This window comes from Gossypium hirsutum, chromosome A13 (genome assembly GCF_007990345.1).
Source record: "Gossypium hirsutum isolate 1008001.06 chromosome A13, Gossypium_hirsutum_v2.1, whole genome shotgun sequence".
NCBI lineage: Eukaryota > Viridiplantae > Streptophyta > Magnoliopsida > Malvales > Malvaceae > Gossypium > Gossypium hirsutum.
In genome coordinates, this window is record NC_053436.1 from 15,431,399 (window position 1) to 15,503,487 (window position 72,089).

General features: G+C 36.2%; 2 non-coding genes and 1 pseudogene across 2 annotated transcripts; all 3 read right to left on the reverse strand.

The window, feature by feature from the left end:
• Positions 1–10,623: 10,623 nt before the first annotated feature.
• On the reverse strand, positions 10,624–22,614 carry LOC107894624 (sulfate transporter 1.2-like; annotated as a pseudogene).
• Positions 22,615–33,258: 10,644 nt separating this feature from the next.
• LOC121213086 (small nucleolar RNA R71) lies at positions 33,259–33,365 on the reverse strand. Its single transcript, XR_005908455.1, has one exon. It is a non-coding gene; the product is annotated as a small nucleolar RNA R71 (small nucleolar RNA).
• An 8,794-nt stretch (positions 33,366–42,159) lies between these two features.
• Positions 42,160–42,266, reverse strand: LOC121213242 (small nucleolar RNA R71). Its single transcript, XR_005908622.1, has one exon. It is a non-coding gene; the product is annotated as a small nucleolar RNA R71 (small nucleolar RNA).
• Positions 42,267–72,089: the final 29,823 nt, after the last annotated feature.

Here is a 72,089-nt window from a genome sequence, read left to right on the forward strand (position 1 = left end):
GTACCCTTTTCTTTAGAACCAAACCACATATAGCGAGCCTTAAGAGCCCACCCTAGGTAGAGCCACTCTAAACCCCAGTGGTTACCCGAATAGGTGCTCTATTTGTTGTTTATTTCTTCTGTACTGATGTGTTTGTTTTGTTTATGATTGCATTACATTGCATCATCATAGAAAAGAGGTATTGATTCACGTTTAGTTACTAAATAGAGAGCTTGTCATGGAAAATGGATTTCTTGATAAAGTGGAATATAATATGGCCGTTCGAATATGGTCCAAGTAAACACAATGAGAAGGCTGATACTTCATGGATGAATATACGATTATGCTTCGCTGCCCGAGGATTCAAGCTGACGAAGATTATTCGGGAGCCGTCAACTTTCTTAAAGAAGCTAACAAGCCTCACGAGTATGAGTGAGCAATGGATCACAGCTTGGATCAAGCAAAAAGGAGCTAGTAGAGGCATCAATTGGAAAGTTCACGAGATTTGATCTTAACATCCGGATATCAAGAAAGAGATTGATGTCTTCGCCTAGAGTATGAGGGTAAGGTCGTTTAAATTTCCGCTTTATGTAAAAGAGATTTGTTATCTAGAAAACTTATTCTAATAGAATTGAATAAAAATCAACATCTCTTTTTGCATTCATTTCATGCATCTGCATTGCATTTCATCATATGCATTGAATGTCACAAAAGGGCCCTAATTAGTTAAAAACTATTTCAGTAAATTTGGAAACCGACAAAAACCTATCAAGTATGCATTGTTATGGAACCCGAAGAAAAACTAAAGCGATGGATAAAAGACTGGAAAGGTTGGAACAAATGCAGAAGGGGATGCAAGAATAGATGGAAGCACAAATGCAAGAGCAATTGGCTAAAATACAGCAGGATATGAGGGACCAAATGCTGGAGTCACAAAGCAACATGATGAACCAACTAGCATAACTGCTGACCAGTGGGCCAGAAAAAGGAAATGGTCCTATGGTTAATACTGGGGATGACAATGAAGATCCTCTCTACCCCCTGGTTTTACCCCGACAAATGCTCAGACACAACCCGCGGTGTATATACGAAGGCCATTCTTTACAATTAGGCCCTAACAATTTTAGACCGATACCTCGATGCCAATTAACTATCAAACAGGCTCAGGCTTTAATCCTGGGGAAAACCCAACTAATCCCGTAGTCCCTGATCATGATGACATGGTAGAAGCTGAAAGAGTGAGAGTGGAGCTCCCGAAACAATTGGAAGACTGGTACAAGTGGTTAGAGGAGAAGTTCAAAGTGATGGAAAGTGCTGATTATCACTGTGAAATCGATGCTAAGGATTTGAGCTTGGTTCCAGACCTGATGTTTCCCCTCAAGTTTAAAACTCCTGAGTTCGAGAAGTATAACGGGACTAGTTTCCCCGAGGCTCATATTACCATGTTTTGTAGACGAATGACTGGGTACGTCAACAATGATAAGCTATTAATTCACTGCTTCCAGGACAGTCTGGTTGGGGCAGCATCCAAATGATACAACCAATTGAGTCATACCAAGATCAACTCATGGAAGGACTTAGCTCAAGCCTTCATGAAACAATATAGTCACGTGACGGATATGACCCCGAATAGGATTACCTTGCATAACATGGAAAAGAAACTGAATGAGAGCTTCTGACAATACGTCCAAAGGTGGAGGGAGGTTGCTATACAAGTCCAGCCACCTCTCCTAGAAAAAGAGACCACCATACTGTTCATCAATACCTTAAAGGCTCCATCCATTACTCATATGTTGGGGAGCGCCACTAAAAGCTTCTCAGATATAGTGATAATTGGTGAAATGATCGAGAATCTGGTGAGGAGCGAAAAAATAGTTGTAGGGGAAAGTACCAAGAGGTCAACTACAAGGAAGAGGGAGAATGAGGTGAACAACACGAGCACGTACATCAAAGGTCATTCCAAGTCACTCACTGTAAACCAATCGAAGACGGTAACTGCCAACCATCAAGGTACCCTAAGACAAGAATCCAATATGAGAACGAATATAGAAAGGCTACAGTTCACGCCTATACCCATGACATATGGAGAGTTGTATCAGAACCTATTTGATGCACACATGGTGCCCCCTTTCTACCTAGAACTGATGCAGCCTCCTTTTCTCAAATGGTATGATGGAAATGCTCAGTGCAAATACCATGCTGGAATCATTGGGCATTCAATCGAAAATTGCACTGAGTTCAAAAAGCTAATTGAAAGATTTATTAAAATGAGGATTGTGAAGCTTGACGATCCATCTGCGCCCAATGTAGCAGGAGTTCCACAGTGAAGAGGGGCATGAAATCCAAGAATGCATCAAGTTCGGGGCCCTGGTGCAGGACATGATGGATAATAAAGAAATCAAATTTTATGAAGATATCGAAGGCCCAGTGGGAATGTTGGGGAATCTAAACATTAATGGCGTATCCGAAGAGGGAACCGGGGAATAGAATTTTCCAAGCTTCTTCCCTTACGTACTTGGAGGAGTTTTGAACAATAGGACCGTGGAAGAGATCCCTGTATTTCTTAGAGCCAATTTAGAGTAATATTTAAAACACCCTTATTGCTTTAAGCCTAGAAGCAATAAGAATCCTTTTGTGAAATAGGCTTATGTCCAAAATCTTTATTTCAATAAAATGTATCTTTGCTATCATTTCGAGTAAATATTCTTTTATTCTGTACAAACAATTATTCTTAGATTCTTTTGTTCTTTGGACTTTCTTTCAAATATTGTTTTATTCTTCATTCATGATCATACCATACAAATAATTATTCATTCTTTGGAATATTCCTTCATACATACAACAGGTCTCCAGATATCAACGACATGAGCGAATGCTTAATGCATAACCAACTTTTGTAGAAATTTCTAAATGAAGATGAAATAAATTAAGAGTCCATTCGTAAATGAAGATGAAGAGAGAATGCTTAATGCCAAAAGATAAATGGCAGTAACTTTTGTAAAACCATGCATTAGTGTATCTACGGTGAACTTGGCTAAGTGGAACCTCGAATCGAGCCTGTCATATCTTATAAATGGATATTACAATAAGGTGTTGAAGAACAATAGAGATAGTCTGAAGCCAAACGCAGTGGTTCAAATTTGGTCGTTTCGTGTCCAACCAAATTCGCATTATTAATTAAGGATACATCCAACTTGTTAGGTACATCAATTGGAGGCATTAATGATTTTTTTCAAAAATAATTTATAAAAAGTATAAAATAATAAAAAAACAATTTATATATAAATCAAAATTTTAAAATTAAATATTATTATTAGAAATCAAATTGAATAGTATAAAAGTTTTCACACAGAAATATATATTATCATCATTTTATTATATATTAATTTTTATATTAATAAAAAGAGATTACAAAAAAAATACAATTAAAGTTATTTTGTTTGTATTGAAAAAGACTTAATTAGAGTTGATAAATTATCAAGTTGGAGGGGTTTGTGTCATTTTAACAAAACCTATTATCTCTTTTTAATTAATTGTATTACTTTAATGAGATCCAACTAAATTATCCAACAAAATAAAATACAGGTATTAAATTTTGAATAAAAAAAGAAAAAAAGATTAAAAATAAAACCCATAACCTGATATAGCGCGCAAAGTATTAAATTTCAATAAAAAGAATCGTAGGGACATAAAGTGAAAGTTAGAAAAATGAAACTCTAGGGGAGCATATGCACAATTTAATTTACCAAGACAGGTGAATTGTTGTATGTTTTTGTGGGTCAAAGCCCCATTTTGAAACTTCTTCGACTCTAGTTGACCCTACAACAAGATTGCAACATGAAAATGCTGTGAAAGTTGCTAACAAAAGGCGACGTTGAGAAAAGCATGAAAGAGCATTACTTTTACATGAATGTAATTGATAGTAGTGGTAATAATGCTTGGATATTTCTATGCTTCATTCAACAACAAATGATCAGTAATGATGGATATCAAATGGTTGGCTCAAATCGCTATGAAATAATAGGGCGTTTTACCCAAAAATGCCTTTTAAATAATATAATTACGGAAATGGGCCGTTTATTGCGTTATTTACCTGATTAGACCGTTTTCCACAAAAACACGTCCACGTAAGCGTGATCTGACATGGACAAAGCGCTCCCCCAGGGAAGCGTTTTGCCTGTTTTTTTAGGGTTAGGGTTTTATTATTTAATTGATTTAGGGTTAGGGTTTTTATAGTTTAGGGTTAGGGTTTTGTAAGGGTTTAGGTTATTTGAGCTTTATTAATTGAATTGGGGTATAAATTAACTATTAATTTTAAATACTAAATATTAAATTAGAGTTTAGGGTATTAGGGTTAATTGATTAAATTACAGATTACTTTAGGATTTAGGGTTAACTGATTAAATTTAAGGTTAATTGATACATACAAGAAAAAAAGTTCTCAAAAATAATATGATTGCAGCATATATACATACTGGCACTATGCTAAGTTTAGGGTTTCAAGAAAAAATTAATTGAATTAAGATTTAAGGTTTTAGGGTTAATTCATTAAATTAACTATTAATTTTAAGTACTAAATACTAAATTATAGTGTATTAGGGTTAATTCATTAAATTAGGGATTAGAGTTTAGTTTTTTAAAATAAAATTATGTTTAGGGTATTAGAAAAGATATATAAGCAATATAATTTTTTTGTCATAGGTTTTAAGGTTTAGGGTTTCTGCAAGAATAATTTTGAGCAAACATTTCTGGAAAAATAGTGTCGGAAAACACTTCAAACAGGATGCACTGTCAGCAAAATTTCTGGAAAAAGCTCCCATGTGGACGCTCTTTTGCTACAGTAGTTCGTAGAAAGATAATTCTGAGTAGACGTTTCTAAATAAATAGCGTCGAAAACACTTTAAGCAAGATGCACTGTCAGCAAAATTTCTGGAAAAAGCTCCGACGGGAACGCTCTTTTGCTACAGTAGTTCGTAGAAAAATGATTCTGAGTAGACGTTTCTAAACAAATAGTGCCGAAAACGCTTCAAGTAGGATGCACTGTTAGCAAAATTTCTGGAAAAAGCTCTCACGTGGATGCTATTTTACTACAGTAGTTCGTAGAAAAATAATTCTAAGTAGACGTTTCTGAACAAATAGTGCCGAAAATGCTTTAAGTAGGATGCACTATCAGCAAAATTTCTGGAAAAAGCTCCCATGTGGACGCTCTTTTGCTACAGTAGTTCGTAGAAAAATGAGGCTATAAATGAGCCAAATTTTATTCTTAGGTTGCATAACTTACAACAAAAAACTTAGAGAGGCTAAGAAGAAAAGAATTTGAAGATGAGTGAACGTATTAGTGCTATTATTTACTATGATGATAAGGTTTGTAACACCGAGAACGGTGTTGTTTTCTTATTGGAGAACATAGTGAGACTGGTTTTTAACCAAAACATAGATTTGACAGAAGTTCGTAAAAGAATTAGGTGCAAAATCTTCGAAACGACGCCAATAAAAGTTTTGTCTATTAAGTATCGATTTTGTGCTTCAGTTGATCATGTGACATATGACTCATTCGACATCAAATGTGCTCGTAGCTTGGAGGCAATGGTGCAGACTCATCTCGCTAGTGGATCACCCTATCTTGAGTTATATGTACAATTTTCACCGCCAAATGATGCATTTACAGCTTCAACATTTACTGTTGGTCGAGAGGAATACACGACCTCTACCCAATACTCTATTAGTGGGTGGCAAAACACGAAAGTGCCCATGTTTAGTAGCAGTATGGAATACCCAACCCCTGCACGACACTCTGTTAGTAGATGGGGCATGCACCTCAGTGGGTCGATGTTTGATGCTGGAAATACGTACTGGGGAATGACATCAACTTCTAGTGGTGAGGGGACCTTTTACGTTGCACATGATGATGGGTCAAATAATGAGTCCGATACAGATCCACCTCGAGAGGCCGGCCCCGATGGTGCAGAAGTTACACTATTTATTGAACCAGAGCCTGTTCCAACCATACCTGAAGATGTTGAAGGGGGTTCAGATGATGAAGAAGAAGATCCACGATTCAGGGCGTACTCGCCTCCAGCCCACATGCATAATGTTGATCTATCTCAAGATGATGCGTTGGAGTTTCCAGATCTACCACACAGAAGGCGTGACCGTACAAGTTCCTCATTGGATTCAGGTGAATTAGAAGTTGGTAAGGAGTTTTCCAATAAAGATAGTTTTATTGGTGCATTAAAACAACATAGCATCATGAACGGGGTTAACTGCAAAGTGGTTAAATCGAAATCCAATAAATTTGATGCCAAGTGTGCAGTGTAAGACGGTACATGTTCATGGAAAATCATGGCCTCGTTGAGGAAAAAGACAGGCTTGTGGAAGATAAAAAAGTATAAAGGTCCACATACATGTGCTGCCAGTACAGTATCACTAACTATTTAGATTTTTTTAATGGTACTGTTATTACGTACTGTTGCATTTTTTAACGTACTTCATTGACAGGTGTTTCGGATGATCATCCCAAGATGAATTCAGATATGTTATCTACCTTAATACTACCGATGGTGAAGGCCGATCCCATACCTTTAGTGCCGGTCTTAATTACTAATATTCGTAGCCAGTTGAGGTGCACGCCCTCTTATCGCATGGCTTGGATAGCTAAGCAGAAGGCATTGGAAAAAGTTTTGATTTATAAGTGAAAAACGACAAGTGACCAACATGGGTATTTAATATCTATTAATGTAATTTTGTTTGTAATATTAAATTTATTTTAAATGGAAAAGTGGTATGTAATTTTCGCTATCAACTTATATTGGCAGGGTATGAGATAAGTAAGGACCGTTTTCATGAGATGTTGGTGATTTTGCGTTCAGTTAACGAAGAAGGCGTAGACTACCTTTGTAACATACCTTTCGAATAGTGGACACAAGCAATAGGGGTCGAACAGTGGCGGTCGAAATTAGTGCTACATGGGGGTCGTCGACGGGTCGGTGCTGGATTTCTCCTTCGATCAGCTTCCAGCGAGGGTTGTGGTTCCTCCGACAGGGGATCTGGTTGTGACTGTTGGGAGGGTGACCCACCTTGATAGAATACTGATTGCGGCGGTGTTTTCGTCACCCGTGGCGAAGATGTTTAAATCTCGTAAGGTAATGGAGATTGGTAGAAAGAAGAGCTTCTCGATGGTGCCTCATGCGATGGTGGCCTATAGATCGGAGGTTGACTCGGAGTAATCAGGAACAGAGATGATTCGGGCCATGGATTCTAACTTGTCATAGGACTAGGAAAAGGTAACATATAAGGGTTAGGATACATATAAGGGCTAGGATACGCACCTGGCATAATCTGAAAAAGCTGTGATGTGGGTGTCATCTGTTGAACTGTTTGGCCTGATGATTGTATGGGTGCTGTTGATGGGTCTGCGTCTTTGTCCCTTCTTCTTGGATTTAAAGGGCCCCGTCGTTCCTTTTGGGCACGAATTTGTCGTCGCCTCTCCTCTTCCGACAATAAATATGGCTTGCCATGGATCCTAAACCATGGCATGTATTCCGCTACGCACGCTAACTCTGAAACGATGATCGGTTCCCGAGTAGGTATATAATCATACCAATTTTCCCATATTTCGATATAGTGTGACCAGAATCTAGGCCAATCCGTATGCAATTGCCGTAAGTCGACTTTGTGCTCATCATCAAACACCTCAGGTGCCACGGGAATAGGTTGTCAGAGTCCAAATTGCCGTAATACTTTATCTGACTGGTGCATCTCCACGGTAGCATAGTTCACCAATGGGACCTTCACATGCCAAACGTTTGGATTTTGAAAGAATTCATCCAGAATTACTGCCCGAATTGCCGGATCCTTGTATGGTGTCCATTGAAACTATATGAACATGATAAAAATATTACTTATATATATAATACATAATACTAAATAGTAAATAGTAAATAGTAAATAGTAAATACTAAATACTAAATACTAAATACGAAACGACTATTTTATTATGTATATATATTTTATTTAATACTTCTGCTTCTGATTGTTGGTCTAATAAAAGCCATATATCTTCGAGAGAGGTAGGTAATCTGACATAACTCGCCGAACGGTTCCACCTAATTAAATAAATTTTTAGCATAAAATTATATTCTAAATCTACGTAATACTTGTAAAATATAATATAAAACTTACCTCGTTATGAGTTGAAATGTATATAGGTGGTCGACTCGAGGACGTAAAAATGGAAAGCGAAACCGTGCCCATGATTGTAGTAGTGATAGGCAACCTCCTATTTTGGCTTTGTTCGGTGGCATCGCCCCACACATTTCCTTGTACAATGTTGCTAACACAGTAGACCCCCAACTTAATTCCCCGGCTGCTCTAAAATTTACGAGTTTCAGCATCCATCTCAGATGTACGAGGTTTCTTGACAAGGCCGACATCAAACAACCTCCAATCATCTCAAGAATATATGTCTGAGCATATCATATTCTTTCGATTTAGGTCGAATCATTATCCGGCTCCGAGAATGAGTCTCGTAACCATCCCATTTCGATCAGACCTCCGTTAGTTTTATCCGGTATAGCACCCAAAAGCTCGTAGCATATGGCTCCCCAATCAGTAGATGATGTGGACCCGGTGACTGCGTACCCATCCACTGGCAATCCCAATTGCAAATGCACGTCTTCCAGAGTGATAGTACACTCTCCGCATGGAAGATGATAAGTGTGCGTCTCGGGTCTCCACCTCTCTATCAATGCACTGCTTAGTTTCGGGTCCAACTTGCACCCCCAGCCTATTGTGGCCACGTGCCAAAATCCCGCTTCCCGCAAGTAATTCTCGATCAACGGCGATGGAGGACCAAATATATTACGGATGTAGCATTGTAACACCCGATCTACAGACTATTATAAAAATTTATAAAACAAAAATTAATTAAAATTGCATAAATTAATTAATGCAAACATCATAAATGGAAAAAAAATAAGCAGTATTGAAATTGTAATTATAATTGCATAAATGAATAAAATATCAAATAGTATTGCGAATTTAATTAAATTTGCATAAATTAAAATAATATTGAATAGTATTAAAAATTTAAAATTATCACTTACCATTGTCATTTGATCAACGGAGATGTGCTTATCATCGAGATGGATTAATTCTCCGGCCATTGCTAACAGGATCGGATTTTTTTAATTTAAAAAAATTAAATTCAAAAAAATTTTAAACAAAGAATTTTAATAGAAATTTGAAAGAATTTTGAGAAAATTTCAATGAAATTTGATAGATTTTTGAAGGGAATATTGAAAGAATGTTGAGAATTATGAGAGAATTGTGTGAAAAATAATTAAAGGGAAAGGAATTTTGAGAGAATTATAGAAATTTGAGAAATTTGTGTGAAAAAACTGATTTGGGGGAGGGTTTATAGGTTTTTTTTTTGACCGTTACACTGGCAAAACGCTCCCCTGCTGGAGCGCTTTGTCCACGTCAGCAAAGCGCGCCCTCAAGGAAGCTTTTTTTGCTGACCTGGACAAAGCGCTCTCCTAGGGGAGCATTTTGCTGACGTGGCCACTAAATCGCGCTTACATAGACGCGTTTTCATGGAAAACGGCCTAATCCAGTAAATAATGTAATAAACGGCCCATTTCCGTAATTATATTATTTAAAGGACATTTTTGAGTAAAACGTCCGAAATAATAATATGTAAAAGTTGGTGGTATAATTTTTCTTAAGTTTTGAAGTTAATGCCAAATGGCTCCACGCAATTCAGATTTTAGGTACAAGGGAAAACCGGATTACTTGGTTAAGATATTTGAGCTACTGTTGATCATTTGAAATAAAATTGATTTATTATTATTATTATTATTTTCATACTTGTGATATTTGAATTAATAAAAGCCTATTTTTTTTCGTTAGGGAGTTAAGCTATATTGCTTTGTTGGATTCAAGAGAAATCATAAATTTTATTAACAATCCATGAAAGTAAGTAGATTTAATGTTTAATTTAAAGGAACGAATTATGACGATGAAATGGTGTTTGTTCACTAATTAAGCGAAAATTTGGTCAACTGATTGATGAAAATTATATAAGGTTACATTTGTCTCTTTTGTTAAAAAGACAATATGTATTAAATTGGAGTTTGTACTGCTCTTAATTATATTTTAATATTCACCGCAATTTGCAACCATGGAAGATCAACAACCATTGTTAAGTAAATATTATATCAATAAATTAATTGGTTTACATTTCGTTGGGGATTTAGGGTATGGACTTAAAAAAGGATACATTATATGATCAATGAAAGTAAGTTAGAGAAAAGTAGTGTTTATTCATTAATTGAGTGGAAAGTTAAGTAAATTCACTTAGCATGTATGTAAATAAAGGAAAATGTAAAAAAATTTCCAATGCCCTCATTGAAGGAAAACTGGAGAAAAATAAAGAAAACCCTCTAGTAAAATTTATATTTTTACAAACTTTGTTGAATCACAGCCCTGTATAATATTTATTCACTGTTGACATTCAATCTTATTTTTTCCATTTTTTTTTCAATATGAATATCTTCCGAATTTTGTGTTAACAAGCTTCTTTGTGTGATCTTGTGTATCGAACCGTGTTGAATAACTTGGATTCTGATTCAGTTCGACAATAACTTATGGTTCCAAATCCATTTTTGGAGCACATGTTACAATTGCATCTTCCACGGTGAGGAAGATCATGAAACTTTGATGCATGGAGCTTGTCAACCACAACTGGCCTTGGATTTGCCAAAACAAGCTGCAAAAGGAATTTATTATGATGCATGAACAATAGTACCTAGTTTAATGTATGGCATGTATGATGTATGATACATGAACAATAGTACTTAGTTAAAGTATGCATGGCATGGATGATGCAAAAAGAATGTATAATTCATGAAAAATAGTACTTGGCTTAATGTATGGCATGTATGATTCATGAACAATAATACTTAGTTTAATGTATGCCATGCATGATGTATGATACATGAACAATAGTACTCAGTTTAATGTATGGCATGTATGACGCATGATCGATAGTGCTTAGTTAAAAACATATATGGCATGGATGCCATTACAAACCTTTTGAGTTTAATCTTGATGTATGTTACCTTAACATCTCTCTACTCAAGGCTTCTGGATAACTCTTCCATGGCATGTATGCCACTAGTGTCAATGTCAGTAACAACTGAAAAAGAATGTATAAAGTAAGTGACAGTTCGATGAACCCAGAAAACGAAAAATTAGAAGATAGCTTACGAGTAACAGCCCGTTTTTAGTCAAATCGAAATACTGGTTTCGGGACCACAAATCCAAGATCAAAAAAATTATTTTTATATTATTGTAAGTGTTTACAACATGATAGCATGTATGTGTGAAAGTTTCGTGAAGAAATTTTATCAATTGAATGCTTAATTTGGTAAAAAGGACTAAAACACATAAAATGTAAAATGCATATTCTATTAGTTAAAAGGGTTTATTAGCTACGAAATTAAAAAGTTGATGGATTTATGTTGCAATTATCCCATTATAATAGTGAGTGGACTTTCATGGACATGGTTTATGTGTTTTAATGGTTTTATATTAAGGTTAATTTGGTAATTAGTATATTTATAAGTTAATTAAATAAAAAAAATACAATTTTATGCTATCATCTTCATCACTTGCCAAAAATTTGAAGAAAGGAAGCCATATTTAGGGCTTAAGCATTCAGTCACTTTTTCCTTGAGCTTGTAAGTCCATTTTTGATCCGTTTTTAATGATTTCTACGTTTTTGAGATCGTTACTTTGTATTCTAGCTAGCCCGTACCTTAAATTTCAAAATTGTTAAAGATTTACTATGTTTCTAGTGTTGAATGCTTGAGTAGTTTGATGATTATTGATAGATTTGGAAAGTTTAATGTTAGATTAATAGCTTTTGTAAAGCGATTGTTGATAAAAATGTCAAAAAGGGATCAAATTGAGAAAATGTGAAATGTGGTGGTTAAAAGTGTGAATAAATTGAAAATATGGGCTGCTAGTAACATGTATTAAATTCAGCTAAGCATACATTTGTCTAAATTACATGAATTTGCAATTTTATGTAATAAAGACTAATTTGTGAAAATGTGAAACATTAGGGGAAAATGTGTAAAATAACCCTAATGTATATTTTGGATTGAATTGAATAAATAGTTGATCAAATGATTTAATTTTGAATATATTTAGATCAAGAAAAATAGAATTCGGATCAGGATCAGAGAAAAACGAAAGTTATCGACTAATCGACTTGATTCGCTGTTTTAATATTTGAGGTAAGTTCGTATGTAATAAGCACTATTATAGTTATGCTTTTAATGCTTTGATATTGCATAAATTGTATATATGAGACTCCAGTTATGTTCAATGATAAATCAGCTATATGTGGCACCTAGTGTGCTATTCAACATAGCTTCGGCTATATATGGCATTTAGTGTACAAGATCAAGATAGCTTCGGCTATATATGGCACTTAGTGTGCGAGATTGAGATAGCTTCGGCTATGTATGGCACTTGGTGTGCGATTTGAGATGGCTTCGACTATGTACGACTCTCAGTGTGCAAGATATCGGGTATTCAATGGAATTTCGAATATGTATAAGCTTGTTATAGATTGGTATAGGTATGTACATGCATAGTATGAACTCTAAATCGAAGAAGTTACGAAGTTTGCATATAAGCGTATGAATAAGCATGTGAAGGGTTTGTTAGTAATCATGAATTTCATGTTAATATGTTTAAACTGATGAATGGTATATTTGTGATTAGTTAAGTTCATATCATACGAGCTTACTAAGCTATAAAGCATACTTTGTTTATTTTCCATATCTTATAGTGATTTCAAAGCTAGCTCGGAGTCGGGGATCGTCGGAGACTACGTCACACTATCCAACCATCACTTTGGTATTTTTGAGCTTATGGTTTGGTCATATGGCATGTATAGGATTTTGGGTCATGTTGGTTATGTTTTGGTTTGTATATATATAGCCATGAGACTTGGCTTGTTTTGGTATGTTATATAAATATATGGATTATGTTGTGAATTCATGTAAAAGTATTTTGAGTCCATGGATGAATATGTGAATGACTTATAATATGAGGTTTGTGGAATTGGTATTATGCTTGTGAATTGGTACAAAATGATATGTGTTTGGTAAATGTTTAGCTAGTTGATTGGTATATGTGTTTAGGTATGTTTGATTAAGAAAAACATAAGTTATAAGCATATTGGTTATTAGTGTTAGAAATGGTATGAAATTTGTCTTGGTTGGGGCTAAAATATATGTTCAATTATGCTATATTGTGGTTCTATTTGGGGTTGTTTAGGTACATAAAGTTGTGGGCAGCAAATTGGCTTGGTAAATAGCCTATTTTTGTCCACACGGATAGAGACACGGGCGTGTGTCTTAGCCGTGTATGACACACGGACATGTTACACGATCGTGTGTCCCCTCATATTGAAATTGAAATGAAGTTAGTATGCTCCACACGGTTTCATACACGGACGTGTGATCGGCCATGTGGTACAAGTTAAAATACCCCCTAATTTGCACATAGCCTAGCACACGGGCGTGTGACTTAGCCGTGTTGCGTAATTCAGTATACCCTACAATTTTGGCAAGGCCTAGCATACGGCCTGACACACAGGCGTGTGTAGCCACTTCGAAGGGCACACCGGCTAGACACACAGGCTTGTGGTTGGCCGTGTGATCCAAGTCAGTAACCTCACTTGTTTGGACAACGGGTAAAACATGGGCTGGAACACTGCCATGTGCTCCCATTTTGAATGTTCACACGGCCTGTGATACCAGCGTGTGTTTCCTGTTTTGAGAAAAATTTTATTAAGTGTTGAAAAATTTCTTGAGTATCCTGTTTAGTCTCGTACCACTCTCAATACATGATTAAGGCTTCGTAGGCTCGTATAAGGAATAAATTGTTTGAGTTTGAATGATGAATGTATGAAACAATATTATGTCTGTGAAAAGTTTGTATAATTGTGTTGTTAGTCCGGTAATGCTCTGTAACCCTATTCCGACATTGAATACGGGTGAGGGGTATTACATTACGTGACATTTCGAAGATGAGATATTGGACTCCAGGTCTGGAACTTTCTTTTAGTTGTTCTTCTTCATCAGCCAGCCATCTCAAAATCCTGTAAGAAGTTTGCAGTTTGTCAAGGTCTATACATCATTTTTATTACTTCATGTATGTGGAAAAGTCTTTTACATAGTCGGAGTTGGAAAAGTAAATGGCAGAATCAACTCTAACAACGAGTATACCAAGAACTTTCATTGCAGCTGGATATTGAAGGATGTTTCTATAGGCGGTAGTCATCGGGATCTTTCTGGGAACCACGATTCGAGGTCTTGTAACTTGTAAGAGGATTTTTGAGAACTATATCGAGATATGTTGTGATAACAACATGTATCATTTAGGTGGATATGTATGGAAAAACAATAAAAAAAATTAGAATATTTATAAGCTATAAAAGTAACATATTTTAATCTCATTCTTAATGCATTTTTGGATGATTAATTATGCAAATTAGTGAATTTGATGCTCCTAATCCTTTAAATTAATGTTTCTATACTTAAGAGAGCATTTGGGAGTGAAAGGAGCGAAAAACGAGCCAAAATAGGACAAATAGAGCTATTTTTAGGATCCAAATGGCCTGGACATTTCCACATGGGCTGGACACATGCCCGTGTGAGCCACACGGGCTGGACACACGCCCATGTGCCAGCCCGTGTTGATTTTACACCCTACTTTCTAAATACGCGGAAAAACCCAATTTTTAGGTTTTCTGAACATTCTAAAGTCTATAAATACCAATTAGAAGAAGACATGAGGGAGCAATCAGAGAAGATCAAAGAAAACACTCGAAGAATGCCATTAGACAACTCAGAAGGAGATCTCCATCAAGATTGAAGATCTCCCTTTAATTTCTTTCGAAGTTTTATTAAGTTTCTTTATGTCTTGTGGTTATTCTGACTTTGAGATGTTTCTATTCAGGATTATGAACTAAATTCCCTAAATACCTAGGGAAGATGAAATCTATGATAAATCCTTTTATCTAATTTTTATTTTTACGCAATAAATACTTGATTCTTGTTCTCAATTATGTATGTTTATTTCTTGTTTTAATATTTTCGAGATGTTAATTCATGTTTAATGTGCTTGTTTCAGTTGAGAAAAAGTCCCTATTTAAGAGTAGATCTAGCATAATTGAGTGGAACTGCATGCAATCCTAGAAATAGAATGACATAAATCTACCAGATTATAGTCAAATCTAATAAGGGAATCCATAGATCGATTTAATGTGATGATAGGGGTTTTAATTAGAAAGAGATTTCAATTAATCAACCTAGAGTTAGTTATTCTTACTTTCGAAAGAGATATTAAAATTTAGGGATTTCTACAGATCAAGAAACAAATGAATAAATCGTATAATTCGGATTCATAATAAAAGGTGAAGTCTAAGTGGATTCTTTCTTGGGTATTGTCTATCTCATTGGTTAATATTCGATTATTTTTTTGACTCATTCTCTATTGCGTTTTTAGTTAAATTAATTTAGTAAATTTAGATTAAAACACATCACCCTAAATTGTCAGCTAAATAATAGAAAAACAGTAATTACTAATACTTTTAGTCCTCATGGATACGATATTCTCTACTTACCATAGCTATACTATTGTTTGATAGGTGCACTTGACTTTGTCATATTTATAGTTAGTTTAGTGAACACCAAATATGTCAACAATCTACTTTTGTTCCTCACCGCTATTAAAAGGCTGATCTCGACAGAAGAGAAAACGACACCAAAGAAGGCTCCTATACAAGTAACAAAGTCGAACTTATCGATCTTCCATGTTAGGGTCAGTGCTTCAATGTCTATTAAGCTAATCATCACATATTTAATGATGGAAGAAAGTATTGCATTTGGAGTGTACTTGAATAATGGTGTTATGAGTTCCAATGTTAGTAGCACAACAGAGGACATCACGATATTAGATGTGGCAATATTGCATCCAGCCATGTAGTTTACTATCGAGCAAGAGAAGGATCCTGCATGCATAGTACTAAATTGCAATTGCGGTGTCTGCCGCAGTTGTGGTGTCGCAGTTGCAGATGATATGGACATTATGTAACGTGTAACGGCTGTCGCAGACGTGGTTTGTTTCTCAAATCTAAAAATTATATTTACATATTTTGCAACTATATTTTAATATTCTAATATTAATATACTCTTTTATATGTTTTATTTTTAAAAAAAATATAATTTTTTAGATAAAAATTCATTGAAAATAAATATGGACTATACAGATATTATCATACTAAATAATTGATAACAACAACCATAATTTTAACAAGTAACATATAAATAGTCTTATATTAGAAAAAGCATATAAATATTCTCACATTTTAACATGAAAAAAAGTTCATTTTACATAACTTAAAAAATACATAAATACAAATATGAAAACTTAATTTCTTACAATTCACCACCAAGTTGAATAAGGTGGAGGATCTAAAGCATCTCCATTTTCATCATTGCCTTGGTTTTGATCCCTTCCTATTCCATGTGAAAAAGACATCACATTGTGTGCACCATAAGATGCATCATTCATAAGAAACATGTGGTATGGTAAATGGTAACCAATAAATCCATAGCTTGGATTTTGTTCAAAGTGAGGTGGATAATATGCATTTGGTTGGTAAGAATGAGAACCCTGAGATGATTCACTCATTTCATTATCATTTTAGCTAAACTATGTGATGATGAACCTGCAAATGAATCATGAAAGTGTTCTGTCATCCTCCCATGAGTTCTATCACCCCCATCTCTTCTATTTTGTAAACTAATTGATCCATTTGTTTCATACATACCTGGATCAGTAGCATAAGGATATCTGGTCACACCTTGGTCTCCATGAAAATTACTAGAATAAATGTGGCCATGTGTTGTTTGGTATACACCTTCATTATTGCCACTGGGATCATCACCATTATCACCACTTGACGTCAATAGTTGAACATTTTCTTTATTAGATGGAGCAGGTGAAATGTCATTCATATCTTCACCTTGAGTTTTTTCATCAGTTTCATTAAGTAACTCTTCAGGCAACCATGAGAAATTCTATTCAGTATCAAGTGTAGCATCTTCTCTTTCTTCAATCTATACATTTAATGGATCATCCTCTTCAAAAATATTATCAAGATTGATCGGATTAAAACTCATTTCCAACTCTTGCACACTTTTTCTTCGCATGTGTCTCAGCTACAACCTCATATTATAATAATGCACATAAACTAATTTTTGAAGCTTTCTATGCTTGAGCCTATTTCTTTTCTTTGTATGGATCAAACTAAAAGTACTCCAATTACGCTTACAATTTGAAGATGAAGTTGTTTGACTCAAAACTTTGATAGCAATACGTTGAAGTTGAGGTGCACAACTTCCATAATCAATCCACCATTCAGCTTCAAAAAACATAAATAATAGGATACAATTCATAAAGGATTCATAAATATATCTTTATTATCTACAAAACTATAGAGGTGAAATTCTTTTTTACCAGGATTAGTCTTCAGAATTGTAGCTTGGGCTAACAGTGTTCCAAAAGAATCCATTTTATCTCGATATAGCAACAACTAAAAATAAATGAATTAGTAGTTACAACATGATAATTTCTAAGTTACTTTAAAAATTTAAGTATATAAATACATACCTGGTTCATTGCCAAAACTTGATCATTCATGTTAGACTATACCCTTTGTATAACATTTCTAACCCCAATACTTATGGAATTGCCTCGATATAGAAATTATGGATTTAAGAAGTATCCTATATAAAAAATAATATAATAAATATCTAAACAAAATACTTCACAATCTAAAAATTCAAAAGTTTTACGACGTACCAGCATAATGTAAATCGCTATGAAGTTGATTACTCCATCACCTATAAATTATTTTCCAATATTTCTTGTAATAGAGACAATCTCTTTGAATCGCCAACTTTGCTCTATCCATAGATTCATAAATAAAACCCATAGTCAGTTTTTCATCACCATCACACATCATTAATACTTTAACCAACGATTTTTGGATCTTTAGGACATCAACAGCCTTTTTCCAACACTGGCTGGAGTTAATGACTTCCATCATGTCTAATCCAGCTGCTTTTCCTGCATATGTGGACCTTTTCCATCATGAAGAAGTCACCATTTCTTTTAGTGCTTGTTTGTTTCTAACAATACTCTCCAAAGCAATGAAATTGGTAGCAAATCTAGTAATCCAAGGTCGCAAGAGTTCTCTTCCCTGGGTATATCTCTTCATATAATCAATCATCCATATATGATTCTATATGAAATAAGTTATCTTTTTTGCTTCATATAGGACCCTTCTCACACTTTTTCTGTTACCAATTTCTTCCAAAATAAGATCCAAGGAATGGGCAGAACGTCCTGAGCAATACAAGAGTCTTCTTTTTTGCATCAACATTGTACCACTGGCTTTGATCTCTACTTCATTATCTATAACAAATTGAACAATAAATTCTTCACCAATTTTATCCACCATTTTATCCATTATATTAAGATAATACTCAGTAGTACGAGAGGTAACACTGCTAGCATCAATTGACTTTTTAAAAATAGCACCTCTAGGACTATAAATCAAGAAATTGATTATATGTTGATTTCTAGTCCCTTTCCATCCATCACACATAATGGGCAGACCTTTTTCTTCCCAAATAAGCTTAAAGCCATTTACCCAATCTTGTATTTCCTTGTACTCTTCTTCCAAATACACTCCTGTCACCTCATAAGCTGAAGGACCCCTAACTAATTTTTCAACTTTAGCTGCAACTTGAAGTACAGGCTGTAGAAATGGTGACTCTGCAATTCTTGTAGGTAAAGCTTCATGCAATATTAACTTTGACATTGCTTTCCCTAGCTTTGCTTTTTCATTTTTCAATAAGCTTGTAGTGACTTTTCGTTGCTTCGAACTTTTTGATCTTTCAAGAACAGGATCCATATTTGTAAATCTAGCTCCAGGAGAGTTAAAATTAGTCCACTAATGTTCCCTCCCACTTCTTTCAGAATTATGGATGCTGAATGATCTGCTAAATACTTGAGTTTCAGAACTACTACCTCCCCCAATTTCATAAATTGAATATTGACCAGTTCTTGCTCTTCGACTTTGTCTTTCTTCCCATTAAATTTTGGATCTTATACTCTCACATCTTGCAATAGTTGACTCCTCATCATCAGCATCACTATCACCATAATCTCCATGATCTCCTAATCTTATTCTTTCCTCCAATTCTTCTTTCTTTCTCCAATTTTTTCATTATGATATTCCTTAAACTATTGAGCAATGTTTTTTTTAACTTCTGTCGAGACATTTGGACAAGGTGCTACATTCCCTTTTTTTTGCTGCCAAATGCTCATTCAACCATGTTATTCCTCCTTTGATGACTCTTTCACAAAATTTGCATTTGAAATTATTACGACCACCTTCAACAGGTTCTCCCCACCTCTAACCGTAATCATCACTAGGAGCTTCACCTTCTTTACTTCTCGAACGTCGCATTTTTTATAGTTGCACGTAAATCATTATTATTCATTACATGAGATCAAACCAGATAGTAAAATATTCAAAAAAAAATTATAAAACTTAGAACTAATAATAAAAAATTCAAAAAATGAAACATAAATCATAATACTTAAAACTAACATCACAAAATGATTCACAAAAATACCATATAAACAACTTTGTAACTAAATGCCTCCAGATCTATTGTATCTTTTATTTAGTTATTTTAACTTTCATGTAATAAATTAAGATAAGTAGATTTTTTTTAACTAAGTAATAAACCTTAAATTAGTTGTCTATACTAATCAACTGCAATTAATAAAATAATAATTTCATATCATACATGTTGTAATAACTATAGAGTTAAGAACAAGTTTTGAAATGGAAGAAAAGAAAAAGTGAACTCTTGAAATGGTGGAGAAAGATAATTGAAATTTGGAACTCAAAGTTTCTATTTGCCTCTTCCACCCGTTGATGGTTTATGTAGTGGTGTAAACTTTTTTTTTGACACATTTCAATTTTTCTTTTAAATTTGTTAACTATTTTTAAGAGAAAAAGTACATGAAATAATATATATACTTATTCATTTCATACTCAATTTTTTCCCTTTATTTGTTGAATGATTGTACCAAAAGATTCTATCGTAGTTTTGTACCAAAAGATTCGATCGTAGTTTTTAAATTTTTTTTAAATTCAAAATAAAATTTACATAGTTTACTTTAGCCATTTACTTACATTTTACCCCTTTTTTTCTCCTTTATTTGTTGAATGATTGTATCAAAAGATTCTATCACAGTTTTCCAATTTTTTGAAACACTTCAAAACAAAATTTACACTATTTACTTTAGTCATTTACTTACATATCACCCATTTTTCCTGTATTTATTGAATGATTGTACTAAAAGATTCTATGGTAGTTTTTCAAACACTACAAAACAAATTCTATTTACAAATTCTTTTTTTTTTCTCAGTCAAAAAACAACAGCAAAAATAGTAGTGTAGAAAGTCCAAAATCAGGACAATAACCAAACAACATACTACCATTAAAATCCTTTAAGTAGTCATAAACAAAGCTATAAATTATAAGTTGTAACACAAAACTTAAATGTAAAAGAAAAGTATGTGTATATATATATATCAAGTGTATGTAAAAGAAAGTAGGTGTATGCCATTCAAATCCTAAAGTAATCACAAATAAAGCTTTACTCAATAATCATTGCTAAGAAAAAAGTGATAATAGACATGTAATTTGTTAATTTAATGTAAGTATAATGTTGGAAGTCTGTTAAATGTTCCAATGATCAAACAATTTTCATAATGTTCCAAGGATCAAACAAAGATGTTTCATAAGTTAAATGTTTGTTATTATTTAACATCAATTTTTTTCTTTTTTGCTAAGTCTAAGAATATTCAAGTGCTTCATCTATGTGATTTCATATTTCAGATAATTTGAAAGTTTGTTGCAGCATTGTGGTGTTGTGGCGCAATATATTGCATGTTGCGGCGTTACGTAACACCTTCAGATCACAAAAGTTGTGATGTGGTTCCCTCGTCGCATTACGCCAATATCATGTCGCAAAGACCTTCAAAACCGTTACGATGCAGCTATTACACTGCGTTACGGCCGCAATTTAATGCCATGCCTGAATGAGCATGTAGATGATTGATATTGGAACATTTTGTTGATTATATAAATCGGAAAGAGGTGATGAATCGTGACGGATATGACTTTCTGTTTTCGTACCTGTGGCCATGTAAAAAGATGTCATCGAACCGACGACATTCATTGTTCCCAATGCTACCATTTCCTTGTTTCCATCCAACTGGTAGTCCTTCATGGAAGCAAATGTTCTTCCAATTACCACAGCTTCCTAAAAGATGAAAGACACGGCTATTACGATCTAATCTACTTAAGCAAAATCAAGGAAAAAGGGGGCTGGATTTGCATACCGTCAATGCAATCATACCAGCTAAAACACCTATCCTGAAACCTTTGGCAAGATATTCTCCAGAGAAAAATATTTCATTCAAAGATGATGGGTTGATCCCCCTCCTAAAATGTTTCACCTGAAGATAAACATTGTGAAAATGAATCTTCATTACTTTTGCAACAAGCCAAGGATCGTAAATAAATCGAACAGAAGAAAGGATTATGCATTCAATCTGAACACCATGCTTGTCAGATCGTGTGATGTACATGAAAAAGGTGGAGAGGACAACCGAAATTAACGGATCAATTGCCGGCACCCAAAATAGTTTCTTCTTTTTCCCCTGCTCAGTTTCATACAGCATCATGATTACATGAAGAAAGCTTTCTACATATACGATGAAAGAAAAATTACGAACTACGATCTTACAATGTATTTTGCGACCAAGAGGAAGGCCAGGAAAGACATTCCTATTAGTATAGTTTCCCAATTCCACTGTAAAACAAAGTTGCCATTACGATTAGCTGAATTGAAACATGTTCAATGCCTCAAAAGTAAGTAATCACTTACACCATGATGTGCTGCACTCCAAACTGAGCGCATGACAGAGACAATATCGGTTTTCTTCGTGAACTTTTTTATGCCGAGCAGACCCTTAAGTTGTTAAAGGGCAATGGTGATAGCAGCACCAGCCATGAAGCCAACAATGGCAGCATGAGATAGGAAGTCTATGAAGAATACTAGCCTGAAATTGATCACACCAACCATTCAGCATATACAATATAGACCCGGATTTTCTCCATAATGATGAAACATTCAAAGGATGGAGCAAAACGGGTATTTGATAAATCATAAGGCATTGGCTATATTACCTGAAAAATCCAAGTGTGAATTGAGTGATACCAGCAAAGAATGTAGCTGTGAATGCAAGGCGTCGGTAGTCCACCGGATTTTCAGATGAGTCGATCTCATTCTGCAGGAGAGTACCAAGCAAGAGAGACACCACAGCCACCGGTCCAATAGCGATATCCCGTAAGCTTCCCATGAATGCATAAATAAGAGGTGGAACAAAGCTACTATCTGCAATGCAATCCGAAATTGAGTATGATTCCCTCCCACTCCACTATGGAAATACAATCTTAATAAGTAGAAAGAAGCTTACACAATCCATACTGGGGGTCGAGATTGGCAAGCTTTGCGTATCCAATGTCCTGCTGTAAATTACGGTATATTAGAAACAAAAAGAAGAAAAAAAATGGAAAATTCAACTACATTAACTCGCAGACAGGGCTACCTGTGGTATGCAAAGACTTGCAATGGTAAGTCCTGCATCCAGCCATGTAGTTTACTGCCGAGCGAGATAAGGATCCTCCATGAGAATGTAGATGATTAAAACATTAAATAGAGAAACCAAATTAAAATAGAAATATTAAATCAAAAGGACTAAAAGTTTAAAACCATTTTTTTTATATAATAGAATCTCTAATTCATACTCACATTTAAATAAATTATAAAAAAATACTAGTTTACAAAAATTAAATTATATAAAAAATTTTAAGAAAATTTACAATCAACCCCTCAAATCCCTAAAAAATATTTAAAAAAAATAAAAAATGAAAGCCTCGATTGTAAGATTAAAAAGTTACCATGAGTAAAATTATATAATCAGAGAAAAACAAAACTAAATAGTTCGAATAAGATAAAAGTTTTACACTTCAATACGATAAAGGAATCAAAGTTAGGTGTGGATTAGAACTCCAAATATATATATAAACAGGCACTAGTTTGTTCATACTAAAGTTTTTTTTGTTAACAAATATGTCATTGTTGAAATAAGTTTTGAAGAATTGAAGATGTTCGAGTTAAAGGGTAAAGAGAAAGTTAATGATGTTGATCGTTCATGGCTGGAGTTGTTGAATGGTGTTGAAGCATCTACTTCTAGTGAAAGCGAGAAGCTACAGAAATTAACTCAGATGGTATTGCCCAAGTTTGTAGCTTGTCTAGTCATGAAGATGGAGAACAAGATGATGGTTGAGAAAGAGAGTCTAAAATCTTGTCTTGAAATTGGAGTTGAAGAAGGAAAACAAGATTACTTAATTGGCAAGCAAAAGAAACAAAAGACGAGCGGTGATAGAAAGAAGTAGCAGAAGATTAATAATCAAAGAAAGAGAGAAGATCCGGAAAAGTTTATGGAAATGGGTTTGGAACCACCTCCAGATATGCTACAAGTGTTCAAGGATTGGATTGAAGACTTGGTTGGGAGTGAAATAAAGCTGGTTATTCAAAAGTTTCTACATGTTACTGATTTGAGGCCTCAACAGAATCGTTTGTCAATGTATAATCAAGGATTTATTAATTCTAAAGTGAATAGATCTTTTTCATATATAACATAATTAATTTCATTTGGTTTAAATTTTGTTGAACTATATACACATACTAACTTTTCATTATTTGTAGTTTTAGCTTGTAAAATACAACCCCAATGATTTTGTGATGCATCTGTTTCTAAAATTAATTTATCACATTGTTTAGGCAAATAAACCTTTGGAGTATAATTTATTTTTGATTTTAGATTTTTTATAATTTCTAAATCTTTTTTAGACCAGTTAAAAGGTTTATCCTTTTTTAACTTTTTCATATAGTTTGCCAATTTTTTGAGATAAGTTAGGAAAGAAATTTCTTCCATAATTGACTATTCCTAAAAATTGTTAAAGTTATTTTTTATCTTTAATATTTTCAGGAAATTCTTTTATTTTTATTATAATATGATCTTGTAGTTTAAGACCATCTGCTGATAAATTTAATCCTAAAAATTCTATTTCTGTTTTTTCTAATTTTATTTTCTTAGGACTCAAAATAATTCCATGTTTTATGAATTTTTGAGAAATAATATTTAAATGTTTTCTATGTTTTTCTAGTGTGTCTGAAAATATTAAAATATCATCTATATAGACTACACAAAATTTTTTATATTTATTAAATATAGAATCCATCTATTTTTGGAATATATGAGGTGCATTACATAACCCAAATGACATTACTCTCCATTGATAATGACCATTAGGTGCACTAAAGGCTGATAAAGGCTTAGATTCTTCTGTTAGCATTATTTGCCAAAATCCTGATTTACAATCAAATTTACTAAAATATTTTGCTTGTTTACCCTGGTTAATTAAAACATCTTTTCTTAGGATAAAATATCCATAAAAAATAATATTTTGATTTAGTATTTTATAATTAATCACCATCCTAGCTTTCCCCTTTTTATTTCAGCATGGTTTCTTACCATAAAGGCTAGACTAGAATTTGGCCTATTAGTTTTTTCTATTAGTCATTTTTCTAATAATTCTTTGATTTGTGTATCAAATTCATCTATATCTTGTTTAGTATAGATCATATAATTTATTAAACAGAAATAGAATTTTTAGGATTAAATTTATCAGCAGATGGTCTTAAACTACAAGATCATATTATAATAAAAATAAAAGAATTTCCTGAAAATATTGAAGATAAAAAACAACTTCAATAATTTTTAGGAATATTCAATTATGGAAGAAATTTCTTTCCTAACTTATCTCAAAAAATTGGCAAACTATATGAAAAGTTAAAAAAGGATAAACCTTTTAACTGGTCTAAAAAAGATTCAGAAATTATAAAAAATCTAAAATCAGAAATAAATTATACTCCAAAGGTTTATTTGCCTAAATAAGGTGATAAATTAATTTTAGAAACAGATGCATCACAAAATCATTGGGGATGTATTTTAAAAGCTAAAACAATAAATAATGAAGAGTTAGTATGTGGATATAGTTCAGGAAAATTTAAACCAAATGAAATTAATTATGTTATATATGAAAAAGAATTATTAGCAATAAGGAAAGGAATAAAAACTTTTCTTATATAATTAGCACCTGAAAAATTTATCATAAAAACTGATAATCAGGCGGTTAAATAATTCCTCACTAACAAAAGTTCGGAAATAGTATTTAGAAGAATTAGATGGTATAATGAATTGTGTACTTTCTATTTTGAAGTTTTATATTTAAAAGGCACCGATAACATCATTTCTGATTATCTTAGTAGGCCTTATGGATAGAGGTAAAGAACCTTTAGAACAAGTTGGAGAATAGACCATAATCCATAAAAAGCCCAACAAAGGGAAATCGATAACTCCTAATCAGGGATTTATTAAGCCATCTCCACAGCCATCATTCTATTCTAATTAAGGATATTATATTCCTTATCCAATGGTAAGACCACCAGTTGGATCTCAATTATTTTCTACACCAAGTATGGTAAGTCAATACCCTTGGTCCCAAGATCCAAATTCTGCATTTCAAGCCAGTTATGCTGAAATGATCAAAGAACCAGAAAATTTGTTGAAACAACTAAAAATTCCAGAGATAAAAGATTTTTATAATCCAGGTTTACCAAGTGAAATTTATAAATTTATCAATGAAATATGAAAAATCCATATTTTAGAACAAAGAGCAAATTTTAGATGAGCTCTTACAAAGTTTTCACAATTCTTAGTTGAAAAAACAACTAAAGAAGATGAAGCTCATGAATTATTATTAAAATCAATTTTATATAGAGATTAGGAAGAGCTTGAAATAGAATATATGAATATTGAGGAGATAAACAATCTTCTTGATATATTTCAATATTTTATTCATAAAGGAACAAATAATCCTCTTATAAATAAAGTATTTAGAATATGTTTATATAATAAAGCTAGAAAAATTTTACCAGCAGATATTTTTTCAAAAATAAATAGAGTTATTTGTAATCAGCAAACTCAATTTCAAAAAACTTTTTCTAAATATTTTTTACAAGCATATGTTTTTACAAATGAGTTAGGAGAAGAAGCTCCTACTATAAAATTTAGACTTGATCATGAACCATTTGATATAAGTAGTATTGAATGAGGCTTTGTAAAAGAAACAGTTGTTCAAAACTTTTCTTTTAATTTACTAAAAGATTTTCCTGCAATTATTAAGACTATATTATCAGAAATAGTAAAATAAGATGATTTTTATTATTATTTCTATATACAAATAAGTAGTCTTATTGGTATTGCTGAAAAAGAAAGATTTTATCAGCCATATCAAATATGGATTATTCAAAGAATGATTGGAAGCCCCAAGTTATCAGCTGTCAAAGAAAACAAAAAACACTTGACAAAAAACATTGACAAGTGTTAGAATAATTTTACTTATTATCAGACCCAAACAGGGATTGATTTGATAACAACAGCTCAGTATATACTTCAACATCAGACTTATAAACTCTGGACTGATGGAAGAAGGATAGTGGCTGATGATATTGGAAATATCCATAAAGATAGAGATGAAGAGTCATTAAAGCTGTTAAAAAAGATAGTTGACGTAGAAATTGATGATTATCCATCACACATAATTGATAAAATCAGAAATACGTGGGAGACTTGGAATTCACCAAGACTATCACCAGAATCCTTACACTTGAATGAAATATAAACGTGGAATCTCGACAATATCCAAGAAGGATAAAGACAAAAGAAAGAAATTCAAGAATTGAAGGCAACTTGAAAAGAAAGGTATTTATGTGATGTGACAAATGCAAAGATACGTGGAAGCCATAATAAGTTCATCCTTATCAGAAACACTGTGCGGATTTGAAGCAAAATTAAATAAAGTTTAGGAATCTTGCTATAAATAGCAATGTATGAAGCCTAAACAAGGCATCGAAAAATAGTTTAGTTCTCTTCTATTTTACTTTGAGTATTCTCTCTTTGTAAACATTCTCTCTTTGTAATAATCATCCTTTACATTAAATAAAATATCATCTTCCGCATCCCTTGTATTTCCCAGTAATTGGTATCAGAGGCCCCCGGACTAACGATTCTTGGAACATTGATATCATAATATCCATTGTAAGTTATGATCTTTAATTTACAATTCCATTAATTCTATGTTTATTTATCTTAAAACCCATATATCTGTTATTTTGTCTTACTTTAGCCTGTTAAAGTCTGTGTGAAAGACATAAGGCCTTTGTATGTTAAGACATAATAACGTAACAGACGGTTTTAGGTACCATAGATAAATAACATGGAAGAAATAGATTGTTTATATAAAGATAAAACCTGCAATCATATTATGCATATATATTCTAAGCAAGAAAATAATCTTTTGGCCCTTAGTAAAGGATTTAATAGTTTAATGGATATAACCTTTATATATTATAATAAATTATATAATAAATTTAGTAATATAGAATATAGAAGAAAAGGTAAATCATCTAGGAGATATCAAGGAATTAGATTTGAACAACATATCTAAAGAAATTTTATCAGAAGTTAATAATAAATTAGAACAGGTTATTAATAATAATAATATAGAATCAGACATAGATTTAAGACCTTTGTATTATGGTAATAGTAATATAATTTTAACTTTATCTGACGAAGAAGAAACTTCTTCAGAATAGTCATCTTCTACTATTAATAGAAATAAAAAATCTGAAAAACAGAAAAGAAAATATATTACTCAACAAAAATATGATTTTCAATCCTATAAAGAACTCATAGAACATTGGAAAATTAGATTTACTAAAAGCACTGATAAAAATGAAAGAATAGAATATTTAAAATTAATAGAAGAACTTTATGAAAAACAAAAAAGATATATTCACTTTATTTAATTAACGTTACATGTTAAATTATGATACTAAAGAAAGTAGTAGTTCTAGTAATTCTGATAATCAAGAAGATTTAAAAGTTGCTAGTTATAAATCTGATGAAGAAAATACTTCAACAGATGAGGAAGAAAATATAGAAATTCTTGAACCAATGGATATTGAACAAATAGATCCTTATGGTAAAAGAGAATTAGAATCAGATATTCAAAAAGACGATTATCTGAGAACTTTAAATAAAGATTTTGAGACAGTTGAAAATACAACTAGGATTTTTGGTAATCAAACTGAAAATATAGCTACTAATGAAATAAAGTCCGAATATACAGGAGAGTCTTCTAATCAACAACCAAGTCAAACTATACCTATACCACATAGGATAGATGATTTAAATAAAAGAAATGTGGCCCAAGGTGGAATATATTTAGACTTCACTAATATTTCAATATCAGACTATGAAAAAACTATAGACGATTGGGCACAGTCAATGACAATTGTTGTAAACAACAACAATAATTGGTCAAAAGAAAAATTCTTAAATTATTTTGTAGGAACTTTTCAAGGTGATGTTTTACAATTCTTAAGACGTTGGGAAGAATCTGATGTAGGAAAAATCCAAAAAGGACAATTAATTAATCAAATAGGTACTCCTAAAGATCTTTTAAAAGGATTAACAAATATTCTAAAAACATAATTTTGTGGTTATTTCGATAAAAAAGATCAAGATAGTATAGCTAGTTATACTTTGTCAAAAATTAAATTATGCGATATTAAATATCTAGAAGAATTTTCTAAAAAATTTCTTCATGAATATCAAAAGCTAAAAAATGAATATATAAAATTTTGGAAAAACCAATATTTTCATAAATTACCCCCATCGTGGGACGAGATATGTATAAAGAAATATGTATCCTATTTAGATAAACAGAGTAAAGAAGCAAGAGTAGCAAAAGAAAATATAGATTCTATAGGAAATAGGATAAATTTTGCGAAAGAAAGAATAACTTTACATTGTTTACAGACTAAAACTTCTAAACAAGTAAAAAATAAATTAAGTTATAGTCATTATACAAAAATTCTAGAAAATGAATGGAAGTTCAGATGTAAAACAATACGTCCTAATACTTATAAAAAACATAGAAAGAAAAATAGAAAATATAAATGAATTAGATGGAAACCAGGAAATAAAAGATGCACTGGTAATAATAAGAAAAAAAAAATTGTTAGAAGAAAAACTTCTAAAAAATCTAAAAAACAAATATGCAAATGTTTTATATGTGATGAAGAAGGTCATATAGCACCAAACTGTCCTAATAAAGGAAAAAAATGCTAAAAAAATGATTAAAAGTCTTGAAGAACAAGATTTAGAAATCTGTAATGAAGATGAAATAAATCTTGAAGAAATATTATATGAATTAATATCAGAGACAGATTCTGATTCAGATAATGAAGAATATATATTTATGTTTAATGTAGGAAGCAGTTCTAAAAATCAATTAGAAGAAATTCCTAAGTCTGAGCAACAAGATATAAAATTTGGAAATTTAATTGGAGAAGAAAAAGACTTTTCTGATGAAATGATAGAGAAAATAAATAAAAATTATATTTCTAAACAATCTATACCAAATTGAATTTTAAAAGGATTTATTAAATTTATTTAATAAATTCTATTCATTTAGGAGTACATTCCTAAATTAATATGAAGAGATAATGCTTAATGCCAAAAGACAGATGACAATAACTTTTGTAGAACCATGTCTTAGTGTATCTACGGTGTGTTGGAAATTATCGATTGCAAATTAATTATTCATAAGCACTATTCAAATTAAAAGTGGTGATTTATCATCTTACAAATTTAATTATTCATAAGCACTATTCAAATTAAAAGTGATGATTTATCATCCAATGGATACATTTCCATTGGACATGTTTCTCTCAAGAAGTATGTCTAATATGAAATGTTGTGGCTCTTCAAATTTGTATTCATTGAGTGTATATAAATAGAGACATTATGGTGCTCATAAAATATACAATTACAATCAATCTTAATTTTAGAAACTAGAGTAAGAGTTAGGGAATTCATTTTGCTAATCAAAGGAAATTCAAAACTTCAATGTATCTTGAGAGGACCTTTGTCTTAACTCTCTAGCAACTTTGTGTGGAAGCAAATAGTTCTCTTTGGAAAGCATCATCTGTGCCTCAGAGTGTACTGTTTATTTCCATATAAGTCTCTGATTCTATCGCCTCCACTCAAATCTCCAATGATCAAAGAGAACTATTTTTGGAGATGGCGACAGAGGCTAACACCGCATTCAAAGTAATGAACAAGAGTTTGTGAAACTTGATCGATTTGATGGTTCAAACTTCAATCGTTGGAAGGACAAGATGTTGTTCCTTCTTACTGTCTTAAATGTGGCATATGTTCTGGATCCAAACCTACAACCAGTATAGGATCTCGCCCCCAATGCAAATTCTGAGGAAATTGCGAAAGTGCCCAACTCAATAAGATGCGTGAAGAAGACAATTTCACATGTCGAGGACACATCCTCAACACCTTGCCTGATCGATTGTATGATCTTTACATGTCAATACAATCCCCGATGGAAATATGGAAATCTCTTTAAGAGAAATATAACACCGAGCGAGAAGGTACTGATAAATTTTTAATGATGAAGTATTTCAAATTCAAAATGCTCGATTGTATCTCGATTATGGATCAAGTCTATGAATTACAAGTCCTTGTAAGTAGGCTTCATGACTTGAAAGTTGTTATTCCAAAATTGTTACAAGTTGGGGCTATCATCTTGAAGTTGCCCTTGTCTTGGAACAATTATCGGAAGAAACTTCTGCATATGGCAAAGGACTTTACTGTGTAGAAAATTCTTAGGCATTTGCGTACGGAAGAAGAAACTTGGAAGCATTATGCGGTGTATCTTCCTTAAAGTTTTGATAAACCATAATATATACATATTTTTTATCCTATACTTGGCATATTTTTGGATGATTTATCTTAAATTTTAGAGAATTTGATACTCCTAATCCTTTAAATTCTTGTTTTATACTTAGGTGAGCATAGGAAGGTGAAAAGAGCAAGAAATGGGCCAAAAACGGACAAAATGGGCTTATCTCAGTATTCCACACAGCCTAGACACTTCCACACGGGTAATCCACATGCCTGTGTGTAGGCCACACACCCGTGTGTCATGACCGTGTCAACATTAAACCAAGTCAAAATTACACAAGGCCTGAGCACCTTCACACGGGCGTGGCACACGGCCGTGTCCTTGTCGAGCCAAAGTCTACTTCTATTCGGAAAAGACTAATTTTGGGCTATTTTGGGCATTCCAAAGTCTATATAAAGATCCTAGAAGAGGATAAAAAAGGGACACGTAGAGTAAAAGGCAGGAGATATTCAAGGACAGCCATCGGAATCAGCTCGAAAGCAGGATCTACTTCAAGATTGAAGATCTCCAATCAATTTCCTTAGAAGTTCTCTGGGTTTCTTTATGTTTCGTTGTTTTCCCAATTTTGAGATGTGTTCCATTATTATGAACTAAACTCCCTAAATACCTAAGGGAGCTGAAACCTAAGACGAATCTTATTACTATTTGAATTATACGATAAATACTTGTTCTTATTCTTAATTGTGAGTTTTAATCATTGCTTTAATATTCCAGGATATTAATGCAGGTTTTTGATGTGCTTATTCAGTGGAGCAAAAGTCCCTATTTAAGAGTAAATCATTCATAATTAAGTGGAGTTGCATGCAATCCTAGAGATAGGACAACATAAATCTATTGAATTAGATAGGACAACATAAATCTATTGAATTAGAGTCAAATCTAATAAGGGGATCCATAGATCGAGTTAATGTGACAATAGGGGTTTTAATTAGAAAGAGATTTCAATTAATCAACCTAAAGTCAGTTGTTCTTAGTCTCGAGAGAGATATTAACATATATTAGGGATTTCTATGGATTAAGTCAAGTGAATAAATCGTCTAATTCAGAAGTGATAAGTGAAGTCCAAGTGGAATCTTCCTTGGGTATTGTCTTCTCCATCGATTTTCCAAAGAATATTTTCCAACTTTTTCATGTTCTTAGATAGTTAGATAATTAAGTTTAGTTTAGAAAACATCTCTTCAATTCTTAGGCTGGATAATAAAAAGATAGTAATTACTAGTACTTTTAGTCCTCGTGGATACGATATTTCCGGTCTCACCTCAACTATACTACTGTTCGATGGGTGCACTTGCCTTAGTCAAATTTTAAGTTAGTTTCAGGACCATCAAGTTTTTGGCACCGTTGCCGGGGGCTAAGATATTAGGAATGCTTAATTTTTATTACTTTAGCCATTCTTTACTTTTATTGCAATTTAATTTTATTTTTGTTTTAATTACTAAATTTAATTTACTTCTGGCAGGTTTTTATAGTTTATGACTAGAAAAAACCCGTTAGGACCTTCGCTTTTTGATAGTGAGATTGAGAGCACAGCTCGTAGAAACCGAAGAGAAATAAGACGAAGCCTAAAATACATAGAGGAAGAGCGAGAGGGAAATATTCACACTAATACCAAGGAGATGGCTGAAAATCAAAATAATCTGCTACCTCCTGTGATTGCTGCAAATCTAGTAGATCAGAATCCCACTCCTCGTAGTATGTATGATTATGCTAAACCTACTTTAACAGGACCTGAATAAAGTATAGTTAGACCTACTGTTGCTGCAAATAATTTTGAACTGAAACCTAACACGATTCAAATGATACAATAGTTTTTTCAGATTGATGGTTTGCAGGACATGGATCCAAACACTCATTTAGCAAATTTTCTGGAATTCTGCAACACTTTTAAGATTAATGGTGTTTCTGATGATTCCATTCGCCTTCGGTTGTTTTCCTTTTCATTAAGGAATAAGGCTAAACAGTGGTTGAACTCGTTACCACGAGGGTCAATCACTACTTGGGAACAAATGACCGAATTTTTTTTACTTAAATACTTTCTGCCGGCCAAAACGACTAAGTTAAGGAATGATATCTCTTCTTTTGTAAGTTAAGGAATGATATCTCTTCTTTTGTACAGATGGATTTAGAAACACTTTATGATGCATGGGAGAGATTCAAGGATTTATGGAAAAGGTGCCTTCACCATGGCTTACCTCTTTGGCTATAAGTTCAAACTTTCCATAATGGTTTGAATCCCTCAACTAGACAAATGATCGGCGCAGCTGCTGGTGGAACTATCAATAATAAGACACCTAAAGAGGTTTATGAGTTCATAGAAGAGATGTCACTGAACAATTATCAGTGACAAGTCATGAGGAAAAAGTCGACAAAAGCAGCCGACGTTTTTAATGTTGATTCGGTTACTATGCTTTCTAATCAGGTAGAACTTTTGAATAGAAAAATTGATGGCTTACTTGGTTCTACATAGGTTTATCCAGTAATGCAGTGGATGCAAGTGGAGGTGGAACAAGTAATTTAGAATATTCATCCTACGACCCTAACATGGAGAACGGGCAACTGAATTATATGGGTAATAATCCTCGGCCTCAAAATAATCCTTATAGTAACACTTACAATGCAGGTTGGAGGAACCACCCAAATTTATCATGGGGAGGCCAAGGCAATCAGAGATCACCACCCCCTCCAGGCTTCCAACAACAGCGTTACCAGTAAGAGAAAAAGCCGAACCTTGTGGAGATGATGACAAAGTTTATTTCAATAGCGGAGACTCATTTTCAAAGCACTGAAACTGTACTTAAAAATTAGCAAACATTAATTTAGGGGCTCGAGAATCAAATAGGACAACTGGTTAAGATGATTTTAGAGAGACCACTGGGGAGTCTACCTAGTAACACCGAACCCAATCCAAAAGAGCATGTGAAAGCAGTTACATTAAGGAGTGGGAAGGTGTTAACTGAATCTACAAATAAGTTGCCACTAGAAACTGATAGAAAAGAAGATGAGGAGGTGAAACCTGAAAATAATGAAAAACCGGTGTTGAGGGAATATAAACGACCAATCCCTACCCAGCAAAGTTGAAGAAAGACCGCATGGATGTACAATTTGGTAAATTTCTTGAACTTTTTAAATAGTTACATATTAACCTACCTTTTGTTGAAGCTATCTCGCAGATGTCTACATACGTAAAATTTTTGAAGGCGCTTCTAACAAATAAAAGGAAGTTTGAAGAATTGTCTACAGTGGAACTCAACGAGAAGTGCTCGGCCATACTCTAAAATAAATTTCCAACCAAACTGAAAGATCCAGCAAGTTTTACTATTCCCTGCTTAATTAGTAGTTTAAATGTTGAGAAGGCACTAGCTAATTTAGGCACTAGCATTAATCTGATGCCCTACAAAATGTTCAAGCAACTTGGCCTTGGGGAACCAAAACCTACTAGGATGAGTATTCAACTAGCTGACAGATCTGTTAAATATCTTAGGGGTATTATAGAGGATGTGCTTGTAAAAGTAGATAAATTCATATTCCCTATTGATTTTGTTGTTCTTGACATGGATGAGGATGTTGGGGTGCCTTTAATTTTAGGTCGCCCATTTTTAGCCACTGCTAGGGCCGTTATTGATGTGGGTGACGGTAAGCTTGTGCTTAGGGTAGGTGACGAAGAAATTATTTTTAAAATTTATGATGCCATAAGATTTTCTAGGGAATAAGATGACTCCTGTTATTTTACTAATTCTATTGATCATGCTACTCAAGATTCTCTATAGGTAATCGTACATAAGGACACGTTGGAACTGTATCTTGCCCAAGGGGAGGAGGTAAACGATGATGATTCTGCGATAGGTAAAATAAAAGCTGAACTAAATTCTAATGAGGCTTCACTTAGACAGAAGAGCTACGAGGGTATTGAGGTAAACAATGAATTAAGATTAAAGCCCTCTGTTGAAGAACCTCCTAAATTGGAATTAAAGAAACTGCCAGATCACTTAGAATATGTATTTCTTGGAAATAATTCCATATTACCAGTGATTATTGCTTCAAATTTACAGCCAACCGACAAGGACGAGTTACTCTAAGTGTTGAAGGAGCACAAAAGAACCATAGCTTGGAAGATTTCTGACATAAGAGGGATCAGTCCTTCTTTTTGCACACATAACATTTTAATGGAAGATGAATATAAACCTTGTGTGCAAGCCCAAAGGTGACTGAATCCTAACATGAAAGAAGTTGTAAAAGCCGAGGTAATTAAACTTCTAGATGCTGGAATTATTTATCCTATTTCTGACAGTTCGTGGGTGAGCCCTGTGTAGGTTGTTCCTAAGAAAGGAGGCATGATTGTTGTGGCCAATAAGAAGAACAAATTAATTCCAACATGAACAGTCACAGGATGGAGAGTTTGCATTGACTATAGGAAATTAAAGGATACCACAAGAAAAGACCACTTTCCCTTACCGTTCATTAATCAGATGTTGGAAAGATTATCTGGGCATATGTATTATTGCTTCCTAGATGGACTCTCTAGTTATTTCCAAATCCCAATAGCTCCTGAGGACCAAGATAAAATGGCATTTACATGTCCGTACGGTATGTTTGCTTCTCGACGAATGCCTTTTGGATTATGTAATGCTCTTGCTACTTTTCAGTGATGCATGTTGGCCATTTTTGATGACTTCGTGGAAGACATTATGGAGGTATTTATGGATGACTTCTCGGTATTCGGTAACTCTTTCCATCTTTGCCTTAAAAATTTAAAATGAGTGCCAATGAGATGTGAGGAAACGAACCTAGTACCGAATTGGGAAAAATGCCAATATATGGTTCGTGAAGGGATTGTGTTATGCCACAAAATTTCTAGCAAGGGAATCGAGGTTGACAAAGTGAAAGTTGAAACTATTGAGAAATTACCTCCCCCTAGTTCAGTTAAGGCTATTCGAAGCTTTTTAGGTCATGCTAGATTTTATAGAAGGTTTATTAAAGATTCTTCTAAAATAGCTAAGCCTTTAGCGAATTTACTAGAAAAAGATGTGTCTTTCAGTTTCAGTCAGGAATGTTTAGAAGCATTTAATACTCTTAAAGATAAATTAATTAATGCTCCAATTGTAGTTGCACCTGATTGGAATCTACCTTTTGAACTAATGTGTGATGCAAGTGATTTTGCAGTGGGTGCGGTTCTTGGACAGTCGAAAGACAAGCATTTTCAACCAATCTATTATGCTAGCAAAACTTTTACAGCAGCACAAAAAAATTATACGATGACTGAGAAAGAATTGTTGGCTATGGTTTTCGCATTTGATAAATTTGGACCATATTTAATACTATCTAAAGTTGTTGTTTACACTGACCATTTAGCTCTTCGATACCTCCTTACTAAAACTGCAAAACCTCGACTAATAAAATGGATTTTATTGTTGCGGGAATTTGATTTAGAAATTCAAGATAAGAAAGGAGTAGAAAATCTTACAGCAGATCATCTATCTAGATTAGAAAACCCATATCTCAAGGGACTTGGCGAACAGGAGATAAATGACTCATTCCTTGAAGAACAATTCTTTGCTATATCTGACTCTGAGGAACCTTGGTTTGCAGACATTGCGAATTATTTAGCTGCTAATGTTGCACAAAAAAGGTTGACACATCAGCAAAAGAAATGCTTCTTTACTGATGTGAAAAACTACTTTTGGGAAGATCCTTTTCTTTTTTGTATATGTGCAGATCAAGTTGTTAGAAGATGCGTTACGAAGTCAGAAGCAATTTAAATCTTGGAACATTGCCACTTAGGACCGACTGGAGGACATTACAGTGGGACTAGGACCGCACATAAAAGACTCGAATTAGGTTTTTATTTGCCCACACTATTCAAAGATGCCAACATGTATGTTATTTTTTGTGATAAATGTCAACGAACAGGTAATATCTCTAAACGTGACGAAATACCTCAAACATACATGCTTTCATGTGAAATATTTGATGTATGGGGTATTGACTTCATGGGTCCATTCCCTAGCTTATTTGGGAATAAATATATCTTAGTAGTCGTTGATTATATGTCTAAATGGGTGGAAGCCCAAGCCTTACCTACTAATGGTGCTAGAATGGTGGTAAGGTTCCTTAAGAAACTTTTCTCTTGATTTGGAACACCTAGAACAATTATCAGTGATAGGAGTACTCATTTTTGTAATGCTCAATTTGATAAAACCCTTAAGAAATATAGAGTTTACCGTAGAACAGCTATCCCTTACCATCCTCAAACTAGTGGACAAGTCGAAGTCGCGAACCGAGAGCTCAAACATATCCTAGAAAAGACTGTAGAGTCAAATAGGAAGGATTGGGCAAAGAAAATAGATGATGCTTTATGGGCCTATAGAACTGCTTGTAAGACCCCCATAGGAACATCTCCTTATAGACTTGTTTATGGGAAGAGTTGTCATTTACCGTTTGAACTAGAACATAAAGCATTCTGGGCTATAAAATTTCTGAAATTTGATCCCAAACTAGCAGCTGAAAATAGATTGATGCCGTTGGATGAGTTAGATGAATGGCGAGCTAATGCCTATGAGAATTCACGATTATACAAGGAAGCAACGAAGTGCCGCCATGATGCTCGTTTAAAGTAACACAAGCAATTTGAAGTAGGAGATCTTGTCCTGTTATACAACTCAAGGCTCAAATTGTTTCCTGGGAAATTTAAATCACGATAGTCAGGTCCTTTCGTAGTCCAAACAGTTTTACCATATGGCACAATAGAGGCAAGTCACCCAACCCAAGACACTTTCAAGGTAAATGGACATTGTCTTAAACTTTATAACAGTGAGGATTTTACAAACAATGGAGAGGAGCTACAGCTCCGCGAACCGACCTAACATACCCACAAGGTAAAGTCGCACTTAGACTCTAAATAAGCGCTTTTCGAGAGGGAACCCGAGCATTAACCCGACTAAGTAACTTAAGCCACGGCCGTGCTCAAAAGCCGTGCGCAATCCTGATTACTAGACACGGGAATGTTGGACCTACTACGGGAATGTTGGACCTACTTCGGCATGGGAGAAGTGAATGAAGTACCACATGGCCGTGCGATACTAACTTAAATAATCAGACCACAAGCACAAGACATGAACACGGGCGTGGTGTACCTAACATGGGGTGGGAGAAGCGAACGGACATGCACACGGCCGTGTGATGCGGTCGTGTGCACCACATGGCCTGGGGACACGGGCGTGTCGAAGGGGCCGTGTGCGACACTGACTTAAAATTTCACAAAAAACACAGGTTAGGAGCACACCATATGGGCGTGGGCCACGGCCGTGTAGACCAGCATGGGGTCGGCACGACCGTGGCCCTCTTTTATTCCCCTCCCCTAACCCTAATTTCTCTCCACCCCTATTTAATCCCACTATTCATCCCTTTCACTCCCTTTACTATTCATCTACCCTACAGCCGCCGCAAGTCACAACCCCTTCTACTCTGGCCACCATTCTCCGACGAGCCACCGGCGACAAACTTTCCCCATTATCCTTTCTTACTCATACTTGCCCCTTTTTCCTTCTTCCTCTTTGTTCACCCCTCCCCTCACAGCCACAAAACCTCTTCTCTCCTCTTTTTCCCTCATTCCACTCACACAACCACCCATACCTTCACCCGGTAACACCGACCATTCAACCACCATCCACTGCAGTGGCCACCACCGACCACCACTATCAGTTCCCTCTTTTGCACCCCTAAGTGCTTTACAATATTTTAGTTGTTTTATTACTATTGGTATTTTTAGTATTATTATTCCTATTACTTTACCCCTGTTTATCTTATTAATTCAATACATTGTTATTGCTCCACTGATATTATTGGTTCTTGTTGATGGTTTTATGCCTAAGTTAAGTTTTAAACGTTTATAGTACTCTGCATCTATATTTTAGGGTCATTTGTTTGTTGATTTAATACATATTTTACCAGCTGATTTATATTCAGTAATCATTTAGTTAGCTTCTACTAGGGGTTAAGAGTCTATTTATTTCGTCTGCTTAATTAAAAGTTGAATTTGGTTGCTACCTAGTTTGCCCATTATGTTGATTTGTCTAAATTAAATTCTATGTTTACTTTCGCATGACACCATGACAAATACTCACGGGAAAAAGGTCGCAGTCCCCGCTTCAAAAAAGTGAAAGGAACCAAGTACGACCTCTTTGAGTGCCACCACTAAGATTCACCATCCATTCCTTCAATTTCCACCAGGGCTCCAGGAAGAATTATTTCAGATTCTACGTGCCCGACCCCTTGGTATGGGCCGTTGCATTGATTGGGCCGCATTAGAGCAGGTCCACCTAGTTGATTTGGTTCGGGCCCTCCTCATCACCGTTCCGTGGGACCGCTTCTTTGATATCATTGAGCCGATGTATCTAGAGTTTACTTTGGAACTATGCTCGACGTTTCAGTTGCAAACAGTTATGGTGGAGTACGACGACCTAGGAACAGTCCAGTTCTGCCTTGGTGGTCTAGTACGGCAGTTGAGTGTCCCAGAATTTGGAGTTGTCTTGGGACTCTATACAGATGATTTTATAGAAGCCGACAATTTTCCCCACCTCCACCGCCACATCCATTATGCACCTTCATCATGTTGGGCAGCCCTCATGCCTGTTACAGGCATCTATGACCCTAATCACTCAAAGGCATCGGCTCTAGCTCCAGCTCTGCGATATCTCCACGCCCTTTGGCACACATATTAACAGGGAGACGAGAGAACATCGGTGTCGTTAACACTCACGACGCATACTTTCTGTGGAGCATGAGGCAAGGCCAAGTTTTTGATCTCGCATGCTTCATCGCCCTTTCTTTTTGCCATCAAATAGAGCGACACTGAAAGGGAGTCATCAGCATCGGCTCATACGTGATTCGACTAGCTCGATATTTTGGGCTCCATACACATCGGTGCAATCCTCATCGCTCTGATAAGTCGTAATTTATTTATATTTTTATCCCATGATTAAGAACATTTTTGGATGAATTACCATTAAATTTTTGGAATTTGATGCTCCTAATCCTTTAATTTCATGTCTTATACTTAAGTGAGCATAGGAGAGTAAAAATGAGAAAGGGCCAAAAAATGGAGAAAATGGGGCAAAGTGGGAAATCAAAACGGCATGGACTTCCTCACACAGGTAGACCACACGGTCGTATGTATTTAACAGAATCTAAACACAGCCTAAGCCACCCCACACGGGCGTGCCACACGGGCGTGTCCCTGTTGAGCGCAAGTTTAGTTCTATTCGGAAAAAGCCACTCTTGAGGGTTTGAAAACATTCTAAAGCCTATATAAACACCCTAGGAGGCACCTAAATAGGAGACACAGAGTAGAAGGCAAGAAATTACTCGAAGAAAGCCGATTGATCCATCTCAGAAGCCAAATTCTCCTTCAAGACTGAAGATCTCCCTTCAATTTCCTTCAGGGTTTTTGGGTTTTCTTTATGTTTTGTTATTATTATTCTTCTGAGATGTTTTCTTTTACACTTATGAACTAAATCCCCTAAATACCTAAGGGGAATGAAACCTAATATGAATCTTGTTATTATTTTCTGAATTATATGATTAATACGTGATTTGTTCTTAATTATATGTTCATAATTCTTGCTTTAATATTTCAGGATATTGATTCAAGTTTTGATGTGCTTATTCAAAGGAGCAAAAGTCTCTGTCTAAGAGTAGATCTAGCATAATTAAGCCGAGTTGATTGCACCCCTAGACATAAGGTGATATAAATCTGCCGAATTAAGGTCAAACCTAATAACGAAATCCATAGATCGAGTTAATGCAACGCAACGATTTTAATTAGAAAGAGATTTAAATTAATCAACCTAGGGTTAGACATTGTTAGTCTCGAGAGAGATAATAATATAAATTAGGGATTTCTACAGATCAAGTTAAGTGAATAAATCGTCTAATTCAGAGTCAAGTAACGAGTAAAGTCTAGGTGGATTTTTCCTTGGGTATTGCCCAAATCAATCAGTTTTCCCAAAAATATTTCCCCAATTTTCTTCCTGTGCATTCTTAGTTTAGTTAATTAGTTTAGATAAAGTAAATCCCCTTATTTTTTAGGCTAGATAATAAAAAGAAAGTTAATACTAGTACTTTTAGTTCCTGTGGGTTCGACATTCCAGTCTTGTTATAAACTATACTACTATTCGATAGGTGCGATTGCCTTCATCGTGATAATAGTTAGTTTTCAAGTACGATCAATCATAAATATAAAACTTATCACGCATACATCAAGTTTTTGGCACCGTTGTCAGGGTACTAAGATATTAGGAACGCTTAATTTTTATTACTTTAGCCATTTATTTTATTGCAATTTAAATTTTTTTTGTTTATTTTACTAAATTTTATTTTATTTATTTCTGGCAGGTTTTTTACAGTTTATGACTAGAAGAAACCCGTCAGGACCATTTTTTTTGATAGTGAAATTGAAAGAACAGCTTGCAAAAACTAAAAAGAGATAAGGTGAAGCCTACATTACATAGAGGAAGGACAAGGGGACGATATCCATAATACAACCGAGGAGATGGCAGAAAATTAGAATAATCAGCTTCCTCCTGTGGTTGCTGCAGATCTAATGAATCAGAATCTTGCTCCTCGTACTATGTATGATTATGCTAAACCTACTTTAACAGGAGCCGAATCGAGTATAGTTAGACCTGCTATTGCCGCAAATAATTTTGAACTGAAGCCTAACACAATTCAAATGATACAATAGTTTGTTCAGTTTGATGGTTTGTAGGACGAGGATCCAAACACTCATTTGGTGAATTTTCTGGAGTTTTGCGACACTTTTAAGATCAATGGCTTTTCTGACGATGCCATTTGCCTTCGGTTGTTTCCCTTCTCTTTGAGGAACAAAGCTAAATAGTGGTTGAACTAGTTACCATGAGGGTCAATCACAAATTGGGAACAAATGACCGCAAAATTTTTACTTAAATATTTTTCGCCAGTTAAAACTACTAAGTTGAGGAATGATATCTCTTTTTTTGTGCAGATGGATCTAGAAACACTCTATGATGCATGGGAGAGATACGAAGACCTATTGAGAAGGTGCTCTCACCATGGGTTACCTCTATGGCTGCAGGTGCAGACTTTTTACAATAGTGTGAACCCCTCAACAAGGCAACTTATCGACGTAGCCGCCGGTGGAAGTTTAAAAAAAACACCTGAAGAGGCTTATAAATTTATTGAAGAGATGTCACTGAATAGCTATCAGTGGCAAGCCATGAGAACAAAGCCAACAAAAGCAGCTGGTGTTTTCAACCTCGACGCGGTTACTATGCTATCTAACCTGGTAGAAATTTTAAATAAAAAGATTGACGGTTTGTATGGTTCTACTTAGGTACATCCAGTGATGAGATGCGATTCAAATGGAGGAGGAGTACACATAGAATATCAGTCCTTCAACCCTAGCACCGAGGAGGAAGAAGTTCAATATATTGGTAATAATAATTCTAGATATCAAAATAACCCATACAGTAACACTTATAATGCAGGTTGAAGGAACCATCCCAACTTCTCATGGGGTGGCCAGGGAAATCAAAGGCCACAACATCCCCTAGGTTTTCAGCAACCACCTTACCAGTGGGAAAAAAAAGCCGAAACTTGAGGAGATGCTAACAAAATTCATCTTAGAGTTAGAAACTCATTTTCAGAATACCAAAACCGTACTTAAGAATCAACAAGCGTCGATCCAAGGGCTCGAAACTCAGATAGGCCAGCTTGCCAAACTGATTTCTGAATGACCACAAAGTAGCTTGCCGAGTAATACTGAATCTAACCCAAGGGAACAGCTTAATGCAATTACTGTTCAAGATGAAGAAGGGATAGTTGAACCTGAACCAGAACCGAGGCAAGGAAGTGTGGTAAGTAAAGGTAAAGTTAAGGTGAACCACATTAAGCGAAAATCGGTAAGTAAAGAGTACAAACCTCGAGTACCATATCCCAGTGTGACAAGGAAAGACCACACAGACGAACAATTTGGTAAATTCCTTAGATTATTAAAAAAAAATACATATTAACTTATCGTTTATTGAAGCTCTTTCGCAGATGCCAAACGCAGTTAAATTTTTAAAGGAGCTTTTAGCAAATAAACGGAAGTTGGATGAGGCGTTGCATGTGGAATTGAATGAGTTTGCTCATCCGTTCTACAGAATAAGCTACCCAATAAGTTGAAAGATCCAGAAAGTTTTACGAATCCTTGTTTAATTGGTAGCTTAGATGTTAATAATGCATTGGTTGATTTAGGGGCGAGTATTAATGTTATGCCTTATAAAATGTTTAAACAGCTAGGTCTTGGGAAACCCAAACAAACTAGGAGGATCATTCAATTGGCTAATAAAACCATTAGATTTCCTAGGGGTATCATTGAAGATGTTCTTGTTAAAATCGATAAATTTATATACCCAGCAGACTTTGTTGTTCTAGATATGGAAGAGGATAGCAACATACCTTTGATTTTAGGACGACCCTTTTTAGAAACTGCTAGAACCATTATTGATGTTGGTACAGGTGAACTCACACTTCATGTGGGTGATGAAACAATCACTCTTCAAGCTCATAATTTGAGCAACACATCGAATATTGAGGGTGGTTGTATAAATTATGCTACTAATACTAATCATGTGGTGCGACCTTCTTTGCAGGAAACACGTTCGAAGAGCATACATGAGCCATGTTTAAGTAACAACAAAGGACCCATCTATAAAGAACGAAGACTTCAGGTCGATGAACTAGATGAATGGCGAACACCTATCAAGGAAAAACTAAAAGCACACGAAAAATTGAAGCGACACCACAATGAACATAAGGATGAAACAAAGTAAATTAAAATTGAGGACAAAGTATTGTTAGATGAAAATGACCCCCAACTTGCTACTTTAGAGCACAATAAGGACAGAGCGACTCCCTTCACTGTAATGAACATCTTCCCACATGGTACAGTCGAGGTAACACATACTATATTCGAAACTTTTAAGGTAAATAATACTCGGCTCAGACCTTATTTTGATAAAATTGATAGCAGAGGTGAGGAGTTTCAACTCCTCAATCCACCGTAGTCACACAAAATTGAGGTAAATTGAGCTTAGACTATAAATAAGCGCTTCTCGGGAGGCAACCCTAACACTAATAATGTTGATTTATTTAAAATTTTAGTTTTTAACATCTAAATCATTAACTGAGTCTTTGAACATAAGTTTTCCAAAGCCACACGGCCAGGCACACGGACATGCCTTAGGCCGTGCTCATACCACGGATGGCGACAGGGTCGTGCAATATGGCCGTGTGTAAATAGAGTAAATTTTTCCCAAAACACGGGATTCGATACGTTGTCGCGACCGTGCGACATGGCCGTGGGCAATCCTGCCAAAACAACATGGGCGTGCGACACGCCCGTGTCTATAAGCCGTGGTAGAAACTGAGAAATTAACACGGGTGTACGACACGTCTGTGCCCACCACCCGTGGTCGAACCTGTCAAAATAACTCAGGCGCGTGCATGTATACACAGGTGTGGGAGAAGTGAACGAAGTAAGACACGACCGTGCGCACCAACACGCCCAAGGAAGACGGGCGTGGGCTGAATTTCAGACGATCCCAAATTTGAAAATCACAAAACACACGGGCTGAAATAAGGGCACACGGGTGTGCCCTACAGCCGAGTGCCCCAAAATCATTATAAACCCCCCACTATTCATCATCCCCTTCCCCAAAAACCCTAACCCTAGCAGCTGCAATCTTTCCCCCCACCGACCAGATTCTTACAGTTGCCTCTCTTTCCCCTCTTCTCACACTTGCACGCCCTCATTGCGAATCACACGGCCTCACTACCCATCCCCATGGCCACCGCGCTAGTACCACCGCTGCTGCCATCTACTGTACATCGACGCTGCACTCCTCTTCCGTCAAGCACCACCATCGTTCATTAGTCGTTTGTTTTCCTTTCACCCGATTATATTTCACTCCTTTCGAATTCTTGACTTATACTTGTTTTATCCTTAGTAATTTGCATGCTTAATAATTCTTATTTATGATTTGTTGTTGCCAATTTTACTAATGATGGAGATTTACTTAGTCATTAGGTTCCCAATTTTAGTGGCGTATCAGTCTCTACTTATTTAGTTGTTCATACTTATAAAACTATTATTGCTTATTATCGGTTTAGGACAGTTCTTAAAATCTTTTTAGTAATCACTATTTCTAGTATTAGCTACTATAACTTTATTGATCATTTAGCATTCTCTTGGTTTAGCCTTAACACTCTAACCATCTTATATTTAGCCCGTTGATATCACCACGTTTTTAGCATGCTTGAATGTGTACCCATATTATCTTACTAACAAGTCATTATTGTGGGAATTATTGTTCACTTAATCTTTTCTTCTTGCAGGTATACCATGTCAAATCCACGTGGAAAGAAAACTGGCATCCCCGCCTCGAAGAATAGAAAAGGAGCAGCATCCTCCCCGGGTCTTACCACCGGGATCCGACACCCATTCCTCCAATTTCCACCGGGACCACAGGAGGAACTATTTCAGATACTACGGGCCCGACCCCTAGGTGTGGGCCGTTACATTGATTGGACCGCCCTAGAGCAGATCCAACTCGCTGATGTAGCCCGAGCTCTCTGACTACTGAACCGTGAGGGCTCTTCTTTGAGATCATCGAGCTGACGTACCTCGAGTTCACACTCGAACTTTGTTCGACCTTCCACCTTCAAGTCGTTATGATAGAGTTCGATGATTCTGGAATGGTCCAGTTCCGTTTTGGCAGTTTAGTTTGCCAGTTGAGCATGCCTAAGTTTAGTGTCACCTTAGGAATATACACGGAGGAGTTCATGGACGACAACAACTTCGACAGCCTCCATCGCCACATCCACTATTCGCTCGCAAATTGTTGGAAGGTCCTAGTCCCTGCTTCGGCCACTTATAACCCTAGCCACGCCAAGGCATCAGCTCTCGCCCCATCCCTGAGATACCTACACGCTATCCTAGCCCATACCTTGACAGGACAGCGAGACAGTACTAGCGTCGTCAACACTAACGATGCCTATTTTTTATAGAGCATGGCACATGGGAACATATTTGACCTCGCTTATTTCATCGCCCTCGCCATTCGCAATCAGACAGAGCGACATAGGAACAGAGTCATTTCCATTGGCCCTTATATGACTCGCCTGGCGCGGTACTTCGGTCTCCTCAACACGGCAGCGCAACCATCTTCCCTCACCCTCATCGGTCAGATGTCCCCACAGGGCATTTCGACTATACTCCATATGAGGATGATCGACCGACGACGTGGATTTGATCCTCATCAGTACCGCCTCGTCCAGTCAGCTGAGTAGGAGGACCTAGAGGACATTACTGATGATGTCCCTCCACCTCACAAGGATCCACCATCTCAGCCACAATCTATTCATCGTCCAGTTCACGCGGCTACTTCACTCTCTAACATCTCTGAGCACCTCACTCGATTCGAGCAGCAATGTTTTCAGCGCTTCGATCACATTAATGCAATATTACATCAGATTTGTCAGCACCTTCACATCTCATCGCCACCCCCACCTCGTGAACCATCCGGTAGGATTTTTAAAGACTTTACTTTATTTTTATTTTTATTTGTTTACTTTTATCTTTATTTATCTCTTTAAATTACTTTTTATTTTATTTTTAAGACCATTTTTACTTCATCTTTAGGTTTTATAATTTATATTAAGTAATTTATATTTTCGGCCATTTCTTTACGAGTAATCCTGCTACTTTATATTTCCTAAAGAGTTAATGATTCTATCGCAGTTATGAAGAGCTCCAAAGCTCACTATTACTTAGAAATTTGCAACTCCACTGGAAAAGGCTCTCCACGACTGCCATGTCCTGCTCGACCACTACCATAGCTACCACCAGATATAATATTCTTTTTGGCGCAGGACTAATGGAATAACAACCTCTACCACCACTGGAGTATACTTCTCCAATCTCACCTTTGCCTGAGTCGATTACTTTCCATAACTCCAATTTAAGGATTCAACCTAACATTCAGGAAATTTCACTTCTCTCCCTATCTTATGATCTTATATCTATATTTTTCAGTAAGTCTATCTTTGTACTTTGAGGACAATGTACATCTTAAGTGTGGGGGGATTATTTATATCATTATCTGAAAAATCCCTGAATGGTGTCTTATTCTCACGTGACTCACTCATATCACTATTAGAATGAATTCTGATTAATTTATGATTTTTATTGATATGTCTTGAATTAAATCATTGGCATTTATGCATTGATTGTTTAAACTTTAAGGAATTAAAGAATCAAGCATGATAAGTTGAGTTTTGAGAATTAAAATTTTTAGGTTGTTTCCCCAAGCTTAGGTATTATCTTGAGTTGAAATTCACAAGTTTAACATCAAAAAGACGTAATTTTTGTGAGATCTTGAGCCTCTAGAGCATATATTATTTCTTTCATGCTCACTTTTATTGTTGCTATAAGTGCTGTAACACCTTGAATTTGGGCCTAGAAGTTTTGGGCCTTGAGCATAGGAGCGGTTGAAGGCAGCTTATAATATTCTGTTGTGCATGCAAATTTTGTTAATGAAGACTTGTTTTAGTGGTTAAGTGTGTTGAGAAGTGTTGGAGAAGTCCTGGGTTTAAACCTGGACTCTAGCAAAAAATTTGGTTTAAGGTGAATCAAACCCTGGGTGTAGTAGGTAGGCCTTAAGAATATTGTTGGAGAAATTGTGACACAAAAAACCTTATGGCTTAGTGGCAAGTGGCGTGTGGAGCATTTGAGGGGAGGCATGGGTTCGAATCTCATAGCAAGCAAAGAGCATTTATTTTGCTAACAGGGGGCGGCAAGAGTTGGTGTTGAATTTAAACTCTGATGTTGGAGGGATCCCACATCGGGAAGCTAACATAAGAGTGGATGGGAAGCTGGCTTTAAATAGAGAGAACCATGAGGAGAGTAAAGGTACCTTTCTTGGCTGATCCCTTTCGCTTTATGGCGTGCTCGTTTGGGTTGGGCGTCGGCTAAGAGTGCTCGGAGCGTGGATTAACTCCAGTCTCCAATCAGGTGTGTATTTATCACTACTCTTGTTGTTGGATGGCTACTTCGGGCCGCGATGGGCCGAAAGGGGCTATGTGGGCCCAATAGGCCTACGGGCCCAATTGGATAAGTTGTTTGATTGTGTAGTAAATATTGGACTAGGCTAGGTGAATCACATATCTATGGCTAGGTTTGGGCTAAAAGGGCCACACGAGCGTGTGGGCCCATTTGGGCCGAGAATAGGCTTTAGGCCCATTCGTATTGTTATCCATGTTTAGAATACTTTAGTTTACCAATTACTGAAATGCCCTCGACTTGTAAAATTACAAAAGTACTCTCAATTTACAGAATTACCGTTTTACCCTCAGTTTACAGAATTACTATTTTACCCTCGATTTATAGAATTACCGTTTTACCCTCGATTTGTAAAATTACCGTTTTACCCTCAGTTTACAGAATTACCGTTTTACCCTCGATTTACAGAATGATCGTTTTACCCTCAGTTTACAGAATTACTGTTTTACCCTCGATTTATTGAATTACCATTTTACCCTCGATTTGTAAAATTACCGTTTTACCATCGATTTACAGAATTACCGTTTTACCCTCAGTTTACAGAATTACTGTTTTACCCTCAATTTACAGAATTACCGTTTTACCTTCGATTTGTAAAATTACCGTTTTACCCTTGATTTACAGAATTACTAATTTACCCTCAGTTTACAAAATTATCGTTTTACCCTCGATTTACAGAATTACCGTTTTACCCTTGATTGTGAAATTACTGAAATACCCTTGTAGGGTAGAATTTCTGAAATACCCCTATAGGGTGGAATTACTGAAATACCCTTATAGGATAGAATTACCAAAATACCCCTGTAGGGTAGAATTATCGAAATACCCTTGTAGGGTAGAAATACCGAAATACTCCTGTAGGGTAGAATTACCGAGATACCCTTGTGGGGTAAAATTACCATTTTACCCCTAGGGTGTTAAATGACTGTTTTTCCCTTGTGGGCAAGTGACTGACTTGGACTGTGTGTTTGACGGATTTGATTGTGAATATATGTTGGTGATATGAATGACTTGACTGTGATTGTTTGATTCAAATATGGGCATGACATTCTGCATACATGACATGTTGCATGGGTTGGGATTTTGTACGGAGGAAGCGTTCTGGTGGCTATGCCACAAATATCTGTTCTGGTGGCTCTGCCACAATATCTGATTTGGTGACTCTGTCACAATATCTATTGGCCGATCGATGGCTAAGTGCCGATCACGCTACCAAAGGCTGTGTGCCGTTGTTGTGGGTTTCGTGCCAATTATAGACCCGTTATTAATGGCTCTGTGCCAACCTAAATATGGCTTTGTGCCATCTTGACTATGGCTTCGTGCCAAACATATTTACCTGTAGCTATATGCCTAACATATTTGTTGACGACTCTGTGTCGATCATATTTACCGAAGGCTGTGCGCCAGTTATATTACCATCACTGATGGCTATGTGCCGAAGTTATTATAGTTATCTATGGCTTTGTGCCACGTATTCTGTTAGGTGGGTTTGCCACATTATCTGATTCTGGTGGCTCTGCCACAATATCTGTATCTGGTGACTCTGTCACGATATCTGTTCTGGCAGCCATGCTGCAAATTCTGTGGTGTGTAGCGGATGGGTGGGTCGAGTTGTCTCCCCACATGGTGTAAGGTTGGTACGGGGGTGTATACGGCTGGATTGGGTTGGGATTGCATTCACATTTTGATTCTGATTCTGTCACGAAATTCTGATTCTGATTCTGATTCTGTTACTGATTCTGATTCTGATTCTGTCACCTAATTCTGATTCTGATTCTGATTCTGTTACTAATATTGATTCTGATTCTGATTCTGTTACTGATTCTGATTCTGATTCTCATTTTGGTTCCAATTCTGATAATGTTTCTTATTCTGTAATGGGCTAAGGTCCATCTGATACTGTCTGTTGTAATGGGCTAAGACCCGATTGGTACTGAAATTGTAAGTAAGGCTGGGGCCAGACTTTTAATTCTTTTAGATGACTGACTGTTCCTTTATATAGTAGGGGATTTCACACTGAGTTTTCGTAAACTCACCCCGTTTATTAACCTTTCAGGTAATTTCCAGCCTTAGATGGATCGGGGTTGCTAGGGTCTCGGAGGAAGCCACACACACTGTTTATGTTACAGTTTTGATTATTACCTTTAAATTATTTTATGTGGGTTGTAGTAAAGCCGTTGTAATTTTCTAGATTTCAAATTTGGAATTTTATTTATTGTTTTTAAAGTAAGTTTCCGCAACTACCAAGATTTTTACAAAGTTGTTAAGAATGTTATTCAGCTGAGGTTTTCTAACAAGGTTTAAAAAGGGTATAAGTTTTTAATTATTAAGAAGGGTTTTTAATGGAAACATGGTTTTCGAAAAATACTTCAATGTGACACGCCAAGTTCGAGCCAAACTTCCAGGCCGGGTTTGGGGTGTTACAAGTGCATCAATATTGATTTGTTATTCTAGAACTTGCTTCGATTATGCATGTCAAGACTATACCATTTGATTTGATATGTCGAGATGATAAAGGCACTTAGGTTTAACCCACTTCCTCCATAAAAGTCTACCCTCATAATTAACCCTTAGTGAACCCCCTTTAGCTTAACAAGCCATTCATTGATCTACCCTCAACATTAACCCATAACCCATTATTGTTGAAATCCCCTCAATTAATTTGATCCCTATTTTTTTCAGATTTGATTTGAATAAATTGCTTAGCTATGTTTTATTTTTTTTATAGTTAGAAAAGTTCTATGTTACTTGATTTGTTCTTTAAAAAAAACATAAATACATATTAGTAGTAATTCTTTATTTTTGAGCTTAAGTATTTAATTCCATATTCCATGAAGAAAAGCTCAATTCTAGGATCTTCTAATCAGGAATGTAATTTGTCAATTTTATTATTTTTCTAGTTAGGTAATTTTTCAATTCAATCTCGATTCTAACATTTTCTTTCAGCTTGTGACCACACCCCCTAACCAAAGTCACGTTACAACCCTCTAAAGACCTTTTGATTGATGTATCATCTCAATATATAGTGGTGGAGATTTGATTTTCACGCAAGCTTATGGTAATCACTTTTTATATTGACTGTTGAGTGCTAAATTTCTTGTCCTTAAACACCTCGAGTGATTTGAGTGAATCTTTAGTGAGGATGTGAAACTCTGTGATATTTTGAATCAAAGGTGATTACTTAGATGAGGGGAGACACCTATATTTTCATGATAAAATGCTCAACTTGGAATGTTTGAAACTTTGATGTTCTTCGAGTTGAATTTTCAATGTATGATTACTTATAGATTATTTTGAGATACTATTGATGAGAATTATAAGTTGAAAAGAACTTATTTTGATTGTGAATTGATGATTTTGCTTGAGGACAAGCAAACGCTTAAGTGTGGAGGTATTTGATAAGTTGTAATTTATGCATATTTTTATCCCATGCTTAAGCACATTTTTGGATGAATTATCATTAAATTTGTGCAATTTGATGCTCCTAATCCTTTAATTTCATGTCTTATACTTAGGTGAGCATAGGAGACTAAAAAGAATGAGAAACGGGCCAAAAAAGGAGAAAATGGAACAACGTGGGAAATCAACTCGGCCTAGACTTCTTCACACGGGTAGACCACATGGCCATGTCTATTTAACATACTCTAAACACGGCCTAAGCCACCCCACACGGGCATGCCACACGGGTGTGTCCCTGTCGAGCCCAAGTCTAGTTTTATTCAGAAAAGGCCACTCTTGAGGGTTTGGAAACATTCTAAAGCCTATATAAACACCCTAGGAGGCACCTAGATAGGATACACGAAGTAGGAGGCAAGGAATTACTCGAAGAAAGTAGATTGATCCATATCAGAAGTCAGATTCTCCTTCAACACTGAAGATCTCCCTTCAATTTCCTTCAGGGGTTTTTGGGTTTTCCTTATGTTTTGTTCTTATTATGCTTCTGAGATGTTTCCTTTTACACTTATGGACTAAATCCCCTAAATACTAAGGGGAATGAAACCTAAGACAGATCTTGTTATTATTTTCTGAATTATATGATAAATACTTGATTTGTTCTTAATTATGTATCATTAATTCTTGTTTTAATATTCAAGGATATTGATTCAAGTTTTGTTATGCTTATTCAGAGGAGCAAAAGTCCCTGTCTAAGAGTAGATCTAGCATAATTAAGCAAAGTTGATTGTATCCCTAGACATAGGGCGACATAAATCTGTCAGATTAGGGTCAAACCTAATAAGGGAATCCATAGATCGAGTTAATGCAACACTAAGAGTTTTAATTAGAAAGAGATTTAAATTAATCAACCTAGGGTTAGACGTTGTTAGTCTCGAGAGAGGTAATAATATAAATTAGGGATTTCTACGGATCAAGTCAAGTGAATAAATCGTCTAATTCAGAGTCAAGTAACAAGTAAAGTCTAAGTGGATTTTTCCTTGGGTATTATCGAAATCAATCAGTTTCCCAAAAGTATTTCCCCAATTTTCTTCCTATGCATTCTCAGTTTAGTTAATTAGTTTAGAGAAAGTAAATCCCCTTATTCTTAGGCTAGATAATAAAAAGAAAGTTAATACTAGTACTTTTAGTTCCTGTGGGTTCGACATTCCGGTCTTACAATAAACTATAACTGTTCGATAGGTGCGCTTGCCTTCATCGTGATAATAGTTTGTTTTCAAGTACGATCAATCATAAATATAAAACTTATCACACATACATCATCCTCAAACTCATCGGCCAGATGTCCCCATAGGGCATCCAAAGTATGCTCCATATGAGGATGATAGAGCGTCGTCCTGGGTTCGATCCTCCTTAATACCGACTTGCACGAGCTACTGATGAGGATGGCGCTGAGGATATTCCTGACGATATCCCTGCATTTCAGGAGGACCCACCTTCTCAGCCACCACTGAGTCACCAATCAATTCATGCGGCTGTTTTATTGTCTGAAGTTTCTGACCACCTTAATCGCTTTGAGTAATATTGCACTCAGCGATTCGACAGCATTGAGGCGACTCTACAACAAATTTGCCAGCATTTTCACATATCGCCTCCAGCACCACCACCTCACCAGCTGTCGATGAGGACTTTTGAGTCCATTTATTTTTCAATATATTTTTATTTTTATATTTATTTTATTTTTGTATTTCTTTTTGTCATTATTTATCATTTTCTTACAAGACTTTTAATAGTATAATTTGAATTCTATTTTATCTAGTTATTTCATTATTACGAACCATAACAAACCTATCGATATAACTCCCTAAAACATTACTGATGGCATCGTAGTTTCAAAAGGTTTAGTCAATTGGTGCTACTCAAGAATATACAAACAGTTCCCCACGACTGCCATGACCTGCTCGACCATGACCATAACCACCACGACACCGACCACCACGATAACCTCTTCGCTGGGCATTGTGATTGTGGGACCCAACCTTTACCACCACCTTCATCTCTGTCTACATGTCACATACACATCACTTCCAATGTCTCTAAACCCGCTTCCGCTCTTTCAAGGACTACATCCAAATTCAGGGCAGTCTTACTTTTCCCTATTCTATGCTGTTATGCTTATATTGTCGTTATCTATCTTCGTACATTGAAGAGAATGTACATCTTAAGTGTGGAGAGGTTATTTATATATTAGAAAACTCCTGAATCTCTATCTCGTTCTCAAATAATTTCCTCATACTATTACTAGAGTGAATTTTGATTGATTTATAATTTTTATATGTTTTGAATTTAATCATAGGGAATTGTGCATTGATTGTTCAAACTTTAAAGGCATTAGAGAATCAAGCATGATAAGTTGACTTTTGAGAATTAAAATTGCTAGGTTGTTTCCCTGAGTTGAGGTATTATCTTGAAATTTTAAATTTACAGGATTGACATCAAATACCCATAATTTTCGTGAGACTTTGAGCCTTTTAGAGCATATATATTTTTTGCCCCCTATTTTTTTATTATGAGTGTGTCACATTGATTTGTTGTTTTATAACTTCCATCGATTATACATGTCGAGACCACACATTTGATTTGACATACTAAAATGATAAAGGCACTTAGGTTTTAACCCATTTACCCCATAAAAAGCCTACCTGCATAATTGACCCCTAGTGAACCCCTTTGAGCCTTAACTATTGTTTCTTGATTTTCTCCTTAATATTAACCAACAACTTAACCCTTTTTGATTCGTTAAGAATTTCTCCCTTTTCATTAATTCCTTTTTATCAAGATTTGATTTGATTAGTTACCTTACTATGTTAATTCATTCCAGTTTCGGAATTATTTCTTATTATGTACTACCCATTATTGTACTTGTTCTTATTCTTAAAAAAACGTATATTTATATTCATTCAATTACATATTGTTCTAAAGAGCTTGCATAAGTTAAAGTCATTATATTGAGAGAAAAGCTCACCTCATTAGTTTTGGATAGTGTTAATTTTGGCACCTTTTTGTAATTCAATGGTTAGCTTTATTTTTCTAAGTTTGGTAATTTATTAAATTAATCTCAATTCTGACCCTCTTTTTTAGCCTTTATCCACACTTTTAACCCAAGCCCCATTACAACCCTGTTAAAGACCTTTTGATTTGTGTATCATCTCATTCATAGTGGTGGAGATTTGATTTTCATGCAAGCCAATTGTAATAATTTTTCATGTTTGACTATTGAGCGTTTAATTATTGAACCTTAAACACTTTGAGTGAATCTTAAGTGAGGATGTCAACCCTTGTCAATTTGGAATTAAAGGTGATTACTTAGATAAAGGGAGATACTTATGATTTTATGATTAAAATGCTCAACTTGGATTGTTTGAAACTTTGATGTTCTTTTAGTTGAATTCTCAATATATGATTACTTTTGGTTTACTTCAATACAGTATTGATGAGAATTATAAGTTGAAAAGAATTTATTTTAATTAAGAGTTGAGGATTTTTCTTGAGGACAAGCAAATGCTTAAGTGTGGGGATATTTTGATAAACCATAATATATACATATTTTTTTATCCTATGCTTAGAATATTCTTGGATGATTTATCATAAGTTTTAGAGAATTTGATGATCTTAATCCTTTACGGCCGAATTTAGTATGTTAGGTTTCATCACATAACTCATCAAATACTTTACGGCCGAATTTAGTATGTCACATGGAGATGTTAAAAAAACATGTGTTTATCTAAATTCTTTGTTTAGAGTTTAGAAAAAATATATTCTTGTTTTAAGTTAAAGTGAATGGAAGCTGTGCACCAGGTAGGAAGCCAGAAAAGAGGAGGTGAGTCTTATTGGACTGTTTAAGTACCAAGCTCTTCCCGGATCCAATCCTAAACATGCACACATCCATTACCACACTTTAAGTAGGTTACCTATCTACGAACATTAAAACAAGTTTAAGTCTGCTTAAAATATTTATTTTCTTGGAAAAACATTTACTTTGCGGAAACTTTGCGCGTCATCGTGATCCTTTAAAAACAAGTAGTTTTTATAAAACGAACCCTAGTGCTAATCAGTTAAATAATCCCCAAAATAAAATTAATTAAAAAGAGCGGCCTTATTACAACTTTAAGCATAATAAAAATAATCTAAAATAAATGCTGAACTTATTTAAACCGGCAATCAATCTTCATGGCCACTCTGAATCCCGCCCAGCTCCAAGTCCACCAACGAGGGCTCACCTGCAAGGATGGAAGAGGAAGGGGTGAGTTTGGGAAACTCAGTGCATAAAGAAACCCATCCAAAGCCCAGATCAGCTCTAGCCCATTGGGCCTAAGCCCTATTCAGATATCAGTACACAGTGGACCGAAGCCCTTTTCAGAATACAGTAGCAAGGCCTTAGCCCCTTTTTACATAACAGTATGGCCCATAGGCCCAATTCAGTAACATAGGTAACAACAGTAGTAATGAATGCAAGCCCATCTGGGGAGACTACTCAACCCACCAACCGTTACACTGCACCCGTACCAGCCCTACACTCCATGTGGGGAATATCTCAGCCCACCCAGCCCTACACTCCACAGTTGCAGCAACGCTGCTCAAATATCAGTACGTTGAGGCAAAGCCTCCAGTACGTGGATGAACCACTTTCAATACTTCCTCCATCAATACCCCAATCCCATGCAACAGATATTAATAAAAGCATATCATGTAAAATACAGTAGTAATCAATCATGCAGATTAACCAATTCAAACCTTAAGGGTATATCGGTAATTTTGCTCTTTAGGGGTAATTTTCGTAACTTAGCAACTACACAAGCTACTTCAGTAATTTTCATCAGTTTTATGCCATTTGGTTCCACCATCTAATTAACAGGCTAATTTGCCCATCTCTTACCCATATTGGTCCGTAAGCCCATTGGGCCCAGTTTTGGCCCATCGAGGCCCTCTTTTTCCGAAGTACGTTAAGACGTCACACAAACTTACTTACCACCTTGCGGTGCTAGATCTAACAATTACTCTACGTCTTGAGAGCATTCGCATACTTCACAAGCCCATGAAATGCCAGAATTTCGGCATTTCGGCTTTTGCCGAATTGAACTAAGAAAGGGTGTTCGGTACACACCTGATTTACGACGACTACTACTGAGATCTCTTCCGATGTCCTACAATTGATTAGCACAGTTCTTATTTACAAACCATAATCACTAAACCCACAACCTACTTATCCATGATCGAACCATGTCCCTAAAAGCCTTTGAAACCTTACCTTTTTGCCAAAATCGATAGCTAGCTCCGAATCCGATTGCTCCAACAACCCACGCCTTCAATCCAACACTTAAGAAGACACTAATCATTGACAGAAAATGTCAGTTAAAAACCCTTAGAGCCATATGCCCAAATCGACAGCCTCCCTAGATTTTAGGGACTTTGACTTTTCCTAACTTTGTGAAATAGGACCAGATCTGAGATGATGAACACTTACCCCTTACTCCTTTTTGATCTCCACGCAATTTGGTGCAGATTTATCTTTCAAATGATGGTAGAACTCGACTCCCAGAGTTTTGAAGTTTCGGCTATAAGCCCCCAAATCTATGGTTTTTCGACTTTTGGGTGATGAAGGAGATGACAATGTGGGGCTATAACCTTGATGTAGAATTACCGACAGGTATCTAGGGTTTAGAAAAGATGATTGTCGTTTATTAGGCACAAAAATATCGAAGGATTTGGCTTGGAAGAAATCGGCACAACTAATGTATTTTTCGAGGTTTTGGCTTTTGTGGTTTCGGCACAAGTGTTGATGAACAGCAAAATTGATGAATGGTTTTGAAGAAGAAAAATGAAGAAAGAAGAATAGAGAGAATGGTGGTTTCGGCTAAAGAGGAAAAGAGAGAAAAGAACAACCCTAAGGTGTTTCAGCAAAAGAAAACGGCACCACTCAACACCCTAAGTGCCGAAATACTAACCTAATACCCCTCTGCCGAAATCCCCTTTCTAATTCCCTTAATTCGGCCAACTCTTAGCCTCTCTCAAAATCCCTTAAATCTCTCCCCTTATCACTCCTTAATCCAAGCGTTTAGACTGATTCAAACTCTCCTCTAGCAGAATCCACCTAGACTCCAACACTTACCCCTCCAGCACTTAAAAATAAATGCATCTATTTGTCAACACAGGGAATCGATCTCATGCTTTCCCCAATGCTCCACACGCCACCTTTTTAGGAGCCTAGTGGCGTCACCCTTGCCACTCTACTAAGGCTCTTTTTGTGATGCAATTTACCCATAACTCTATACAAGGCCACCTAGCCAGAACCCCTAACTCCTAAGTCCAAAATTCAAAAATTCAACCGGGTTTTGGCCAACACATGGGCCTTCTACAAGCCCATTTACCTACTCAAAATATTAATTTCACATCCAAATACAAAACTTTTAAAATCTTTACAAAATATTGAAAACCGCGAATAAATCCGAAAATCAGGATGTTACAACTCTACCCTCCTTAAAGAAATTTCGACCTCGAAATTTTACCTTATTAGAACAGTTGAGGGTACTGTTGACGCATAGCCTCCTCAGTCTCCCAAGTAGCTTCTTTTTTGCCATGGTTCCTCCAAAGTACTTTCACTAGTGGAACTGATTTCCTTCTCAACACCTTGACGTCACGATCAAGTATTTGCACAGGTTCCTCTTCGAAAGTTAAATCTGACTGTACCTCGATTTCTGTAACTGGTATGATATGAGTTGGGTCAGATCGATACCTCCTCAGCATGGATACATGAAAAACGTCATTGATACGATGCAGTTTTGGCGGTAACTCTAGCTGATAAGCCACTGGTCCAACCCGCTTAACAATTCGGTAAGGCCCAATAAACCGTGGGCTCAACTTACCCTTCTTACCAAATCTCAAAATTTTCTTCCAAGGGGAAACCTTCAAGAAAACCATATCCCCAACAGCGAACTCAATCTCTTTGCGCTTCAGATCCGCATACGACTTCTGTCTATCGGATGCCTCCTTTAACCGATCCCTTATCAGCCTAACCTTGCTTTCAGTGTCTGCCACCAATTCTGGTCCAAGCACTCATCGTTCACCCAACTCTGTCCAACACGTCGGCGTACGACATCTTCGCCCATAAAGCGCTTCATATGGTGCCATCTGAATACTTGCTTGATAGCTGTTATTGTAAGCAAACTCCGCCAATGGCAAGTAGTCCTCCCAACTTCCACGAAAATCAATGATACAACCTCTCAACATATCCTCCAGAACCTGAATAACCCTTTCTGACTGTCCATCTGTCTGTGGGTGAAAAGCGGTGCTAAAATCCAATCGTGTACCCAACGCTTCCTACAACTTCTACCAAAATCGAGATGTAAACCTAGGGTCTCGATCAGAAATTATCGACACTGGCACCCCATGCAGTCGCACTACCTCCGCCACATATAACTTGGCCAACTTTTGCAGTGAGTAGTCGGTACGAACAGGTATGAAATGAGCAGATTTTGTTAACCTATCCACAACCACCCACACCGAATCTTTCTTGGTGGGTGTCAAAGGTAACCCACTCACAAAGTCCATTGTTACTATTTCCCACTTCCATAACGGAATTTTCAGAGGTTGCAATAATCCCGAAGGCAATTGGTGCTCAGCCTTAACCTGCTGGCACGTCAGACATTTCCCAACAAATTCAGTCACCTCTCGTTTTAATCCGGGCCACCAGTACACCTCTCGCAAGTCTCGATATAACTTATTCCCCCCAGGATGCATAGCACAGAGTCCACCATGAGCCTCTTTTAGAATTAACTGCCTCAATCCAGGGTCCTTTGGAATACAAACCCTTCCACGAAAGCACAGAACTCCTTCAGTGTTCAACCAAAAATCCTCATTCTCACCATTCTTAACTTGCTAGAACCGAAGAGCTAATGAATTGTCCTTCAACTGTTTTTCCTTAATCTGCTCAGTCCAAGTAGGCCTTACTTGCAGTTCTGCCAACAAGCTTCCATCGTCGTACAGACTTAATCGTGTGAACAAGGCTCTCAAATCAGTAACAACCCTTCGACTCAACGCATCTGCCACCACATTAGCCTTTCCTAGGTGGTACTCTATCGAACAGTCGTAGTCTTTAAGCAACTCCACCCATCTTCATTGCCTAAGGTTCAACTCCTTCTGAGTCAACAGATACTTTAAGCTTTTATGATCTGTGTATATGATGCACTTTTCCCCACATAAGTAGTGTCTCCAAATTTTTAACGCAAAAATCACCGCTGCTAGCTCCAAATCATGCGTAGGGTAATTCACCTCATGAGCCTTAAGCTGTCGCGATGCATAAGCGACCACCTTTCCCTCTTGCATCAGTACGCAACCTAACCCCACATGCGACGCATCACTGTATACAGTAAAGCCCTTCCCAGACACTGGTTGAATCAACACTGGCGCTTCGGTCAATACCTTTTTCAACCAATCAAAAGCTTTTGCTGTTTCTCGGTCCAGACAAATGGTACTCCTTTCCTTATAAGTTTTGTCAAGGGTGCCGCCATCACCGAGAAACCCTCCACAAACCTTCTGTAGTAACCTGCTAACCCTAGAAAACTCTGAATTTTCGATACCGACCTAGGTGGCTTCCATTCCAGAATTACTTCAATTTTACGAGGATCCACCTTAATCCCCTCGGCAGAGACCACATGCCCTAAGAAGGTTACCTCCCTCAACCAGAATTCACACTTGCTGAATTTCGCATAGAGCTCCTTTTCCCTTAACACTTGTAGCACAATACGGAGATGCTCATCATGCTTTGCCTCCGTTTCAGAGTATACTAGGATATCGTCGATAAAGACGACTACGAACCGATCCAAGTAAGGTTGGAATATTCAATTCATCAGATCCATAAAAGCTGCAGGTGCATTCGTCAGCCCAAACGGCATGACCACAAACTCATAATGTCCATATCGAGTTTGGAATGCTGTCTTATGAATATCCCCTTCTTTTACCCTTAGCTGATGGTATCCAAAACGAAGATCAATTTTGGAGAATACCGAAGCTCCCCTAAGTTGATCGAACAGATCGTCAATCCTTGGTAGTGGATACTTATTCTTAATCGTCAGTTTGTTCAACTGGCGATAATCGATGCACATACGCATCGTTCCGTCCTTTTTCTTCACAAACAGGACCGGTGCTCCCCAAGGAGACACACTAGGCCTAATGAAGCCTCTATCTAACAACTCTTGAATTTGGGCCTTTAGTTCCACCAATTCCTTCGGTGCCATCCTATAGGGTGCAATAGATACTGGAGCTGTTCCAGGCAACAAATCGATTCCAAACTCAACTTCCCGATTCGGAGGTAATCTAGGAAGCTCTTCTGGAAAAACATCCCGGAATTCCCTAACAGTTCTGATGGTTTCCACAGTCAGATCCTCAGTTTCAGCTTGGCTTACCAAAGCCAGATACACCTCGCATCCCTTGCGCATCAGTTTCTCAGCCCTCAACGCCGATACTACATTGGATAAGTAATCCCTTCGTTCTCCATTAATCATTACCTCTTCATCATTGACAGTCCTTAACACCATCCTCTTAGCTGCACAATCTAAAGTTGCCTTATGCTTGGTCAACCAATCCATCCCTAGTATCAAATCGAATTCTTTAAGCGGTAACTCCATCAGATCCCCACAGAAAACCCTACCTTGAATCTCCAGAGGCACCTCCTTGAAGAGTTTCTCTACCTTAATCGAATGACCTAAAGGACTTATCACAGACACCCCACATACAGTCTCCTCGAAGCGCACACCCAGTGCCCCAGAAATGTTATATGCCACATATGAATGGGTTGATCCCACATCAATCAGAGCAGTATAAGGTACACCATATATAAAAAACGTACCAGTTATGACATCAGGTGCGTCACCCTCCTCGCGGCGACGAGCAGCATACACCAAAGCTGGCTGACGAGCATCCGCGTTACCAGTACCCCTGCCAGGTGTCCCACGTCCACGGCCATTACCACCGCGACCTTGTCCACGACCTCTTGGCAGCGGCGGTCCATCCCTCACAGGTTGAGCCGATCGCACAGCCCCTTGTTCGGCCACCTGAGCCTGAGTGGCCCTCCTAGGACAATCCTTAATCCTATGCTCCTTAGACCCACAACGAAGACAAGCCCCAGAACGCTTCCAGTACTCTCCTTGATGCATTCTACCACAATCCCCACAAGCTTGCGGTCTACCTGTGTTCACTGGAACTGCTCGAACCGGTTCCTCCATCCTAACTCTCTTAACATTTCGATTTGTAGCACCCGCTGGTCCAGTATCCCTCTTGAACCGATTTCGATCCCTATCACGATTTTTCCGTTTGGTTTGTTTCACCTCCTCGGCTATCTTAGCCTTCTCTACCAGTGCAGCAAAATCTCGCTCTCTCTGCGGAGCTATGAGCACCCTTAACTCATCTCTGAGGCCATCCTCAAAACGAACACTGCGCTCGTATTCGGTGGAAATGATGCCATAGCATACCGACTCAATTGTAGAAACTCTGCCTCATATTCAGCAATGGTCTTATTTCCCTGAGTCAGATTCAAGAACTCCTTTTTGCGTGCATCCACATAGCTAGCTCCAACATATTTTGCCTTAAAGGTCTGTTTGAACAGCTCCCATGTTACCCTCTCAGCAGGGGTACCCTCTTTTACAGTAATCCGCCACTGATACGCTTCATCCCGCAGCAACGACACCGCCCCTTTCAACTTCTGTTCTACTGAGCAGTCCAGGTCATCCATGATCCGCTCTGTGGATCCCAACCAGTACTCAGCCACATTTGGGGCCACTTCAGATATGCCCCTAAAAATCTCAGCTCCGTTGGCCCGAAGTCGTTCAGAAATAGACCCCCTATTCATGGGCCCGATGTTAGCTCCGGCCACCCTTTCTAAAACCCTCAACATAGCCTGAGACAAAGCGTCATCCCCTGCGGCCCAGTCATACGGCCCATTTTCATTAACCGGTGGTGGACGTACCTCGTCAGCTGGCATGTGTTCAGATGACGCAGATCCAGCTTGAGTGCTACCTCGGCCTCGACCATGGCCTCTTCCCCGAGTAGCCCTTGTACTCATAACGATTTATCTGATTACGAATTTTATGACATTAGTTTACTGGTTTCACTGTTTATTACAGAATGTCTTATGAACAGATAGAGTTTCAGATTTATTCTCGCGCAATCACAATGTAGCTACGGTCCCAGTTTTGTAGCCCTAATACTACATTATCAATAGCACTATCTCTAAGGCTCAGTACTATCTACGGTATTATTTCCAGTCCAGTTCTATATAAATATTTAAAGCAGAAAAAGAATACTTACAGACTTGGTGCCGGGGATTCAGTGTGCCACTTTCTTATCAGTCCATTAAATTTTTTTTTTTAAAAAACCCATGTTTTCGTTTACCGAAAATAAAAAGATTTGATTTGAAAACACTTTTTATTTTAAAACTATTGATTTAACCCAGTTTAACAATAGAAAAACTTGAACATTCTTTGAAAACTTACCATTTCCAAAAATACCCTTTTTAAGCCTAAGTTTTTTTTTTGAAAAGATTTTCGGACCCGATCCACAGCCGAGTTGTTGCAACCAGGCTCTGATACCACTAAATGTAACACCCCAAACCCGGCCCAGACGTTACGGCCGAATTTAGTATGTCACATGGAGATGTTAAAAAAACATGTGTTTATCTAAATTCTTTGTTTAGAGTTAAGCAAAAATATATTATTGTTTTAAGTCAAAGTGAATGGAAGCTGTGCACCAGGTAGGAAGCCAGAAAAGAGGAGGTGAGTCTTATTGGACTGCTTAAGTACCAAGCTCTTCCCGGATCCAATCCTAGACATGCACGCATCCATTACCACACTTTAAGCAGGTTACGTGTCTACGAACATTAAAACAAGTTTAAGTCTGCTTAAAATATTTATTTTCTTGGAAAAACATTTACTTTGCGGAAACTTTGCGCGTCATCGTGATCCTTTAAAAACAAGTAGTTTTTATAAAACGAACCCTAGTGCTATTCAGTTAAATAATCCCCAAAATAAAATTAATTAAAAAGAGCGGCCTTATTACAACTTTAAGCATAATAAAAATAATCTAAAATAAATGCCGAACTTATTTAAACCGGTAATAAATCTTCATGGCCACTCTGAATCCCGCCCAGCTCCAAGTCCACCAACTAGGACTCACCTGCAAGGATGGAAGATGAAGGGATGAGTTTGGGAAACTCAGTGCATACAGAAACCCATCCAAAGCCCAGATCAGCTCGAGCCCATTGGGCCTAAGCCCTATTCAGATATCAGTACACAGTGGACCGAAGCCCTTTTCAGAATACAGTAGCAAGGCCTTAGCCCCTTTTTACATAACAGTGTGGCCCATAGGCCTAGTTCAGTAACATAGGTAACAACAGTAGTAATGAATGCAAGCCCATCTGGGGAGACTACTCAACCCACCAACCACTACACTGCACCCGTACCAGCCCTACACTCCATGTGGGGAATATCTCAACCCACCCAGCCCTACACTCCACAGTTGCAGCAACGCTGCTCAAATATCAGTAAGTTAAGGCAAAACCTCCAGTACGTGGATGAACCACTTTCAATACTTCCTCCATCAATACCCCAATCCCATGCAACAGATATTAATAAAAGCATATCATATAAAATACAGTAGTAATCAATCATGCAGATTAACCAATTCAAACCCTAGGGGTATATCGGTAATTTTGCTCTTTAGGGGTAATTTTCGTAACTTAGCAACTACACAAGCTACTTCAGTAATTTTCATCAGTTTTATGCCATTTGGTTCCACCATCTAATTAACAGGCTAATTTGCCCATCTCTTACCCATATTGGTCCGTAAGCCCATTGGGCTCAGTTTTGGCCCATCGAGGCCCTCTTTTTCTGAAGTACGTTATGACGTCACACAAACTTACTTACCACCTTGCGGTGCTAGATCTAACAATTACTCTACGTCTTGAGAGCATTCGCATACTCATAAGCCCATTAAATACTAGAATTTTGGCATTTCGGCTTTTGCCGAATTGAACTAAGAAAGGGTGTTCGGTACACACCTGATTTGCGACGAATGCTACTGAGATCTCTTCCGATGTCCTACAATTGATTAGCACAGTTCTTATTTACAAACCATAATCACTAAACCCACAACCTACTTATCCATGATCGAACCATGTCCCTAAAAGCCTTTAAAACCTTACCTTTTTGCCAAAATCGATAGCTAGCTCCGAATCCGATTGCTCCAACAACCCACGCCTTCAATCCAACACTTAAGAAGACACTAATCATTGACAGAAAATGTCAGTTAAAAACCCTTAGAGCCACATGCCCAAATCGACAGCCTCCCTTGATTTTAGGGACTTCGGCTTTTCCTAACTTTGTAAAATAGGACCAGATCTGAGATGATGAACACTTACCCCTTACTCCTTTTTGATCTCCATGCAATCTGGTGCAGATTTATCTTTCAAACGACGGTAGAACTCGGCTCCCGGAGTTTTGAAGTTTCGGCTATAAGCCCCCAAATCTATGGTTTTTCGACTTTTGAGTGATGAAAGAGATGACAATGTGGGGCTATAACCTTGATGTAGAATTGCCGACAGGTATCTAGGGTTTAGAAAAGATGATTGTCGTTTATTAGGCACAAAAATATCGAAGGATTTGGCTTGGAAGAAATCGGCACAACTAATGTATTTTTCGAGGTTTTGGCTTTTGTGGTTTCGGCACAAGTGTTGATGAACAGCAAAATTGATGAATGGTTTTAAAGAAGAAAAATGAAGAAAGAAGAATAGAGAGAATGGTGGTTTCGGCTAGAGAGGAAAAGAGAGAAAAGAACAACCCTAAGGTGTTTTAGCAAAAGAAAACGACACCACTCAACACCCTAAGTGCCGAAATACTAACCTAATACCCCTCTGCCGAAACCCCCTTTCTAATTCCCCTAATTCGGCCAACTCTTAGCCTCTCTCAAAATCCCTTAAATCTCTCCCCTTATCACTCCTTAATCCAAGCATTTAGACTGATTCAAACTCTCCTCTAGCAGAATCCACCTGGACTCCAACACTTACCCCTCCAGCACTTAAAAATAAATGCATCTATTTGTCAACACAGGGAATCGATCCCATGCTTTCCCCAATGCTCCATACGCCACCTTTTTAGGAGCCTAGTGGCGTCACCCTTGCCACTCTACTAAGGCTCTTTTTGTGATGCAATTTACCCATAACTCTATACATGGCCACTTAGCCAGAACCCCTAACTCCTAAGTCCAAAATTCAAAAATTCAACCGGGTTTTGGCCAACACATGGGCCTTCTACAAGCCCATTTACCTACTCAAAATATTAATTTCACATCCAAATACAAAATTTTTAAAATCTTTACAAAATATTGAAAACCGCGAATAAATCCGAAAATCAGGATGTTACAATACTTATTCTTATTCTTAATTGTGAGTTTTAACCCTTGCTTTAATATTCCAGGATATCAATTTAGGTTTTTGATGTGCTTATTCAGTGGAGAAAAAGTCCCTGTTTAAGAATAGATCATTCATAATTAAGCATAGTTGCATGCAATCCTAGAGATAGGATGACATAAATCTGCCGGATTAGAGTCAAATCTAATAAGGGGATCCATAGATCGAGTTAATGCGGCAATAGGGGTTTTAATTAGAAAGAGATTTCGATTAATCAACCTAGAGTTAGTTGTTCTTAGTCTCGAGAGAGATATTAACATAAATTAGGGATTTCTACGGATTAAGTCAAGTGAATAAATCGTCTAATTCAGAAGTGATAAGTGAAGTCCAAGTGGAATATTCCTTGGGTATTGTCTTCTCCATCGGTTTTCCAAAGAATATTTTCCAAATTTTTCTCGTTCTTAGTTAGTTAGATAATTAAGTTTAGTTTAGAAAACACCCCTTCAATTCTTAGGCTAGATAATAAAAAGATAGTAATTACTAGTACTTTTAGTCCTTGTGGATACGATATTTCCGGTCTCACCTCAACTGTACTACTGTTCGATAAGTGCGCTTGCCTTAGTCTAATTTTTAGTTAGTTTTAGGACCATTAAGTTCTAATGTGAACCATATGAGCGAGTCCAAGAACTCTCGAAATGGTAAGCGAAAGGCCACATCCGAGACCAAGGACGTGCAAGATAAAAAGAAAAAACTCACAATTGTTATAATTACAATAAGAAATAACACTATATTAAGGATTGCAGACTTCTCAAAAAGAAGCAAGATGCCACAACTTCCAAAGCCAATATGCTGGAGGGCATGTACCTAGTGGCCATGGTTACGGAAGGGATCAAAAATTTGGAGATTGGTATGATTACTGAACTCAACATAACCATGATAAATAAGTCTTGTAATTGGTGGCTTGAATTCGGAGCTACTGTCCATGTGTGTAATGACGGACAACAATTCAAGAGTTATGAACTAGTGGCAAACCGTGAAGTGCTTATGGGCAACTATCAATCAGTTATGGTGCTCGGTCAAGGGGCAATGGAATTCAACTTTACATCTCGGAAGAAATTAATTTTGACTAATGTGTTACATGATCCCGATGTGAGAAAGAATTTAGTGTCCGCAAGTATTCTATGTAACAAGTGGTTCAAGATTATCTTGGAATCTGATAAGTTTGTCTTCCTTAAAGGTGATATATATGTAAGAAAAGAATATTATAACGAAGATATGTTCAAGTTGAGTATTGATATGAATAAAGTTAATTCATCTGCTTATATTGTTGAATCTTATCCTTTGTGGCATGCGCATTTAGCACATTTTAATTTTAAAACTTTACAGTATATGAAAAATAATAGTTATATAAGTCTAAGTAATGATAAGTGTGAGGATAAATGTGAAATTTGTATTCAATCAAAAATTACCAAGAAGTCGTTTCCTAATAAATGTGAAAGGAATTGACAGGTATTAGATTTAATTCATTCAGATGTTTGTGAATTAAATGGAATACTAACAAGAGGGGGAAAACGATATTTTATCACTTTTATAGACGACTTCTCTAGATTTACTTATGTGTATCTCATGAGAAGTAAAGACGAGGTTTTTGACATGTTTAAACATTTTAAAAATGAGGCTGAGAATTTGTTTAGCAAGAAAATCAAAGTGTTTTGTAGTGATAGAGGTGGTGTAACACCCCTAACCCATATCCGTGGCCGGAATAGAGTTACAAGATATTACTGATCAATACACATCATTTAACATACATAACTCATACATTTATGCATTCATATGCAGATACCATTCAACACAATCATATTGTCCCTTATAAGGATTTACGAGTCCTTAAACATGCTTTAGAAATGATTCGGGACTAAACTGATAACATATGAAAATTTTAGAAACTTAGAAAAATTTCAACATTTCAGGGGTCACATGCCCGTATGAACAGGCCATGTGCCTCACACGGCTAGTAAACACGCCCGTGTAGAAACAAGGCATACATACTGACTTGCATCACACGACCGAAGACACGCCGTGTACCAGGCCGTGTGAAAACTGGCGAGTATTTTGACTTATGCAACACGACCAACTCACACGCCCTTGTTCTAGGCTGTTGCCAATTAGGGGACATACTGAATTGTACCACACGGCCAGTCACACGTCCGTGTGTGAGACTGTGTGGAGCATACTGACCTCAATTCAATAAAACACCAGGGGACACACGACCGTGTAACATAACCGTGTGTCACACAAGGTCGTGTAACATAACCATGTGTCACACACAGCAGTGTAACATAATCGTGTGTCACATACGGCCGAGACACACAACCATGTCTCTGCTCGTGTGGACAAAAATAGGCTATTTGCAAAGCCATTTTGCCACCCTATTTTCACATGCATACACAAGCATAAAATTTCATCAATTCATAACACAATAGGCAACCATTCCAATAACAATTCAACATAGTATTCAATTACCTAATTAACATCATGCATTTTCCAATCATATGCCAACCACATATCAAAATAACATTTGCATAATTCCATTCCATCTACTACTTACCAAACATCCCATATTTGAACACTTATATACAACCAAAACATTATACCAAATTTAGCCAAATCACATGGCTTAGACTTATACCACAAAATGTACCAAAAATTAATTATCTCAAGTAACCATACTTATCATCTTTAGTACTAGCCTATACATGCCATATTTACAAATATCCACAAGTTCAAAAGTACCAATCGACAATTGGATAGTGTGATGTGTAACTCCGATTTGTCCGAAATGAGCAAGCTAACGAACCTCTATAAACATAGAAAAAGAAACAAAGTAAGCTTTATAGCTTAGCAAGCCCGTATAATTCAGAATTAAACTTACCATAAACACCAAAATCAAGGCAAATAATCAAAGTGTATTCAATTCAATTATCAAATGCCTAAACACAAGCATTCATCACAAGTTAGTCACCTAAATACATGAAATCATCCATTATCTCAATACATTGCATCATACCAAATTCATATATCATGTAAAACATTAGTAACATTTCATTTCCAATCATATAAACAATAATTCGTTTGAAAACTGTAACTCCTCTGTATAAATAGTACTTCATCCATATAAACAGAATTTATGCCCATTGAACTTATTAGAATCTCGAGGGATACTCGGGTGATATATAGTACATATAAATTAGTAATCCGTCAATTTCTTATCATTTTTCGCTCTTTCGAGCTATGAACAGTAAGCTCCTCCTGAGCTGATGGATAGTAAGCTCTATTGAGCTGAAACGGTAAGCTTTGACTAGCTGAATCAGTAAGCTCATATGTGCTGAGAATAGTAAGCTCTTACGAGCTGATATATCAGTAAGCTCTTACGAGCTGTGGTGAGTCTGCAACACATGCAGTATCTCAACCAAAATGGTAATCCTAGTGACATGTCATTTGCATCCTACGAATTCTTACAGTTCAAATGGGGCTCGGTAACCATCAAACTATAACGATAAAGCATTAGTATTTTAAGTATATCAATTGCTCAATTATACACATTCATTACAACTAAATACAAGTATTTAAAAGTTTGATTCTAATTATACGAACTTACCTCGAGTTGCTTGGATGGAAACTATCGACTATTCGTCTACTTTTCTTTTTCCCTGATCTAATTCTGATCTCGGGTTATCTTGATCTATATATTATCAAATTCAGTACATTCAGTATTCAATCAATTCAATTTAGCCCATAATTCATATTTTGGAAAATTTACACATTTGCCCCTTAAACTTTCATATATTTACAACTTAGTACTTATCACATAAAATTGCAAATTCATGCAATTTAGTACAACCCATGCTTAGCCGAATTTTAATGGAGTCCCTAGCAGCCCATATATATTATTAATTTATAATTTCTCAATTTAACCCATTTTTGACATTTTTGTCAAAAATTACTTTATAAAACTAGTTTAACTATCAATAAACTTTCATAATCTATCATTAACCATCAAGTTACTCAAACATTCAAAAATGGCAACATGTTAAATCTTTAAACATTTTGAAATCTAAGGTACAAGCTAACTAGAATACTAAGCAACGATCTCAAAAACATAAAAATTATCAAAAATCGAGTCAAAATCACTAACCAATTTAACTTCCAAGTGACTGAACCCTAAGAAGAAAAATTTTCTTCTTTAAAATCGGCTAAGTGAAGATGACAATGAGAAAATAGATTTTTATTTTGATTATTATATCATTTATTAACCATTTACCATTTTAACCTTAAAATTAATTCAAATTTTCATTTATACCAAACCATTAACATCCACTAACCCATAAATGGTCTATTTACCATTTAAGGACCTTTACTTTAATGTTCTATAGCTGTTTGGCACTTTTAACTAATAGAACACAAGTTTTACGCTTTACGTGATTTAGTCCTTTTTACCGAATTAAGCATTCAAACAGTAAAATTTCTTTACGAAACTTTCACATTATAATTCTATCATGCTGTAAACTTTAATAACATAATCAAATAAATATTTTGACTTCAAATTTGTGGTCCCAAAACCACTATTCTGATTTGACTCAAAAATGGGCTGTTACAGGTGGTGAATATTTTTCAAATGAATTTATTATATTTTGTGAGGAATAAGGTGTGGTACATGACTGTTTCACGCCTTATATTCCACAACAAAATGGTTCGGTAGAAAGAAAGAACCGTACTTTGGTAGATATGGTTAACTCGATGTTATTAAATGCTAAACTTCCATATAATCTATGGGGTGAAACATTATTGACTACATGTTATATTCTTAATAGAATACCATCGAGAAAATTAAAAGTATCTCCATATGAGTTATGGAAGGGTCGAATGCCAAACTTGATTATTTCAAAGTGTGGGGGTGTTTGGCTTACTATAGAGTTTTTAACCAACAGAGAACAAAGTTAGGTCGAAGAGCCGTCAATGGTGCATTCGTTGGATATGCCCAACACTTTAAGGCTTATCGTGTTCTTGACTTAGTGTCAAATACGATAATTGAAACAAGAGAAGTTTTATTTATTGAAAATAAGGATACGGAGCCGAGGAATGAACATAAAGTGTGTAATAAGGATATGGAGTATTTGTGATAATAAGGATACGGAGCCGAGGAAAAGTCAAAAAGTGAGAAAAGTAAAGGACTTTGGTCCTAATTTCATTTCTTCGTAATCTCTAGCATTCCTTGTTGAGGGAAATAGAGAATTCATAATTAGAAAGATCCCATAGTGTTTAATATGGATGGTGATCCACAATCCTATGGTGAAGCCATGACTTCTAGGGATGCAGCATTTTGGAAAGAGGTGATTAATGATGAAATGGATTCAATATTATCCAACAATACTTGGATTCTATTTTATCTTCCTCAAGGATCGTGGCCTATCGGGTGTAAATGGGTGTTTAAAAGGAAGAATACTCCAACAGGGGGTTCTCTAACCTTTAAGGTTAGGTTGGTGGCTAAAGGATTTAGGTAAAAAAGAAGGCTTAGATTATTTTGACACTTATACATCAATGGCTAGGATGACCTCCATACGAATTCTTATAACACTTGCATCTATCCATAAGTTACATGTACATCAAATGGATGTTAAGACGGCTTTTTTGAATGGTGATCTCGAAAAGGAAGTCTACATGGAGCAACCAGAAGGTTTTGTACTTCCTAGGAATGAACATAAAGTGTGTAAGTTGATCAAGTCATTATATGGTTTAAAACAAGCGCCTAAACAGTGGCATGAGAAATTTGACTCGGTTATCTTATCATATGGTTTTTGACATAATGGTGATGATAATTGTATTTACACTAAATTCACCGATAGGTATGGTGTAATTATTTGTCTCTATT